This window comes from Gossypium raimondii, chromosome 5 (genome assembly GCF_025698545.1).
Source record: "Gossypium raimondii isolate GPD5lz chromosome 5, ASM2569854v1, whole genome shotgun sequence".
NCBI classification, from domain to species: Eukaryota; Viridiplantae; Streptophyta; class Magnoliopsida; order Malvales; family Malvaceae; genus Gossypium; species Gossypium raimondii.
In genome coordinates, this window is record NC_068569.1 from 26679765 (window position 1) to 26751853 (window position 72089).

General features: G+C 34.2%; 2 protein-coding genes and 2 non-coding genes across 5 annotated transcripts; 1 reads left to right on the plus strand and 3 right to left on the minus strand.

Annotated features, from left to right (window-relative positions):
- Positions 1–11295: 11295 nt before the first annotated feature.
- On the minus strand, positions 11296–13390 carry LOC105766921 (uncharacterized). Of its 2 annotated transcripts, XR_008195696.1 has the most exons (4): positions 13054–13390; positions 12360–12445; positions 12162–12259; positions 11296–12052 (listed from the first exon to the last, which is right to left on the minus strand). XR_008195696.1 is itself a non-coding variant. In XM_052629957.1 (3 exons), the coding sequence occupies exons 1-3, from the start codon at positions 12572–12574 to the stop codon at positions 11958–11960; spliced, it is 408 nt and encodes a 135-aa protein (XP_052485917.1). In that variant the 5' UTR covers positions 12575–12609; the 3' UTR covers positions 11296–11957. The 2 variants fall into 2 exon arrangements, 1 of the variants encoding a protein (XP_052485917.1); XM_052629957.1 differs by lacking the exon at positions 13054–13390 and having other exon boundaries at positions 12360–12609.
- An 18935-nt stretch (positions 13391–32325) lies between these two features.
- LOC128041431 (small nucleolar RNA R71) lies at positions 32326–32429 on the minus strand. Its single transcript, XR_008196453.1, has one exon. It is a non-coding gene; the product is annotated as a small nucleolar RNA R71 (small nucleolar RNA).
- Positions 32430–51190: 18761 nt separating this feature from the next.
- On the plus strand, positions 51191–53551 carry LOC105771306 (WAT1-related protein At5g07050). The gene is made up of 7 exons (XM_012592727.2): positions 51191–51497; positions 51613–51675; positions 51771–51887; positions 52020–52266; positions 52343–52504; positions 52632–52783; positions 53087–53551. Exons 1-7 carry the CDS (start codon positions 51295–51297, stop codon positions 53349–53351), a joined length of 1209 nt encoding a protein of 402 aa, XP_012448181.1. The 5' UTR covers positions 51191–51294; the 3' UTR covers positions 53352–53551.
- Positions 53552–56991: 3440 nt separating this feature from the next.
- LOC128041459 (small nucleolar RNA R71) lies at positions 56992–57098 on the minus strand. The gene has a single exon (XR_008196481.1). It is a non-coding gene; the product is annotated as a small nucleolar RNA R71 (small nucleolar RNA).
- Between the last annotated feature and the right edge of the window lie 14991 nt (positions 57099–72089).

The window sequence follows — 72089 nt, forward strand, 5'->3', positions numbered from 1 at the left end:
GTTGTTTCCCCTTTTCCTGTGAAGCCTCTACAACCTCCGTATCCCAAATGGTATGATACGAACGCGCAATGTGAATACCATGCAGGAATTACGGGACACTCGATTGAGAATTGCACTGCCTTCAAGAAGCAAGTTGAAAGACTCATCGACATGGGTGTTGTCAAGTTTGGTGACTCATCAAGTGTAGAAAATCCATTACCCAATCATGATTGATAATGGAGGGAATGCAATGCTTTCTGGTCAGATATTCGCCTAGGAGGGGTTAAAAATAATGGGACTGCAGAGGAAACCCCTATATTATTTAGAGTCTGTTAGAGTAATGTTCAGAACACATTTGTTACTTTTAGCCTAGAAGTAATAAGAACTCCTTTGTGAAATAGGCTCATGTCTGAGCATTATTATTTTAATGAAATACATTATTGCAATCATCTTTGAGCAAATGTTCTTTCATTCTTTGCAATTCTTTCATTCTTATGAATTTTTTCTGCCAAACCATTTATTCATTCATACATTCTTGTGTACATTTTTTGGTACCTACTATGGGTCCTTAGATATCAATGACTTGAGTGATGCTGTTACAAGCTCAGAAATCTCTTTTTTAGCGAGACATGTGTTAGAGAGATCTCATGACTTTGAAGATGTCATAGATCGTAGCTTATCTTCTGATTTGTTGAGGATGATAAAGCATTTTTACCTTATGAAGAGACAATGAAGACTGTGACCTTGAGGGAACATGTATGACTGAAGAAACAAAGCAAGACCTTATGAGTTACCCTAGGAATTCAATGATGTCTTCACGTGGTCATACCCGGATATGCTCAGTGAAATTCCTTTACTGGGGCAATGTCTTTCACTTTGGTTTATCATAGCTTTGCTCATTGAAGTTGAATTGTCATTTCTCTGCATTTTTATCCTAAGAGGAAGATCCAAAGGCTCGTCTTAGAAAATTTCACAAGGGGGAGCAAATCCTTCCTATACAAAAGGATTTTAGAGGAAGATGGATGCCAAATTAAGAGGGTCCATATGTCATAAAGAAAGCCTTTTCTGGGGAAAATTTTGATCCTGAGTAAGATGGATGGTAAAGATTTTCCAAGCTCTGTAAACTTAAATTCCGTTCGGAAGTACTTTTCCTAAAAGGTGGGACCAAGGTGAAAGCCTACAAAGGGCGCTTTGAGTCAAAAAAAAAGAGACCAAGGTGAAAGCCTACAAAGGGAGCCTTGAGTAAAAAAAAATGGAGAGGCTAAGGTGAAAACTCGCAAAGGGCGCCTTAGACCAAAGGGGATTTGAGTTGAAAACCCGAAAAGGGCGGCTCAAATATTGATCAGAATGGGGCATGAAGTAATCAGAGCAGCTCAAATACTGATCAGAATGGGATATGCAGTGGTCTTGCTATACCAGAATCAGCAGGAAAGGGTATGCGACATCTTGGGGCATCGATAGAGTATGGTAGATCTCCTAAACACATGTCAAACCCAGAAAGGTCTTCAGCAAGTTTGTACAGAGAAGTTCAAGTTACGATATCTGGGGCACCTAATCCTTATACCATTTTTGTTATTCTTGGAACACTTCATTCATTTCCAAGATACACATTTCTAAATCCATTTCTTTGTCATTTATCTTTATTATTTTTGACAACTTATTCATTTCAAGCTATGCTCAGAACCAATTCTATTCTTATCCATAATCTTTTTTGCAAGCATATTGCATTAGAATAATGATTAATGGACTAATGAAACTTTCACAAGGGAAGTTTTGCTTATTACTCTAGAAATTTCTGAATAATATAGGAACCTTAAATAGGACTATTGTTTAGAACGCACTAGGTTGGAAATCTGATAAAGAAGAGTCTAAATTAAGACTATCCCTTTGAATTTTCTTGTCCAACAAATGGCAAGATATCGTGTTGGTGACAAAGCTTCAATGAACAAGAAAGTAATGATCACCGAATAATAAGAGGAAGTTGTTCTTGGAGAAGATTTCTTCATTTGTGCATGAGCATTTGGTACAACACCCTAGGAATGGTGTAAGAGACCAAAAAGTTTCACATCCTGTATTGTGATAACAGAGGATTGAGAAAAGGCCAAATCTTTTACTCTTGGGTTACAACGGAAAAGATGGTACAATTTTTTGCATCTCAGTGGATCAAACTTGGAGGTTTACAGTGGGGGGCAATTTGGTCAAGTGCTTATTGGGTTCTTTAGCCTAGGATAAAGAGCGCTACAGCACATAAGCGATAAGACCTTAATAAATTTGGAGTAATGATAACTCGAGCGTTAAAATATCATTTTCATGACATTTTGCATTCATTCAAATGTTATTCATGTATGTCTAGTTAGGGGCATTTGATTCATTTTGATCATGATATCCTAATCACTAGGCATAATTAGGTTCATAAGATGAATCATACAGGTCATGTTCCACAGAGAGCAGATCGGTGAAATCATAAGCCTTATCTCCCTGAGTAACAGTGGAGTAGGTTGAAAGATAACAGATCCTGTCTTCCTATGCTGGTATCGAAGTGGATCGAAGACCAGATCTTGTCTCCCCATACTGGTGGTGGAGTAGATCGAAGAAAGTAGATCTTGTCTTCATGTATCGGCGTGAAGTAGATCAAAGTCAAAAAATCTTGTCTTCCCATACTGGTGGTGAAGTAGATCGAAAATGGCAAATCTTATATTCATGTATTGGCGTGAAGTAGATCAGAGATACTAGATCTTGCCTTCCCATACTGGTGGCGAAGTAGATCGAAGAAAACAGATCTTTTCTTCATGTACTGGCGTGAAGTAGATCAGAGATACTAGATCTTGTCTTCATGTACTAGCGTGAAGTAGATCAAAGATACCAGATCTTGTCTCCCCATACTGGTGGTGTAGATCGAAGAAAGTAGATCTTGTCTTCATGTATCGGCGTGAAGTAGATCAAAGTCAACAAATCTTGCCTTCCCATACTAGTGGCGAAGTAGATCGAAGAAAACAGATCTTGTCTTCATGTACTGGCGTGAAGTAGATCAGAGATACTAGATCTAGTCTTCATGTACTGGCGTGAAGTAGATCAAAGATACCAGATCTTGTCTCCCCATACTGGTGGTGGAGTAGATCGAAGAAAGTAGATCTTGTCTTCATGTATCGGCGTGAAGTAGATCAAAGTCAACAAATCTTGTCTTCCCATATTGGTGGTGAAGTAGATCGAAAATGGCAAATCTTATATTCATGTATTGGTGTGAAGTAGATTGAAGAAAACAGATCTTGTCTTCATGTATTGGCATGAAGTAGATCAAGAACGGTAGATCATATCCAGTCTTGTCTCCCTAAAATTGCAGTGGAGCAGACAGAAGTAACCTATCCTATCTCCTTGAAGTTGCAATGGAATGGATTAAAATCGCAAATCTCATCTCTCTAAAGTTGCAGTAGAGCAGATTGCGTCAAGATTTACCCTTAAATTGTAGCAGAACTAGTTGAAGCTATAACTCTTATCTCCCTGAAGTTGTAGTGGAGCAGACTAAAGATAACAAAATTTTCTTTTGAGAAGCCACAAAGTACGAATCTTATCTCCCTGACGTTGTAGTGGAGTGGATCGAAGCACTAGTTCCTATACCTCTGAAGATGCAGTAGGAAGGAATGAGGCTACTTGAAGAAGAAAAGCATTGAAGAAGTAGAAGCTCAGTAAGACCGGGCACAATTGGGCTTTTTAGTCTTTGCTCTGTTCCCGTTACACGACAACGAGCAAAGAGGGGCAGCTGTAATAAGGCCCAATTGGCCCAGACCATTACAAAACAAAAATAAACTAAACCTAGGCCCAAACCCTAACAGCCCAACACAAGCCCAAAGCTTAACCAACTAAGCAGAAACCCTAGACCTTTGCTTCAAATAGCAGCCACAACAACGAGCACCGCCCTCCGCAACAAGAGCCGCCATTTGCAAAGTTATGCGCCCACGTCGCCACTCCTCTCGCACGCCATGCCTTCATGATCGTACTGCAACAACAAACAAAACAAACCGCAACAAAATAATAGGGATAGCGAATAGATTTCATTTTTTTTCGGCTATAAAAGGCCAATATTTTCATTGTAAAGAGGGGATTTCAAAGAAAAGAGATACGAGAATAGAGGAAGAATACCGAGAGATCTGATCAAATTTGGTTTTTTTTTCAAGGTGTTTTTTGCTTTATTCAGAGAGTTCATTTTTTATATATATTTTTATTTTCTTTTATTTTCATTTTATTTTTCCTAAAACAAAGAAAGAAAAGAAGAAAAACTTACCTTTCGTCGAAGTCGCCGTGCCATCGCCATCTCCGTCGTAATCGAAGCTTTGGTGAAGGCTTAGAATGAATGAGCAATGCAAGGCAGAGAGAATAAGAAAACCCTAGTTGGGGTTAATCTGTCTTCAAAGAAAAAGAAAGCAAAGTTTTTTTAAAAAAAGGGAAAAACCTTGTTTTTATTAAAACTACCGAACGACGCCGTTTTAAATGGCTAGACCCGCGCGGTGACCCGACCCGAAGGGAAGGATCCGCGCGTTCTGGCCTTAAAGGGTAAATTTGAGCTATTGGTCCCTTCAATTTGTGAGGCACTTCAATCAAGCCCATTTTGTTATTTTTTTTAAAATTTAGCCGCATATTTTAATTTTGTTTCGATTTAATCCCGTGCTGCGCAGCGTTTAGGAGGGCGGGATTAATTTCCCTTTTGGTCCTCCATTGTTCCCTGCACATTCAAAATTGGTCCTTTTTTAATTTATTTCGAATTTGCCCCTATTTTTTCATTTTTTGTTCAAATTAATCTATTTTTTAGATTTTTTTTCTTTCTTTTTTTAATTTGTTTTTTTAAATTATTATTATTATTATTATCATTTATTATCATTATTATTATATTATATATTATCATTATTACTGTTACTATCTCTACATTCATCCACATGCATTGACTTTATAGAATATATATACATATGCATTTTTTTATATACAGTATACACGCATTGTTTTTTTACAAACATATATATATATATATATATTTTGAATTATTATAAACATTTTTTATTATTCTATATATTCCGTTATTAATATACATATTGTACATAGATGGGTATTTAAATATATACATATACATATTTACACGATTTTCCAATACATACATTTCTTAATATTAAATATTCTTATATGAATTTACTAAAATCATAATATATAATGCTATAAAATATAATTTTAACATAATTATTATTAAATATAATTTAATAAAATATATAATTTAATAAAATTCTTAATATTAAATATTCTTATATGAATTTACTAAAATCATAATATATAATGCTATAAAATATAATTTAACATAATTATTATTAAATATAATTTAATAAAATATATAATTTTATAAAATTCTTAAAATTAAATATTCTTATATGAATTTACTAAAATCATAATATATAATACTATAAAGATAATGTATAATCTATTTTATTATTTTTAAACTGCAATACATATTTTAATGTGCTAAAATATTGTTAGTAAAACAAATAATTTAATTATTCTACAATAAAAATTCAGATCTAAATGCTGAGCTCCTGACTGCAAAATACAAAGTGATTACAATCAGTGGAATACCAACAAAAAGAAAATCAGGGTATCTGTTAGTTGGTCAAAAGGTTTGCAACATTTAGTGCATACAATAGTGATTACATTAAAAATCTATTGAGAATACAAACCCAACAAAAGTTTTATTGTTGTCAAGTTGTATTTGACCTCCCAGTAATGTTCCATGTCAAAACATTGCATACCAGTTTACATTGAATTTTGTGAAAAACCAGAATGTGTAGTATTCCCTTACAGAATCAGCTATATCAATGATCATCTCATTCTCCAAACCATAGAAAGGATCAGCGACAACTTTGTTCTTTACTAGAGTCGCCAGAACACTGTAAATAAAGCACATAATCCAGAGCATAACAATGAGAAATGACATACTAGTTCCAGCAAAATAACTGAACTAATAATGCAAATGATACTATATTCATCATGACAAGCAAACAATCATCTTGCAACTATAGGTCCCTACAAGTAAATGTAAAATCACTAATTGTTTCGATAATTAAGCTAAAACCCAACATTTTTAGTCCAATGTTTGGATTATTAAGAATCTTAAAGCACAATGATCCGGAAAACAAAGACTATATATGTGAACAAAGACCATAATTTAGACTATACTATCTTAACAGCAAAACGAAGCTGGTTTAGTTTCACATAAGTTCTCCACCAAGGCTTCTCAAGGGTCTGACTTCATAGAAAATCAATACCTATGCTGGAAACATAATGAAAGTGGAAGAAACAAAAAGGATGTTGTTAAACTATTTCTGTAAATTTACATATAGTGCATCACAGAATCTGTTTTATTCAAGAAGAAATCCCACTTATTGAATCACACAACCTAAGAGTCGGAAAAACCTTGGAACAAACAAGCAAGATCATTAGAGAAGGCCTTGACATAATATGCAACTAGATTATCTGGAACTCTCATCATTTTCTGCATTAGAACTTATGAACAAATATAAAGAAACAAGAAAGTAGAAGATGCAGGATCGAATATTATGTAAAGAAGCACCTTGAGATTATCCTCCAAGATGCGGGTAAAATAATTCTGCAACTCTGATCCTCGAAAGTAGGTCAAGATTTCTGATGAGAGCTAGAAAAGTTAATAAAATGATGAGTTTTGGACTGAAGGAAAAATTAGTAAAATGGGGCGTAGTACGTTAGTAAAACGATGAGTTTTGTTTAACTGTTTTTGCCACGTCAAATTCTTGTTATTTTCCTTTCCTTTCAAGCTGAAATGTGTGAGGAAGACGGTTATGAAAATTGTTGAATGAAAACAAACTTCTCCTCCTATTCTCTCCTTCTCTGTTCTTTCTGTTCTCTTTAAAATTTTACTCAATTTTTGAGCTTCTAACAAAGGTATCAGAGCTTCTACGATCTTATTAATGGCTAGTGATGGAGTTTCTACGAGGTTGTAGAAGGAGATTGTAGGCGTTCAGCAGGACATGTCCAAGCTGCAGGCAGAACTGGGTCGTTTAGAAGCTAAGTTAGACACTCAAATGGATACAAAATTTTAGGAGTTTCGCAACGAAATTCGTACTGATTTGCAGGCTCTTTTGGAACAATATCTCGGCCAACCCAAGCTTGGCCCTACGGTGACAGTGAATGAGGACAAAAGGAAGGGAGTGTTGGGGGCGCCGCCTGGGTTTTCCGCTAAAGAGATGGGTGGTGGATCGAATCTAGCATATGGGACTAGTATTCACCTGGGAACTGCCTCTCCTGGACTGGGGAAGTCAGAAAAAGTTAATCGTCATCTCGAGTGTCCTAGTTTTGACGGTTCTGATTTTCGTGGGTGGTTGACTAAGCTGGAATAATACTTTGAGGCTGAAGGAACACCAGATTCTGACAAGGTTCGCGTCGCGATGTTGCATCTGAAGGGCAGAGCTTTGGAATTACACCATTTTTACTCGCGACGGAATGGAGGTCTTCACGTGCTAGCATGGCCAGCTTACTTGGAGAGTTTGCAAAACCGTTTTGGTTTTGGGCAGTTTGGAGATCCTATGAAGGCCTTGGTCAATCTTAAGCAGCAGGGCACGGTGGAGTAGTTCCATGATTCTTTTGTGGGGTTATTGAATCAGTTACACCTCCCCGAATTCTATGCCCTTAGCATTTTCATCAGTAACTTGAAGACTGAAATTGGGAATTATTTAGATTTGTTCGAGCCTTCCACATTGGTGGAAGCTTACCAGCTTGCAAGGAAGATAGAGGTACTGCTTTCGGGTACGGCTAAGAAACCTTCTGTTCCTTTGCATAATCCACCTCGATCGTTGTTCAATTCTTCTATGGCGACTGGTTACTCTTCGACTCCAACAAGAGCAAATTCAGTCTCTTAATCAGGCAACAACACCCCTATCAGCAAACCAACTTCTCGTTCTATTTCTCCGATGCTAATGGCGAAACGGAAACATAAGGGTTTATGTTTTTGGTGTGGAGCCAATTATCAAGCGGGGCATAAGTGTGTCAAATCCCAATTATATCAGCTGCTGATGGAACCTCTTTCTGACAGTGAAGCGGAAGAATTCCAGGAGTGTTTGGATCATTTGGAAGAGAGTAATACGGAGGATGAACCACCTAAGTCACTTATAATTTCATTACATGCTCTTACAGGTATGTAAGGTCATAATACCATGCGAGTTGCTGCTCGGGTAGGTTCCCTTTTAACCATTATTCTTGTTGACTCAGGGAGAACACATAACTTTATCGATGCTAGATTGCTTAGTCGCCTATCCTTGCCTGTAATGCATCAGGAGTAGTTAAAAGTTTCTGTGGCAAATGGTGAATCGCTATTCACTAGAGGAGTGTGTAAAGGGGTGTCTTGGGAAGTCCAAAATTATACGTTTGAAACGGATTTCATGATTTTACCGTTAAAAGGATGCGATATGGTGCTTGGGGTTCAATGGCTACTTTCTTTAGGTGACATCGTTTGGAATTTTAGCTCCTTAATCATGCAGTTTAAGATTAAGGATGAAGTTTGCACCATACAGGGAATTGTTCCTGGTTCCTTGGCGGTTGAAAGTCTGAACTCCAGCTCAAGGTGTTTTTCGGCTGTTGGGCATTCTTTGAGTCCCTCTGCAATAGTGTTGAGCTCTTCTAGTCAAATAATGCTCTCAGCTCTTATGGTGGATGGCCCGAAAAATGATCTTCAAGAACTTTTGGAAGATTTTGCGGATGTTTTCCAGTTACCAAAATGGCTACCTCCTCCTCGCTTACACGATCATAAGATTCCCTTAAAAGACGAGGGTATGGTAGCGAAAATACGGCCTTATCGATATCTGACTATTCAATAGGGAGAAATTGGAAGTTAATTCAGGAAATGCTTCACGCTGGCATCATCAGAGACAGCAACAGCTCATTTGCTTCTCCTATAGTGATGGTGAAAAAAAAAGATGGTAGCTGGAGACTTTGTGTTGATTATAGACAATTGAATCAACACACCGTTAAGGATAAGTTTCCCATTCCTATAATCGAAGAGCTGCTGGATGGGTTGGGGGAAGCTTGCGTGTTTTCCAAGTTAGACCTGCGGTTCAGATACCATCAAATATGAATGTGGGAACCTGATATTCACAAGACTGCTTTCCGAACACACGAGGGGCATTATGAGTTCCTCGTCATGCCTTTTGGCCTCACCAATGCCCCACCTAGTTCCAAGCCCTCATGAATAATATTTTTAAACCGTGGCAACGAAAATTTGTACTCGTCTTCTTTGATGATATACTCGTGTACTCAAAATCATGGTTTGAACATTTGAAGCATTTGCAGTCGGTTCTCTTGATTCTAAGGGAGCAACAGCTATTTGCAAAAGAGTAAATATTGTTTTGGGACATCTAAAATTGAGTATTTGGGTCATGTACTATTTGAATGGAGAGTTTCTATGGACTATTCGAAGATTGAATGTATTTCAGCTTGGCCGAACCCACAGTCAGTGAAGGAATTGATGAGTTTACTTAGTCTCTTTGGTTATTACAGGAGGTTCATTCGGGGTTATGGGGTGTTAGCTAGACCACTTACGGATTTGCTGAAGAAAAATTGATCGGGCTGGTCTGACCAAGCTACAACAGCTTTTCAAGCGTTGAAAGCAGCCTTATGTGCTGCACCTGTGTTGGCTCTACCAAATTTTCAGATTGAATTTGTTGTAGATACTGATGCCAGTGGAATTGGAGTGGGTGCAGTGTTACAACAACAAGGAAGACCGGTGGCTTTCTTTAGTAAAGCTTTGGGAATCAGACACCACGATTTATCAATTTATGAAAAAGAAATGTTAGCAGCATTGTTAGCAGCCCGGAAGTGGCATACATATCTGGTGGGCAGACACTTCAAGATACGGACTGACTATCAAAGCTTGCGCTTCCTGTTAGATCAGGCAGCCATCACTCCATTTCAACAGCGTTGGGTTGCGAAGATGCTCGGTTATGATTTCGAGGTGTCCTATAAGAAGGGTATTAACAATAGGGTCGCCGATGCATTATCTCACCAACCCCATTTGGGAGAAGGTCAGTTTTTTACGTTATCATCCAGCTCGACTATATCTGAACTATTGGAACAGGTGCAACAAGCGTATACATTCGATGTGAAATTGTGAAAAATCATTCAAGACCTACAACAAGCCAATGTTCAAAGTGACAAGTATTCATGGGATGGCCGTTTCTTGGGCCGAAAAGTAAAAATTATGGTTGGTAAAAGTATATAGCAGAGACAAGAATTATTTCAGCATTTCCATGCTAGTGCAGTGGGTGGCCATTCAAGAGTACAGGTAACTAGGAAGAGACTGAAGAGTCTGTTATTTTGGAAGGGGTTTACTACTGATGTGAAAAGGTGGATTCGCGAGTGTTCGATTTGCCAAAAATGCAAGAGCGAGTCAGTAGCTTCCCCAGGGCTCCTTCAACCTTTACCCATTCCTAGTTGGGCTTGGTCAGTCATTAGCTTAGACTTCATTCAAAGTCTATCGAATTCGTGCAAGAGAAATTCCATTCTGGTGGTGGTGGACCATTTAACCAAGTACGGTCACTTCTTGGGGTTGTCTCATCCTTACACAGCTAAAGAGGTGGCGCAAGAGTATATGAGCCATGTTTATAAACTCCATGGCATGCCCGATTCAATTATTTCTGACAGAGATAAAATCTTTGTAAGAAAATTTTGGCAGGAGCTATTCCATCAAGCTGGTACCAAGCTGTTGTTGTCCACAGCTTACAACCCATAGACGGATGGTTAGACAGAGGTGTTGAATCGTTGCCTCGAAAATTACTTAAGATGCATGACAGGAGAAACGCCCAACAATTGGTTCCATTGGTTGCCATTAGCCGAATGGTGGTATAATTCTTCTTTCCATTCTGCTATTCAGCTCACTCCCTATGAAGCTCTTTATGGGCAGCCCCCGCCGTCACACATGCCATACCTAGCTGGGGTTTCTTCGGTGGCTGTCATTGATAGGAGCTTGCAAGCTCATGAGGCTGCAAGGAAATTACTACATTTCCATTTAGAAAGAGCTCAAGGGCGCATGAAACAGTTTGCAGATAGACATAGAAGTGAAAGGACTTTTCGTGTTGGTGATTGGGTCTATTTGAAGTTACATCCATATAGGCAGAAAACTGTTAGGAAAATCCTCAATCAAAAGCTCTCTCCTAAATACTATGGCCCTTTTCCAGTACTCAAGAAGGTTGGCGAAGTAGCGTATACTCTGCAACTACCTCCGGGGTCCCGTATCCATCCAACTTTCCATGTCTCCCAGTTGAAGAAACATATAGGGTCTACTCCTTCACAATCTCACTTACCTTTGGTCGATGTTCATGGTGTTTTACCAAAGGAACCGGTCAAAATTATCGATAGGCGGATGGTTAGAAGAGGGAATCAAGCTATCACTGAAGTTCTTGTCGAGTGGATTGATTCTTTTCCAGAAGATGCTACTTGGGAGTCTTTGTCAGAGTTGCAGGCTAAGTTTCCTCATTTTCATCCTTGAGGACAAGGATTTTGGTTCTGAGAGGGTGGTATTGATGAGAGCTAGAAAAGTTAATAAAACAATGAGTTTTGGACTGAAGGAAAAATTAGTAAAACGGGGCGTAGTACGTTAGTAAAACGATGAGTTTTGTTTAACTATTTTTGCCACGTCAAATTCTTATTATTTTCCTTTCCTTTTAAGCTGAAATGTGTGAGGAAGGCGGTTATGAAAATTGTTGAGTGAAAACAAACTTCTTCTCCTCCTATTCTCTCCTTCTCTGTTCTTTCTGTTCTCTCTCAAAATTTTCTCAATTTTTGAGCTTCTAACAATTTCCTGCCAATATGGAGGATTCTGCAAATAGATTATCCAAATAGGTAAAGAAAGCACACGGTTAAAGAAGCAATTAAAGAAACAAAACTTCAAAGAAATACATTGAAATGACCCAAGTTTGGCTTTAGCTTCCCAACGAAAACTTTAAGAGTAGTTGATTTTCCAATGCCATTGGTTCCAACCAGACCAAGAACTTGCCCAGGCCTTGGAACTGGTAACCTGAAATTACAATTCAAAACCATCTCAAAATGGAGGTGGTGGGAGAAAGAAAAAAAAGAAAGCATGCGAAAATTACAAAAATTTTCAAGAACAATATGAATGAACAAACCTATGTAGTTTAAAAGTAATATTCTTATATCTATGGGTTGTATCTTTATCCAAATCCCTTGGTAAGTTGATGATTTTAATTGCTTCAAATGGGCATTTCTGCATCAGAAGATAGGTGGTTCAGCTTTAGACACATACTATTCGTCATCTGCAAACATAGAAACCAACACCAATTCGATATCAAAGTGAACTTACATACCTTGACACAGATACAACAACCAATGCACAACTCTTCAGAGATGAAAGAAATCTTTGAGGCAAGGGTAACCTCAATGCAAAGTTTCCCTGCAGGAGGAGAAACAAAGTGAGATAGACTATCTGAAGCAGGAAAGAATAGATAAACCAGACCCAAGTAGCAGGGTAACAGCTGACTTGAATATCAAGTGTCCGACAAGACAAATAAGTTACAAGCATTAACAATATCCAAAGTGCAAGTCTAGAATGATGGTTAATTAGTTTACAATTATAAGGCCACTTGTGAAGTTTAAATAAAACTCCACCGGCGATTATGTAATAATAATCCTATATACATGCCGTCGAAACATTATTGTGACAAGAATTCGTATCCAAGAATTATAGTTTCCTCCTAACAATCATTATCTTATACTTCTTCACCGTTCTTCTATATTCGTCCCTATTTCTTTCAAAGTTACTACGGCTGATACTAATCTGGCTTGCAACACAAGCACAATAAGTTTCCTTGTTACTTTCACCGATTCTCCAATAATCAACATCGTTCGAGAAGAAATACGGAAACAATACATTTAAGGCAATTCGATTAAGATGACATTAGATTAACCCCTAATTCTAAATCTCCGAAAACAGGAAAACAACTCCATACTAAAAAACATGAAAAAGATAATCAGTAACGGGAAGAATAAAGTTTATGTTACCGGTTTTAACAACAGGACAGCTCTTCTTGCATTCCTGATGGAACTTCTTGGGCCTGCAGCGGTCAGAGCTGACAATCGCGATACGCGTCAAGCAATCCGCCACCTCTCCGTTGGATTTACAAAACTAAAACTGATGGATTTATTAGGTGTAGGGATTTGAAGATCAAGCTGCGTCTGTTTAGCTTATGGAAAAAGGAGGAGAAAAAGAGGGAGGAGGTGTGTGCTTCTATTTGATGTTGGGAGGGAGAGGGTGGAGGTGGCTTTCGGGTTGGAAGGGTAAAGCAGGGCATAAAAATCAGGAGCTATAAAACGGAAGCAAAACTGAGCTTTTGGAAGGGAATAGGGGTGTAATGTAATAAGCCCATAATAGGGCATACACCCAACCAAACTTGCTGTTAGAGTCTGATATTCAACTTCTCTCTAGTCTTATCTTATTTAAATATTTTTTTATTAAAAGTAATTCCATTACATATTTTAGTCCAACCGTTTATTTCGGTTAACAAAAATTCCTTAACCAATAATATTATGACACTTGGTAAAAACTTTAATTTTTTTATTTTTCTCCGCCTTCTCTCTCCTCTTCCACGTTGCTATTTCATCTTCCTCCTCCTCGCTTCATTAAACTCTTCGTTAAAACTCTGTTGATGAGAATCCCAGGTGCCCTTTTCTTGTCATAGCTTCCGCTGTTGAGAATTGTTGTTTTGAGTTTAAAGTTACGACTAAGTTTTTTAATTCCATACTTAAAGTTTACTCTAATAATGGGAATTTTAGTGAGGCACCGAAGACTTTTGATCATGTGAAGAATAATGGGATTAAGATTTAAGATTGATGAGAGAACTTGTATTGTTCATTTAAATACTCATAAGAGAGCAGATGAATTGGGGCTGGCTTTAGATTTCTTTGATCAAATGGTACAATCAGGTGTTGAAATTTCTACTTATTCATTAACCTGTGTGATTATAGGATTGTGTAGAAATGGAAATATAAAGAAAGCTAGAGAGATAATGGAGGAGATGTCTGGTAGAGGGATTAAAGCTAAAAAATATTTGAAGCATGGCTTATTAAAAAAAAGCTTGTAAGGAACAGAGAAATGGAAACTCAAAGAGTGCAATTTCCAAAATATCTTGAAATTTTATTTTGAGTTCGAAAATCCATATTTAACATATTGCAATTAGGAGAGAGCTTTGTGATTGTTCATTATCTAATGCTTATTAAAAGTTATTTTGTATTTTGTTAAGTTGAAAATTTTATAGTTTAAAATTTTTAAGGAGAGTTTAACGGGGAGGAGTAAAACGATGAGATAGGAACGTAGGAGAGAAGGGAGAAGGGGAAAAAAACCCTTAAACTAAAGTTTTTGCCACGTGTCATAATATTATTGGTTAAGAAATATTGATTAATGGCAAAAAATGGTTATATTAAAAATTAACAGAATCATAGTTTAGGTACACTTTTGATCAACAAAAGTTTAGGTACCTAAATGAGAAAAATACTATAGCTTGAGGGCCAATTTTTCATTTAAACCTTGATTCAATTATATAAATTTTAAAAAATATATAATTTTTTTTCAAATTGCATCAACATAAGTGTTTATATATATATAAATTAAATGTAAAAGTGATGTCACGTAGATAATGGGATTACATATATTAACACATTTGAAGGCAATGTTAATTTTGTGGTTGAAATAGTGGCCACAACTTCAAGCATTTTTTTATTGCCTTACTTGTCTATTTCCAAGCATGGGGCAACTTGAACTATTGAAGAAGAAAGGATTGCTAATGCCAACTCCAAAGCACTTTATGCTATTTTTTGTGGGGTAGATGCACAATGTAACAGCCCAATTTTGCCCGACCCACCATAAACCCAAATAAATAAATAAATAAATAAAACCAAAATAATAACAAGTCCATTTACAAAAATATACAGGCCCAAATACATTACCCAAATTACAAGCCCAAACTACTAACCCTAGTCCATAACCTAAAGCCCTAGCCCTCTTGCTGCGCTGCTTCCCGACATGTCAGCAGACGTGGCGCCCAAAACCTTCCCCCTTGTACCGAAATGGCAGCAGCAACCTCAATGACTTTCACCGCCCCTGCAAGAAACACAAAAAAGGGAAAAGAAGCAAAAGCAAGCAATTGAAAAACATATATTGTAATATTTTCTCGGTTATAAAAACCAATTTTTGTAACACAAAGAGGGATCTTTTTTATTTTGAAATAGAAGAACAAAAAAAATAAATTTAAAAGGTAGTCCATTTTATCTCTTTTTTTGAAAAATAGCATAAAAAATAAAAAAATAAATAAAAGTCTTACCGGTCGCCTCGCCTCCCGCCATTGTCAAAGTCCTCCTCTAACCCCGAATGCTTCCGAACCCATTAGGGTTTTCTCTGAGGCTTCGACAAAAGGAAACGTGGGGTGTGTGAAGAGCAAGTATTCTTTTTTGTATTTTTCTCTTTTTAAAAGGCTTAGCCTTCGGATCGAGCCTTAGGGAGTCAAAAGGACTAAAAAAGGAGCCTTTTTTAAATTCCAGCCACCAGAGGCGACGGTCACTGTTGTCGATGACCAGTGATCATGGAGGAGCGTCAACGAACCTATGGCTGGACATCGAGAGCATTGAGAGAGAAGAGAGTTTTTTTAAAAAGAGGTTTCAAATTATTTTTTAGGATTTTTTTACTTATATAAGCCCCCAAAAACGACATCGTTTTGGGCTTGGCTTCAGATGTCCAAAACAGCTTCGTTTTGAAACCAACCTGATATCCGACCCGTTTATTCAACAGGATCCGCGTGTTTGTGCGAAATGGTCTATTTGCGCTGTTGGTCCTGCTTTTGGACCTTTTTTTTAATTCAGTCCTAATTTCACCTTTTTTTAGATTTACCTTTTGATTTTAATTCATTTTCAATTTAATCCTTATATCGTTGACCCCTCGGGGAATGACACGTGTACTGTTTTGGATTAATTGTTCTTAGGGTCCTTAAACTTTTGCTCCGCATTTTAATTTAGCCCTTCTTTATCCATTTTTTAAATTTAGACATTATATTTTCTTGGACCTTCAATTTTGTCCTTTATTCCCCATTTCTTTAATTATTTTGCGATTTATGGCTTAATTTTCGTTTAAATTTCAATTTAATCCCTCACTTGATTAATTTTGCCTCTTTCATTTATACTAACACTTAACATTTATGTCATTTACATTTCTTTTTATTTGCACGCTTTATTTTTATTTTATCCCTATTATTATTATTTATTATACTTCATTATTTATTATTAGAATTAAAATAGTAATTATGGATTGATTGATTGATTGATTTATGTATTATTTCCTTACACTTTTTATTTAAAATTATATTACTCATTTTCTTTTATTTGCACATTTTGTTGTCCCTATTATCATCATCATCATCATCATCATTATTATTATTATTAATTTATTTTACTTTGATTATTTATATTAGAATTACAATAGTAATTATGGCATGATTATTGCCACTGTTATTGTGAGTAGATATTTTATTGCCATTAGAGTTATATCATTTTCATTTACTAACATGACATTTTCATTTTTTATTTTATGTATAATCGTTTCATTTTTAACACAATTCCATTTTATTTTATTTTGTTACATCCATGCCACAAATCGTGTTTAAATATATTTATGCACTTTTATACTATGCCTAAATAAGTTAAATACACATTTCTTTAAATGTTACATTTGTTTTTACTTGATGCATAAAAGAAATTTAAAATTAAGGAAATGTTCCGTATTTGGATTCAAGAAGTTATGCCCTAACTTATGGGGTTCAACTTTCTCTTTGAACCTAGATAATTGAACATTCTTTTTAAAACTAAAACACGTGAGATTTAAATAGTAATTAAATAAAGAGCAAGCTTATTTTTGAGGATTTGAGATGTCGTGTCCTAACTTACGGGATATGACCTTTTTGTTACCTTGAGATAAGAAGGCCTTTTACATACGTTTTGATTATTTAAGTGATTTTAATTAAAAATAACATTATGCAAAGTGAGGTCGTGTTTTTAAATTATCTTCAAATTTTCTATCCTTGACACTAAGATATAAATTAATCAACTAGGCACCAATTTTGGGCGTCACGAGGGTGCTAATCCTTCCTTGTGCGTAACCAACTCCCGAACCTATTTCCTGGATTTTGTAGACCAAAAATCATTGTTTTAGTAAAACAAACCTTTTATTAAAATGATCAAATTGCAAGGTGATCCAATCACACCTCATAAAAAGGATTAGTGGCAACTCTATCTTCGTTTCCAAAATAAAGTCGATTTCAAAAAGGTTTCGACAGCTTGGCAACTTTGCTAGGGACAAAATAAAAGAGTCAAGCTGCGAGTTGATTACTTTTGGTCTTTTTGTCGAAAATTGATAATTTGGTTTAAATTTACTATCATTTTATTTCACTTCATCCTTCATGTTTTGTCTTTGATATCTCAGGTTATATAGCGATCTAATATATCTATTTTATTGGTTCAGAAATTTCTTTTTGTGTGTTTTTTGAATATTGCTTTGCATAATCGTTCGATTTTTCCTTTCGTAAATGGGAGTGAGAAACTATTTCTTCGAGAGATCTTCACCTCCATATAGGATAGTGGATTAATTTCGGGATACATGCGTACCTATGTCTTCGTGAGATCTTCTTCTCCGTATAGCCATAGGGAAATGTATTCCCCTGAACTGAACTTGATTTGTATGAGCCTATAATGGGTGAGGATTGAAGAATCTATTGGTTCAGTACCCTTACTTTAGAACTAAACCGCATATAATGAGCCCAAAGAAACTACCCTAAATAGAACCATACCAAACCTCTAGTGGTTACCCGAATAGGTGTTCTATTTATTATTTCTTGCTTTCAATTCTAGCTTTGTATGAAACGTACTGACTTATTTCATTTTGTTTTGGTTGTGATTGCATTGCATTTTTATCATAGAAAAGGGTGTTGATTCACTTTCAATTGCTAAATAGAGAGCTTATCATTGAAAAAGGATTTCTTGATAAAGTGGAAGACATTGCAGTTGTCTAGATATGGTTCGAGAAGGCACAACAAGAGAAGGGTGACAGCCTGACGAAGAGGCATATGTCAGAATTATGGGATTTCACTCACATCAGTGTGACTCAGAATAATCTCCAAGAATTAAAAGAGGTATGGGACCAATGGGATGACGAAACCAAATAGTTATTCTACTATAACTATGGTGGTTTGCCTTATTTACTCGATGTCAAAGTGGACAAGCACTTATTCTGAGCTCTTGCCCAATATTGGAATCCCGCCTATAGCTGCTTACTTTTGGGAAGGTAGATTTGGTACCCACTGTAGAAGAGTACACAACTCTGCTCTGTTGCCTGAGGATCTAAGCCGAAAAAGCTTATTCTAAAGCCGCTAACATCCCGACTTTCTTAAAAAAGCTAAAAGTATAACTAGGATGAGCGAGCAATAGGTCGCAACCCAAATTAAATAAAATGGAGATAGCAAATGCGTCCCTTGAAAAAGTTTGTGGGATTTGATCTTGGTACATCCGGATGTGAAGAAAAGAGTCGACATCGTCACCTTAAGTATTTACGGGTTGGTCATCTTCCCTAAAGCACTAGGGTACATTGATGAGGCGGTTTTAGATCTATTTGACTAGCTTGACAAAAGGGTCATGCCTGTCCCAGTAATTTTGGCCGAAACATTTAGATTTTTGAGTGCATGCCGGAGAGTGGGTGAAGAAAGATTTATCGGGTGTGTGCCACTCTTGTTAACATGGTTCCATAGCCACTTTTGGAAGGTAGAAAAGATCTCTTATTGAGTATTCATCAAGAACTAATCTCTACTGAAAGAATTTGTGGCTATCCTAAGGCGAGACAATATTTTCTGAAGAAAAGTAGATGTCAATTCTCCAGAGTCTCTAAGACAAAGATGTCGAATAGAGGGCCCCTTAGATGATCCCTGATGAGATTTTGTATTGATGTGGAGACTTTGACTGGGTCCCTCTACTTGGGATATGGAGAGCTACTTGATATGCCCCTCTACTTGTATTGAGACAGTATAGGTCGAGGCAATTTATACTGGCAACGCAGGGGTTAGCTCAGTGTGAGTTTGCGTACAAGGGTGATAATTATAAGAAGAAGGTTCATGAAATATCGAATGCTTGGAACCAAACCTACAGAATGAAAAGATTTGCCACAAATCCCATGACGACCCCTGATTATGATTGGTGGTGGGGTAAAAGAGTCAATGATAATGTCCCTGCGTCAAGTCAAAAAAACACTTGGCTAATAGAAGAACACCTACAAGTGATCCAGTTTGAGCTAGAGATCATAAAGCATAACTTTAAAAAGAGGAGTTCAGAGCTGGGGAAAAAGATAGAACAGTTGGAAAAGGAAAATATGTGGCTAGGATTAGACATCGACGTTCAAAACTTAGAAGCCAAGAAAATGAGAAAAGGAAAGAAGAAGGCTAAGAAAGACTTGGACAGTCTAAAAATAGATTATAAGAAGTTGCGTTTGTTGATAAGGACTACGGGTTGGGTAAAATATCAGAACAATGGTAGCAAGAAATCAAAGAAGAAAATATTAGAGCTGATCAGTGGGAAAAGAAATGCTAAGATGCTCGAGTTCGAGAAGATACTCTAGAAAGGGATTTGTTCAAAAGTCGAAATGAAAAGGTGGATTAAGAGCCTGGGTAGCAGAATTAGAAAGGTCAATGCATCAATATCATAGTTTCAACTCCGCAATTGAGTTGAAAAGAAGCCTAAATAAGATTGAAGAGTTGAAGGGAAAGATAGAAGAGCTCGAGACCTCACTGCAAAATTGTGAACTTCAAGTTGAGCTTCTTGAAACAAACAATAAACACTAGAAAGAGCAACTCCAACACTCTCAAGGTCAAATTAAGGATAGAGATAACATTATAGGTGAAGCTGTGACTCAAGTACGGGAAGTAGCCGGCCATTTGCAAACCCTAGTAGTTAGAGCCAACATGCTAAGCTTAAAATATGAATTAGAATTAGATCGGAGCCAAGAATTAGCTTGGCTTCTTAGGAAAATCAAGGCTTTGTGTATTAGAGCAAGGCCATATATGTAAAATATATCCATTTTATGTAAAGAGATTTGTTTTCTAGTAAAGTTGTTCTAATAGAATTGAATCAGAATCCATGGCTTTTTGCATTCATTTCATGCATCAGCATTACATTTCAACATATGAATTAAATTTCATAAAAAAGACCCTAATTAATCGAAATTATGACAGTCACTCTAAAAATCAACAAGAATCTACCAACTGAATATCGTTACGGTACCCGTGACAAAACCAAAACAATGGATCAAATATTAGAGAGATTAGAATAAATTCAAAAAGACATGTAAGGTCAGTTGCAAGCGCAGCTGCAGGAACAATTAGCTAAAGTACAGCAAGACATGAGGGATCAAATACAAGAACCCTAATGAAGTATGATAAGCCAGTTGACATAGTTGCTGGCCGAAGCGATCGAAAATGGGAAAAGTACTTTGGTTAACTCAGGGGATGATAATGAAGACCCTACATATCCTTAGGCTTTAGCTCGGTAAATGTCCAGGCCCAACCAGATACATCCACGAAGGGTACCCATCACCATAAGACCTCAACAATATCAAGCCGATACCTGAACACCGGTAAACTACCTAACAGGTTTAGGTTCCAATCCCGTAGATAATTCAACCAACCCAGTTGTTCTCGATTTGGACGACATGGCTGAAATGGATAGAGTAAGAGTAGAATTATCGAAATAGCTGGAATATCGATGCAAGTGGTTGGAGGAGAAATTTAGAGTTATGGAGAATGCTAACTACCTTTGCGGGGTTGATGCTAAGGAGTTGAGCTTAGTCCCAAATCTAGTATTCCCACCAAAATTCAAAACTCCAGAATTCAAAAAATATAATGGGACTAGTTGTCCTGAAGCCCATATCACAATGTTCTACCGAAGAATGACGGGATATGTCAATAATGACCAATTATTAATCCACTGCTTTTAGGATAGTCTGATCAGGTCAACTGCTAACTGGTACAAGCAGCTAAGCCGTGCCAAAATCAACTCATAGAAAGACTTGGCACATGCTTTCATGAAACAATACAGCCATGTGACTGACATGACACCCAACAGAATTACGCTGTAAAACATGGAGAAGAAACAAAGTGATTGCTTTAGGTAGTATGCTCAGAGATGGAGAGAGGTGACATCGCAAGTCCAACACCTCTTCTGGAGACAAAGACAACAATGCTTTTCATAAATACTCTGAAAGCCTTGTTCATTAACCATATGTTAGGAAGCGCTACCAAGAGCTTTTCAGATATATAGTAATTTTCAGAGAGATGATTGAAAATGCAATAAGGAGTGGGAAAAAAGATGCGGGGGAAAATGCTAAAAGATCAACCCCGAAAAAGAAGGAAAATAGAGTGAACACCGCGAGTGTGTATAATAAAAGTTATTCAAAATTGGTCACTGTAGGCCAACTAAGGACTGTAACAACCAGTCATCAAGACCCATCAAGGCAAGAATCTAACTCGAGGCTAAACATGGAAAAACTCTAATTCACACCCCTCCCGATGATATATAGGGAGTTATATCAGAATTTGTTTGATGCGCATATGGTATCCCCATTTTACTTAAAACCCATGCAACCTCCGTTCCCAAAATGGTATGATGCAAATTCTCAATGAAAGTATCACGCAGGAATAACGGGACACTCAATTGAGAACTGCACTGAATTCAAAAAGTTGATTAAATGGCTCATCAAGATGGGGATTGTAAGGTTCGATGATCCCCCAGGACCTAATGTGATAGGAAATCCATTGCCTAGTCATTTAGACCAAGGGGTAAGCGCGATAATGGAGAATAGAGGAAAGAGGACCAAAACTGATGTTGCGGAAGTGAAATCCCCATTAAAATGGGTCTGGCAAAAAATGATAAATATAGGATTAATCGTTGAAGATTTAGAGGAAGTACTTAAAGGGGTGAGGAATTACTGTAAGTTCCACGCTGAAAAAGGTCATGAGCTCTAAGAGTGCGCTGAGTTCAGGACTTTAGTGAAAAATCTGATAGATAACAAAGAATTGGAGTTCTTTGAAGATGTCAAGGGCTTGGAAGAAGGAGATATTTGAGCCTCAGAAGAAGGATTGACAGAGAAGGTTTACAAGGTCAACCACCCAGTGGTGATTATTTCATGGCCAAGAAAAAATGAAGCAGGAACACAAGCTGCAACGAGAGTCATTATTCAGAAACCCGTGGCTTTTCCCTATAAGGATAGCAAAAGGGTTCCATGGAACTATGACTGCAATGTGATGATTCCAGGAGAAGAGAACTCATTTAGTACTTCAGAAGAGGGCCAGGATGTTGGTTTCTACATGCACAGTGGGAGGACCTATGACCCTGCTAATACAAGAACCGAGCCCGTTAAAGGAAAAACCTTGGCAGTTGAACACAAGAAAGAAAAGACGGTTAGACTTGAATCACCTATTAATGAGCTGGTGACTAAGAATGAGGCAAAGGAATTCCTGAAATTCATGAAGCATAGCGAGTATAGTGTTGTAGAATAGCTACACAAACAAACAGCTCAGATATCGGTATTAGCATTACTCTTGAGCTTAGAGATACATCGTAGAGTATTAATAAATGTGTTAAATGAAACTTATATCGCTGATGATATCTCTGTGAACAAGCTAGATTGTTTGGTTAACAATTTGAGTATCGATAATTTCATCTTTTTTAATGACGATGAAATACCGCTAGGGGGCATAGGATCCACGAAGGCTCTACACATCACTACCCACTGCAAAAGGTATACACTGCCAAGGGTGTTAATCAACAATGGATCTGTACTGAACGTCTTGCCTCTATCCACAATGAATAGATTGCTAGTGGATAGCTCTCATATGAAGACGTGCCAAATATAGTGAGAGCATTCGATGGTACGAAAATGAGGGTAATGGGAAGGATTGAAATACCTCTCCTAATTGGTCCGAGCACATATGAGGTGGACTTTTTGGTGATGGATATCAAGACCTTTTATAATTTTTTATTGGGTAGACATTGGATTCATTCGGCTGGGGCAGTGCTGTCGTCATTACACCAAAAACTGAAGTTGGTAACGGAGGGCCGACTGATGATGATAAACACTGAAGATGATATCATTGCATCCGTAACTAGTAACACTCTATAGATAGGAGTGGATGATGAGGCAATAAAATGTTCCTTTTGATCACTAGAGTTTGTTAATGCAACTTTCATTGTCAAAGAAAACAAAATTCCAATACCAAGAATATCCAAAACCATGAAGATGAGCCTGCAATTGACGGTTGGAAAATGAGTCTTACCTGGAAGATGACTCAAAAAATACCTCAAGGGAGGGTCGAGGAACCAATACTGATGGACAAACAAGATCGCTTTGGCTTAGGATACAATCCAGATGCAAGGCAAAAGAAGAGGGAGCTAGAGAAGAAACAAGAAAGAAGAAGAGCGCGACAGAGTGGGGGAGAGGTCAAATGGGAACCGATGACCTTTCCCTATATATCTAAAACGTTCGTGCCAAGAGAAATCATTTATTTTGAATGAAAGACATCAAGAAAAGAAACTACGAAAGAAATGTTGGGAAGTCTGAGCATCAACACTATATTCGAAGAAGGAATTGGGGAAAACTTATCAAGCGTTTGTCCTTATATCTCCGGAAGTGTTCTGCACAAATGGACTGGAAGAGATCCCTATAATTTTTAGAACTAATTCAGAGTAATGTTCAAAACACACTTTTTGTTCTAGGCCTAGGATCAATAAGAATCCTTTTGTGAAATAGGCATATGTCTACTATTTTTATTTCAATAAAATGCATCTTTGCGTCTCATTTTGGCAAATATTCTTTTATTCATTCAATTTCATTCATACTCATACCACACAGATAATTATTCTTAGATTCATTTATTCTTTGGGTCTTCCTTCGTTCCTATAATAGGTCTCCAGATATCAATGATATGAGCGAGCTGCTACTGGTTCAGAGTATTCTTTTGAACAGGATATGTGTCCAAACGAACCCCAGAACTTTGAAGATGATTGAAATTATAACCTATCTCCTAATTTGTTCAGAATGGTAGAACAAAATGAGAAACAAACTCTACCTTGTAAGCTTAGGAGACAAACAAGAAAAGAAAGAGGTGAAAATTGAAGCTTACATCACCGCAGAGACAAAGCGAGACCTCATTGAGTTACTCCAAGAATTAAAAGATGTCTTCACATGGTCGTATCAAGACATGCCTGGGCTAAGCACTGATATCGTAGTACACCAGCTCCCCATAAAGGAAGAATGATAGCCAGTTCAATAGAAATTTCGAAGGATGAGGCTCGACATCCTACAAAATATAAAAGAAGAGGTCAAGAAACAATTTGATGCTGGTTTCCTGCAAGTGGTTAAATACTCGAAATGCATAGCCAATATAGTCATCGGCCCTAAGAAAAATGGGAAAGTATGAATGTGTGTAGACTATCGTGATTTAAACAAAGCCAGCCTGAAGGACAATTTCCTATTGCCTCACATCGACACCTTAGTAGACAACACGGAAGGTTATTCATTGTTCTTCTTCATGGATGGCTTCTCTGGTTACAACCAGATAAAGATGCATCCTGAAGACATGGAAAAGAACACATTCGTAACCATGTGATGGGCATTTTGCTATAAAGTAATGCCATTCGGACTGAAAAATACGAGAGTGATGTATCAAAGAGCTATGGTAACCCTATTTCATGATATGATGCACAAGAAAATTGATGTTTATGTCGATGATATGATCGCAAAATCCTAAACAGAAGAAGAGCATATACAAGTCCTGATGAAGTTCTCGTGGTCGAAAAAATTCTAGCTAAAGCTCAATCTAGCAAAATGTACCTTCAAGGTTAGGTCGAAAAAATTGCTAGGTTTTGTAGTCAGCAAAAAGGGGATCGAGATCGACCTGAATAAAGTCAAGGCTATATTGGAATTACCTCCGCCGCGAACTCATAAGGAAGTCTAGGGTTTCTTAGGAGATTAAATTACATTGTCTGGTTCATTTCACAATTAACTAAGAAATGTGACCACATATTCAATCTCCTTAAGAAACACAATCCAGGTGTATGGGATGAGGAGTGCAAGAAAACTTTTTGACAATGTCAAACATTACCTGTCTAATGCCCCAGTGTTGATGGCACCTAGTCTAGATAAGCCACTGATATTGTACTTGGCAGCATTTGGTAATTCAATGGGATGCGTGCTTGGCCAACACGATGAGCATTTATGAGGCTCTGGCCCATTGTTACAATATCGAGAAAAAAGAAAAGGATGATCGCCGTTGGTACCACGATATACTACAATATGTGAAGAACCCTGAATACCCTGATCAAGCAACCGATAATGATAAAAGGACATTGAAAAGACTGGCCAATGACTATATCTTAGATGGAGAGATCCTATACAAACAAAGAAAGGATCAGGTACTATTGAGATGTGTAGATGCTGTTGAGGCCAAGAAGATTTTGGAAGAAGTCCATGAGGGCGTTTGTGAAACGCATGTTAATGGTTTCACAATGGCTAGGAAAATCATGAGATTCGGTTATTATTGGTCCACCATGGAAGGGGATTGCATTAGTTATTTTAAGAAATGCCAAAAGTGCCAAATTTATGGAGACAAAATTCATATGCCTTATTTACCTCTTCATGTCATGACTTCTCCATGGCCTTTCTCTATGTGGGGCATGGATGTCATTGGGCCAATCTCGCCAAAAGCTTCCAATAGGTATCGATTCATCTTTGTTGCCATCGACTACTTCACTAAATGGGTAGAAGCCACATCTTATGCTAACGTCAGGAACTTGACAGTCAGCAAATTCTTGAAGAAAGAGATTATATGTCGATATAGGATGCCAGAAAGGATTGTATCTGAAAATGCACTGAGTTTGAACAACATTATGATAATGGATGTTTCTAGTCAATTCAAGATCAAACACCACAACTCGTCACCATATCATCCAAAAATGAATGGTGCAGTGGAGGCAGCCAATAAGAACATTAAGAAGATCATGGGGAAAATGACAGAGACTTATAAGGATTGCCATGAAAAGTTACCCTTTGCCCTCTATACTTATCGAATGTCTATCAGAATATCAATCAGGGCAACGCCTTTCTCATTGGTCTATGGAATGGAGGTGGTTTTTCCCATTGAAGTTAAGATTTTTTCCCTCCGAGGTTTGTTAGAGTTGAAGTTAGATGAAGCAGAATGGATCCAATCTGGATATGATCAGTTGAAATTGATCGAAGAGAAGAGGCTAAAGACTATCCGTCATGGTTAGATGTACCAAAAACAAATGATGTGAACTTATGACAAAAAGGTGTGCCTCAAAGAATTCCATGAGGGGGACCTGATATTAAAAAAAATCCTGTCCATACAAAAGGACTTCAGAGGGAAATGGATGCCGAACTGGGAAGGACCTTATATAGCAAAGAAGGTATTTTCTAGAGGAGTACTAATTTTGACCGAGATGGATGGCAAAAATCTGCCTAAACCTATGACTTTAGATTCAGTCAAGAAATACGTCACCTAAAAAAAAGGGGTGGAGAGGCTAAGGCGAAAACTTGCAAAGGGAGCTTTGAGACCAAAGGGGTTTTGAGTTGAAAACCCAAGAAATGGCAACTCAAATTTCGATCGAAGATGGGGCATATGGTAGTCTTGTCCCCTCCGAAATAACAAGGAGGAGAAAATTTACATCTTGGGGCATCAATAAAGTACTCTAGATTTCCTAAACACATATCAAGCTCAAAATGGTCCTCTAGAAATTTATGTGGAGAAGCTTAAGCAACGATATCTAGGGCACCTATTTTCATCTTACTTATTTTTGTATTTTAGCAACATTTGCTATTTTGATTAATCTGTTTCATTTTGAGCTTTGCTCAGAATTAATTTCAATCTTGTTCATTGTTACAACCTTTTTCAAGTATTTTTACATTGAAATAACGATTAATGGACTAATAATATTCAAGTAAAAGGATTTCTTACATATTACTCTGAAAGGCTTCCAAATAGTATAAGGACCTGAAACAGGACCACTAGTTACAACTAACCAAATCTAAGGGTGGGAAATATCTAGGAATGAATAGTCTAAATTGTGATTACTTTTTCGGGTTTTCTGTCAAAGATACCAGGTTTGAACAAGAAGGCATGGTAACACATCAGTGATGGAACCATGACGAACAACAAGTAATGTCAACCTAAGCATTAAAAAGGGAATCATTCTTGAAAAAGGCATTCGACATTCGTACAAATATCATTCATATACATATAGTTAGGAGTATTTGATTCATTCTGATCATAATATCCTAATCGCTTGGCATAAATATAGGCCTATGAAGTAGATTCTACAGGGCATGTTCTCTAGAGAACGATGTAACAGACCAACCACAAATCCTATACCCCTAAAGTTGTAGTGGGTCAGACTAAAATCACTATAGCGAATCTTATCTCCCTAAAGTTGCAGTGAGGCAGATTTAAGCTACAGATCTTACACCCTTGAAGTCGCAATGGGACGGATTGAATCTACCATAGCGAATCTTATCTTCTTAAAGTTGCAGTGGAGCAGATTAAAGCTACAAATCTCATCTTCCTGAAGTTGTAGTGGAGCAGATTAAAACTACAAATCTTATCTCCTTGAAGTTGCAGTGGAGCAGATTGAAACTACAAATCTTATCTCCCTAAAGTTACAGTGAGCAGATTAAAGCTAAAAATCTTATCTCCCTGAAGTTGTAGTGGAGCAGATTGAAGCTACAAATCTTATCTTGCTGAAGTTGCAGTGGAGAAGATTAAAGTGACAAATCTTATGCCTCTGAAGTTACAGTGGGTCGAATTAAATCTACCATAGCGAGTTTTATTTCCCTGAAGTTGCAGTGAAATAGATTAAATCTACAAGTTACAAATCTTATCTCCCTGAACTTGCAGTGGAGCAGATTGAAGCTACAAGTCCTATCTCCCTAAAGTTGCAGTGGAATAGATTGAAACTACAATTCCTATACCCCTGAAGTTGCAGTGGGTTAGAATGAGACTACTTCAGAAAGAGAAGCACCAACGAAGTCGAGATTTGGCAAGACCAGAAAAAATTGGTCATTCCTAAAGCCACACTCCATTCTTGTTACACGACAACGAACAAACAGGGGCAGCTGTAACAGCCCAATTTTGCCTGGCCCACCATAAACCAAAAAAAAAAAAACCAAAATAATAAGTTCATTTACAAAATTATACTGGAACAAATAAATTACCCAAACTACTAACCCTAGCCCATAACCTAAAATATTTTAGGAAACCTAAAACCCTAGCCCTCTTGCCATGCCGCTCCCCAATATGTCAGCGGATGCGGCGCCCGAAACCTTCCCCCTTACACCAAAACGATAGCAGCAACCCCAATGACTTCCACCGCCCTTGCATGAAACACAAAAAAGGGAAACGAAGCAGAAGTAAGCAATCAAAAAAACATATATTGTAATGTTTTCTTGGTTATAAAAACTGATTTTTGTAACACAAAGATGGATCTTTTTTCTTTTGAAATAGAAGAATAACAAAAAAAACATTAAAAGGTATTCCATTTTATCTCCTTTTTTGAAAAATAGCATAATAAATAAATAATAAATAAAAGTCTTACCAATCGCGTTGCCTCCTACCATTGTTGGAGTCCTCCTCTGACCCTGAATGCTTTCGAACCTATTAGGGTTTTCACCGAGGCTTTGGCGAAAGGAAACGTGGGGTGTGTGAAGAGCAAGTGTTCTTTTTTATTTTTTTCTCTTTTTAAAAGGCTTAGCCTTCGGATCTAGCTGTCGTCGATGACCGGTGGTCATAACGGAGCGCCGACGACCTTATGGCCAAACATAGAGAGCATTGAGAGGGAATAGAGAGTTTTTTTAACAAAAAAAAGGTTTCAAATGATTTTTTAGGATTTTTTTTACTTATATAAGCCCCCCAAAACGACGGCGTTTTGGGCTTGGCTTCAGATGCCCAAACGACGTCGTTTTGAAACCAATATGATATCTGACTCGTTTATTCAACAGGATCTACGTGTTTTCACAAAATGGTCTATTTGTGCTCCTGGTCCTTCTGCTTTTGGACCCTTTTTTAATTCGGTCCTAATTTCACTTGTTTTTCTTTTATAGATTGTACGTTTTGATTTTAATTCATTTTAATTTTAGTCCTTATACCGTTGACCCCTCGAGGAATGACACGGGTAATGTTTTAGATTAATTGTCCTCAGGGTCCCTGAATTTTGCTCTGCATTTTAATTTAGCCCTTTTTTATCCATTTTTTTAATTTAGACATTATATTTTCTTTGACCTTCAATTTAGTCCTTTATTCCCCATTTCTTTAATTATTTTACGATTTATGGCTTAATTTTTGTTTAAATTTCATTTTAATCCCTCACTTGATTAATTTTGCTTCTTTCATTTATATTAACACTTAACATTTATGTCATTTACGATTCTTTTTATTTATACGTTTTATTTTTATTTTATCCCTATTATTATTATTTTTATTAATTATTGTACTTTGATTATTTATTATTAGAATTAAAATAATAATTATGGATTTTTTATTTATGTTTTATTTCCTTACCCTTTTTATTTAAAATTTATATTACTCATTTTCTTTTATTTGCACATTTTTGTTGCCCTATTATTACCATTATTATTATTGTTATTATTATTATTATTATTATTATCATTATTATTATTATTATTATTTATTTTACTTTGATTACTTATATTAGAATTAAAATAGTAATTATGGCATGATTATTGCCACTGTTATTGTGAGTAGATATTTTATTGTCATTAGAGTTATATCATTAGCATTCACTAGCACGACATTTTCATTTTTTATTTTATATATAATCGTTTCATTTTTAACACATTTCCATTTTATTTTGCTACAACCATGCCACGAATCGTGTTTAAATATATTTATGCACTTTTATACTATGCTTGAATAAGTTAAATACACATTGCTTTAAATGTTACATTTGTTTTTACTCGATGCATAAAAAATTTTTAAAATTAAAACAATGTTCCGTATTTAGATTCGAGAAGTTATGACCTAACTTACGGGGTTCAACTTTCTCTTTGAACCTAAATAACCGAACATTCCTTTTAAAACTAAAACACATGAGATTTAAATAGTAATTAAATGAAGAGAAAGCTTATTTTTGAGGATTCGAGATGTCGTGTCCTAACTTACGGGATATGGCATTTTTGTTACCTCGAGATAAGAAGGCCTTTTACATACGTTTTGATTTATTTAAGTGATTTTAATTAAAAATAACATTATGCAAAGTGGGACCGTGTTTTTAAATTCTCTTCAAATTTTCTATTTTTGACACTAAGATATAAATTAATCAACTAGGTACCAATTTTGGGCGTCACGAGGGTGCTAATTCTTTCTCATGCGTAACCGACTCCCAAACCCATTTCTTGGATTTTGTAGACCAAAATTCATTGTTTTAGTAAATCAAACAATTTATTAAAATGATCAAATTACAAGGTGATTCTATCACACCTCATAAAAAGGATTGGTGGCGACTCCAACTAGATTTGATTCTTGTTACCTATCCCTTTAATTTTGTTGTTGTTATGATGAACATGTATATGAATATGTGTGATGTTGATATGTTTAATTTAATTAATATGGCTTAAATTTAATTCATGTTAGGTTGATTGCATTTCGTCTACTTAATTTATTAAAATTGTGTTTGTGTTGTTATAGGCCTCGGTAAGATGTTTGATTAAGTAAAACCATGACTAAGTTATTCTTGCATTACAATTGTAAGGTAACTAATGAATTAATTATTTAAATGGATTGAAATTGTAATTAATTTACGATACTTAATTAGCGTATGTTTAATCATCTAAGATAGCTGAGGGTTAAATTAGCAACGGTATTTAACGATACAGTAGCCTTGCATAACTTGCAAGATTATTGTGATTAAACTGTTTCAAGATAGAAATACATTGTTACCTCACGTAATCTTTTATGTGCTTATGAGATTGAATTAATTGTTTGAATTGGCATAGAGATATGTAAAAGAGATTATTTTAATTTCATAAGTATGTATGTGCATTAACAAATTTACTTATTAAAATTTGTTTATTCGGTTGAATTGAATAGAGATATAGTCAACAGATAAATGGATTTTGGTAGGTAAGTATATTCATAAGTAAGTAAATTTCCGAGTTCTTTGTGAAATAATTCGTAATAACATGAACTTGAGTTTAATAATTATAAGTTAAGAATATTAATGTAATTAATCTAACACAATTATGTCATCTTGATTAAAATCATCTTTTGAAATAGTACATTGGAACTTTTATTTTCTCTTTATTTCTTTTACGTAGCTAAAAATCTTAGTTTTTACTCACCTCCTCAAATCAAAATATTTTTCATCACCAAAGTGTTTTAAATTGCATTCATAAATAATTCTTTTGACAGTTCCTATGGGTACGATAACTTCACATTTACTTGTCATTTTATTACTTGTTGCGATTGTGTACACTTGCACATTTTTGTCGTTCCAAGTTTTTGGCGCCGTTGCCAGGGACTGTTGTAAAAAGTCATTATTTGTGAATTGTTACTTTTGCATTTTGGTTTATTTTTCTATTCAATTTTAACTTAATTGATTTTTCTGTGATTATTTCATGTGTTTATAAGTATTGACTGAATTATCGATTTACTCCCTGTAGACCCTGAGATTGAAAGAACTTTTCGACAGTGAAGAAGACAAGCAAGTTAGAGAAGGACTAAAGAATTGAACCTTGAAATTTTGAATCAAGGAAACGGAGCAGACCCTACTCAAAATCCTATCCTTATTGTTGATGATAGGGATAGAGCTCTAAGACAATATGCCATGCCAGTGTTTCATGATCTTTATCCAGGTATTAGAAGACCCGAAATCAAGGCAAAACAATTTAAGCTGAAGCCAGTCATGTTCCAGATGCTTCAGACAGTGGGCGAATTCAGTGGAATGCCTACCGAAGATCCATATCTTCACTTCAGACTGTTTATGGAGGAGAGTGATTCTTTCAAGTTAGCCGGAGTACCCGAAGATGCATTATGATTGAAGCTATTCCTATATTCGCTAAGGGACAGAGCTCGAGCTTGGTTGAACTCATTACCGCCAAATTCAATTTCCACATGGCAAGAGTTAACAGAAAGATTCCTCATGAAGTATTTCCCGCCTAGAATGAATGCTAAGTTGAGGAACGAGATCACTGCTTTCCAACAAATGGATGATGAGTCCTTGTATGAGGCATGGGAAAGATACAAAGAATTATTACGGAAGCGCCCTCATCACAGAAAAGAATTATTATGGAAGTGCCCTTATCACGGAATCCCACATTGCACCCAACTTGAAATGTTTTAGAATGGTCTTAATACCCATACGAGGATGATAGTAGATGCTTCTGCTAATGGTGTTTTCCTTTCTAAGTCTTATAATGAGGCTTAAGAAATCATTGAGAGGATTGCTAGCAAAAATTATCAATGGCCAATCAATCGAGCAGCGTCAGGAAGACGAGTCACTGAAATACATGAAGTAGACGCTCTTACTTCACTAGCATCTCAGGTATCCTAAAATATCCTCAATGCTTAAAATTTTACCACTAATGGGTTTAATAGCTTTGTAGCACAGCCACTGAATCAATTTGAAAATGTTGCTTGTGTCTATTATGGGGAAGGACATTTGTTCGAATAATGTCCATCGAACCCAGAATCCGTGTACTACATTGGTAACCAGAACCAAAATCGAGGAAGGCAATGACTGCAATCTAATTTCTATAACCCATCGTGGTGAAACCACTCTAATTTTTTCCTAGAGTAACCAAGAGGCTGGAACCAGTAACACTTACGCCTAACCTAAACTGACCTAGTCGTCTGGTTTCTCCGAACAAGTTCAAAAACCAACCCAAGCTGAACCGTCCAATACTTTAGAGAACCTATTGAAGGCATACATGGCAAAAAATGACGCCACTTTAAGAAATTTGGAGAATCAATTGGGCTAGCTTGAAACTAAACTCAGAAACCGACCACAAGGTGCTTTACCTAGTGACACAGAGAATTCAAAAAATCTAAGGAATGAGTAATGTAAAGCATTGAAATTAAGGAGCGGAAAGACATTAGAGCCCAACACCATCGAAGTTAAACAGGAGCCAGCTGATGCTCAAGGCTCAAAGGAAGTTCAACCGAGTGTTGAAATTTCAATTCCACCGGAACCTTAATCTGTAAAATTCGATAAGGTAACTTCTGAACCAGCTAATTTTGATAAACTAACAACTTTGTTAGATGCAAAATTGCCACAGAAGACGAATCAACCAATTCCAGTAAAGAAGCCTCCACCACCCTACCCTCAAAGACTTCAGAAGCAAAAGCAGGAAATTCAATTCAAGAAGTTCCTAGACGTACTCAAGCAACTTCATATCAACATCTCATTGGTTGAAGCACTTGAACAACTGCCAAACTATATAAAATTCATGTAATACCCCTAACTCGTATCCGTCGCCGAATTAGGGTTACGAGGCATTACTAAAGAAAATATAGCTTTAGTACATTCACATAATCACATAGGTTATATTTACATATATATAACATTTTGATAATATAAATATTAATACTTAAATTATTAATCACACTAAATATACGATTTATAACTCAAAGTCCAAACGATTTCTTTTCAAACATATACCGTATTTACAAGACAATATACATATCTAAAAGCCACACAAAAATACCGAAAGTACAAACATAAATGTAAACCATGAGCTTATCCTTATAATGATATTCAAAATTTATTTTTCAATTTCTTTATCTTTTTATATACTAGACCATACCTAATTTACAACAAAAAAACCAAAACACCAACTAAATTTTAACGGCAATTTCGTCCAACATTAGCAATTAATTATATACCAAAGTAAGCATTAACTCATCCATTATTTCACATCTATTTTACTATTATACCAATCATCATTTTCGGTCAAAATTGACAATTTCATAGTACACTTAATTTATTAACATATTAGTAAGTCTAAATATCATAGCAACTTGTCTTTACTCCACCAACTCATTACAATAACTATTATGACATATGCATATATAAACATGTATATAATTTCAGTTAACATGTCATGACCAACATACAGGTATATCATCTATCATTTCCACTCCAATTCTTAATACAAAACATACATCTCCATCAAACCAACATCATACCACAACCGAAACTTATCCCTCAACCAATTTATAGCATAAACACTACTTCAAAATAAGTTTAGACCATAGCCGAATATACATCATGCTCTTTCATACTCTTTAGCCGAATCATTTAGTAAAATCTCACAAGCATACATACTATGTTTTAAACTTACTAATATGAACTAATTCATAAATTATTCATGACGTAACCAAACAAAACATATAATCAAAATACCAATCATACAAATTATCAACCATACCAAATAGACTTATACCATGATCGGATAATTGAAACCAAACACATTGAACATTCAACCGAGAACATAGAAAACCAAGCTTAAACATAATGATCAAGCCATTTTAAACTAAACCGAATTTAAGCATAAAAATTAGGCCATTTTTGCATGGCCATTTATACATTCACTTTCGAATTAAACTAACTCCTAAGCTAGCCTATACATGCCATAATTTCAAATAAATTCAGCTTATAAAATACCAAAAACAGTAGATAGTGTGATAGACTTTGCTGACGAATCCCGAACTCGTAACTTAACTGCAAAAATATATAAAATAGAGGTAAACAAGAACACACACAGTAAGCTATTTAAGCTTAGTAAGTTATAAGCAAAAACATTTATACATACATTTGCATATTAACATTAAGTTAATAAGACTGATTACAAATATTTTTCTAATACAAGTATATCATTTACTACAAAGGTCACACTTTAATCACACATACATATACCATATGGTGAATATAATCAATCATTTAAACATATATATTTTCACTTTTATTATCACAAATACATCAATAAGTGAATCACTTATATGATCAAATATTCTAACACATAATTCATATTCACAAAACTTTATATCATTTCAAATAATCAACTTACCTTGTTTTCATTTAAACAAATAACTAACATGTACCTGAACCTGTAATTTGATTTCACATTTGGTCTTTACTTCATATTGCCTGTTGAACCGTTCAGAATTAAAAAGGATACGTAGATAGTTGGAAGGCTTGTACAATGCCAACGTCCCAGACATGGTCTTACCTGTAATCACATATCAATGCCACTGTCCTCAATAGAGTTTTACACGTAAATCACAAATCGATGCCAACGTCCTAGACGTGGTCTTACACGATAACACACAATAGAATCCTATGTCATGACATATGTATCCTAACTATTCCTAAGGTTCATACAGGACTTTCAGACATCGTATCTCAATCGAATCGAACTCAAAAACATTACTCCTAGGCATAAAGTCATTCGACCAACACTTATACAATCAAGTATGAATAAAGTTTGATTATTTCAATAATTGTTATGTTAACTGAAATATGACATAAATGTATTTTAATAAAGCATGCAAATCATACCATAAAATTTTTAGTTCCTTAGGAAAGTAAGGCATGCATGAAAGTTTAAGTCTCTAGAATTGACCTAGTAGTTTCTTGAGGCGAAATCCAAGGAAGCATGAGAAGTTGAAAATTATTTAGGCAGCTTTTGTTTGGACCGTTTGAGCCTTTCAAGCCAGCCATGATGAATTTTTATCCCTTGAAACTCAATTTTAAGACTATATGGCCTAATTTTATTTGAACCCTTGCAATATTTAGCCATCACTTTTCTTTTAATTATCTTTAAATTGTCCCAAACACTAGACTCAGTACTATTCAGAATGTTCTTTGAAAATAAGTTTGGGGGAGTTGAAAAAAAGTATCAAATGCTCAATAAATTGTAGTACATACAGTAAAATGCTCATGTGAAAGCAAAGTAAGTTGGTATATTGAAGATAATTATTCCGAAGGTCTGATTGAATCTCAGTCTAGGTTTTTAGCCTAAATTTACCTATCTTTTACCCACCCCTAGCCTAGCCACGTTACAACCTTTTTAAAGACCTATTGATTCAAGTTTCTATGCTACCTACATTAGTGGAGAAAAATTGCTATGTTCAACATATGAAGGCTTAATGATTGTAACTTTCTTAAATAAGGGAATAAAATCAAATTGGTAGGAATTTAGCATGTCTTTATTGAGAAAGCACTTAGTCTATTTTTTCCATGATAATAATAATTGAGATTAATTTGAATGATATGTATACATAAGTAGCATAACTATCAAATTTCATGTTTTTGAGCCTAAGTATACTAAAATCATGATTTTTGGGAAGAATGTTACTCTGAAGAAAGTTTTCAAAGGTGTTTCCGAAAAATTCTTTCCAAATTTGTGCATTACTCGGGACGAGCAATGAATTAAGTTTGGGGGTGTGGAAACACAAAAATATACACGCTTTTTCATGCCCTTTTTAACTTAAATTCATGCAGTTTCGATAAAATACTTGTCGAAAAATAAATAAATATTATAAAATAATTATTTTACACTTAAATTATGAACATGTTGAATTTTACTTAATTTTGTAATAAATTTTGATTAATTTTGATAATTTTCAATAGATTTGCAAAAAGGGCGAAAAACGGCTCAGTAGACATTGCTAGAAGCAAAGAACCGAGAAGCAATTTTGAAGCATCAAGCTGAAATAATTTTTTCAGCCTAAGACGGTCCAAATTATGTGTATTAATTCATAATTTAATTAATTTTAATTTTAATCCAATCTAATTTGTGTTAAATGAATTATTATTAATTAATTATGAAAAGTGGCCCAATTGAGCTGAACTGAGAAAATCGAACCAACTGAGCACTGGGCAGCCCAAAACCGTCCCACATGCTAACCCAATCAGCTTGTTTGGCTGATTATTTAACTTGCAAAATGGCCCTTGAATACTCCTTCAAATTGCATTTAGACCCCTCCACTATTTGTGTCTTTCTAGATTTGCCCCTACCTTAAAATTGCAAGTTTGAATTCTTCTAACTTGCCACATGTGTGGTCGGCCATGGGGGGACTCTATGGCTGCTGATTTTGGCGATTTTGGCTATTTTTAGCAGCCTTATCAACCTATAATACCCCCTTGGCTGCTCATTTCAAACACATCTCAACCCTTCTCATCTCTTCATTTCTCTCTCATTTTTCTCTATTCATTCCCTTCCATTGTTCTTCATTTTCTTCCCCTGTTCCCTTTTCGATTTAACCTCTTGAAAAAGAGTCAATCAACCACCATTTGGAGCAGCATTAAAGTGTTCGTGGAGGCCTCGGTTCAACAAGAACAAGCAGAGAAGGAGGAGCGGAGCAAACTAGTCAAGCCTTAGTGGATCACCAAATTTGATTCTTGTTACCTATCCCTTTAATTTTGTTGTTGTTATGATGAACATGTATATGAATATTTGTGATGTTGATATGTTTAATTTAATTAATATGGCTTAAATTTAATTCATGTTAGGTTGATTGCATTTCGTCTACTTAATTTATTAAAATTGTGTTTGTGTTGTTATAGGCCTCGGTAAGATGTTTGATTAAGTAAAACCATGACTAAGTTATTCTTGCATTACAATTGTAAGGTAACTAATGAATTAATTATTTAAATGGATTGAAATTGTAATTAATTTACACGATACTTAATTAGCGTATGTTTAATCATCTAAGGTAGCTGAGGTTAAATTAGCAATGGTATTTAACGATACATTAGCCTTGCATAACTTGCAAGACTATTGTGATTAAACTATTTCAAGGTAGAAATACATTGTTACCTCACGTAATCTTTTATGTGCTTATGAGATTGAATTAATTGTTTGAATTGGCATAGAGATATGTACAATAGATTATTTTAATTTCATAAGTATGTATGTGCATTAACACATTTGCTTATTAAATTTTGTTTAATCGGTTGAACTGACATAGAGATATAGTCAAGAGATAAATGGATTTGGTAGGTAAGCATGTTCATAAGTTAGTAAATTACGAGTTTCCGTGAAATTATTCGTAACAACATGAACATGAGTTTAATAATTCTAAGTTAAGAAATGTAATTAATCTAACACAATTATGTCATCTTGATTAAAATCATGTTTTGAAATCGTGCATTGGAATTTTTATTTTCTCTTTATTTATTTTACTCAGTTAAAAATCTTAGTTTTCAATCACCTCTTCAAACCAAAATATTTTTCTTCACCAAAGTGTTTTAAATTGCATTCATAAATAATTCTTTTCACAGTCCCTGTGGGTATGATAACTCTACATTTACTTGTAACTTTATTACTTGTTACGATTGTGTAGACTTGCACATTTTCGTCGTTCCAACTGGTGAACAATTTTGTTGCCTTCACATCAAAAGTAGATGAATTAAATGCTTTTGATTATGACTAAGACGAGTGTAATAAATAAGAGTCATATGTTAAGTTTCTGACAACATACAAGCTTATGTTGGAGAAATGGAATCTTCTGTGTGAGGTTAATTTAAAACTTTTCGCTGAGAATGATTTTTTGAAGAAAGAAGTATCCATGCTTGAAGGATAAGTATATAAAAGTTAATATAACTTAATGAATAATAAAAAAAATGGTTGAAAAACTTGAGCAATATTTAAAAGATCCAAGGCAAACTCTTGAAAAATTTACTTGCGACATTGGAAAATTGCATGTGATAATAGCAACCAGAAAAATGGATCAAAAGAGAGGAGGTCTCGACTTTATAAACAAGGAAAAGCTATTGTAGAAACTTCTGGAGTGTTTATCAAGGTAGGAAACAACAATTTACACTGAAAATAATCTAAATAAGTGAAATGATAAGAGAAGCCTAAACTACAGACCAAATTAGCTCAATCTACTAGGAGAAAGATCATTTGCCATTATTGTGGTGTTCTAGGCCATATCAGGCCCAATTTCTTCAAGATGCTCAGAGATCTTCAATGGAATAAAACAAGGTCATAAACTATGCCCACTACTTCAGGCATTGTGCAAAAGAAAGAAAAACTTCTGTGGAGAAGAAAAGGTCAACAATATTTGTTTGTTGCACTTGAGTCACTCAAAGCTTCAATTGATTATATATGGTACTTTGACACTAAATGCTTACATCATATGACTAGTAACCTCTTATGCTTAAGTAACTTTGTTGAGAGTCATGAAGGTAATGTTACTTTTGGCAATAGGCAAAAAAGGGAAGATTTATGGCAAAGGGACACTTGCAGTTGATGCATGTTTAATCTAAAAAATGTACTATATGTTTATGGCCTAAAAGCTAACATGGTCAACACTAATCAGCTTTATTATTAGGGAATCCTTGTGAACTTTAGAACAGACAAGTGTGATATAACCTCATGGCAGAATAAAGAAATCATAGAGGGTGTTAGGACTTTTGACAACTACTATAAAGTCACTTTGCCATCTAGGTGCAACAAGGCATGAGTGTCTGATCTAGAATTATGGAATGAGAAGTTGGGACACATTCACTATCAAGATTTGAAAAGATTGGTTCGATATGATACAGTTCAAGGCTTGCCAAAACTAGAAGGAATAGTACCTAAAGTCCGTTGAGATTGTCTCAAAGGGAAGCAACATAGGGAGTCCCATAAATTGTTGGTACAGGTTCAAACTACAACTCCACTTCGACTTTTTCATATGGACCTATGACACCCTCTACCTGACCCAAATCGTCAGATTCAGATATCGGATGTTTTTTCACAGTCACGTATTGGTCGTGAAGCTGGACATCTTGGCCAGACAATTTCATTGATCCTTTCGCAATCATTGAAAAAAAGGGGAGAGTAATGGTGGTATGATTATTTTTTGTGAAAAAACCCCACAAACTTAAGGTTCTAATTCTCATTAATTTGGTATGATGATTCTTCTACTCGAATGTTCACTCAATCTAGTAATCTTATACTCCTGCCCTTATATGTTTTGGGTCATATTGACAAGCTTTGTACTTAGTGTTTACCTTATTGAAGATGAAAGTATTTGATTAGGGGGGAGTTACTTAGAGGGGGAATATACAACTATGATAATCTTATTTTCCCTGTAAATGTTTTGTTTAAAAAGTTTCCAAAAGAGGAGATTTTTTACACATTTGAAGGAAAGGTTGATTCTGTGGCTATGTTTGTGCCTGAAACAGTGATCACAACTTCAAACACTGTTCCATTGCCCTACTTACCCATTTTTAGAGTTGACAAATTTTAGAAAAAAAAAGCATCAGACTAATTATTTTGAAGATATTTGAACGAATAGAGCCCAGCACATGAAGACCTAAAGTTTGGTTTCTTGCAAATTAAGTCAAGTTTCTTGCAAAACAAGTCGCTTTTTATAATTGAAGACTTTGGATTATACCAAGGCTTTTATGGAAGTATTATCTTATGCTAATTTTTAGCCTTACTTTGTAGAAAAGTGATTAGAATGTAACTCTTATGTAAACAAAACTTAAGTAGTAAATAAACTTAAGTTTAGCCTAGGTTTAAGATTGATTAAGAGTAATCGAGAGATTGAGAGCTTGATAGAGCACTAATTTGTTCAAGTTAGGAGTGTTTTATATGTGTATTGTTTCTGTAAGCAATCAAGAGAGTTTCTTGAGTTGCAAAGCTATGCTTTCAAGGGGAAAGCTTAGTGGTAGAGTGATCTAGTCTTTGTACAACAGTAAGGTCGCTAAATTGGTGAGTGTTAGATCAGTGTTAGTAATTACATCATTGGTTGTACTATGAGAAAGAGAGTAGATCATTGCTCTGGGCAAGACCCTATAGGCGTAGACTAAAGTCAAACTGCGTAAACAATCTCAATGTTCTTTATGTTCTACTTACTTTTGGTTTCGTGGTTGAAACAGTGGCCACAGCTTCAAGCACTATTTTAGCCACAGTTTCTATTTTACAAAGCTAAATACCCCTCGTTTTTACAACACATTTTATGAAAATTGAATCATAATTTTATGTTTACAATTGCATTAAATATTAGTTCATTTGTCTCCTAGCACATACGACTATAGTTTAATATTTTTTATTTTAAAATTAATTATGTTTTGGAGTTCAATCTGAAAGAGTAATGAGCACAACAAGAGAAAATAAAAAAGCCTAAACATTAAGCAAATATAATACCAAAACACGAGTGTTCAATATATGTGTGAATTAATTGATACAATTTATATAAATTAGATTTTATCACGATATGAATAGAAAAAATATAAAAAATATTTTTTAAAATTAATCAATAACGGATATAAATAGAATGGTAACAAATTTGTATTTTAATAATATTAAATATGTGTTTGACCTTTCTATTTATAATTTTTATTTTTTGTTTAAAGATGATATAAGAGTATGAAAAGATAAAAATAGAAGTGACACCAACCCAATTAAATGCTTAAATATAGTAAGTATATATATAAGTATAATTTAAAAGAATAATTTTTTAATTTCATAATTAAGTTGGCGATTTTAATTAAAAGTTATACCAATTTAATAAAATACTTAAATATAATATAGATATGTAAAATATCTTAAAGACCGTAAAATTATATAAACACAATACAAAAATATGAAATACTCTTTATTAAAAATAATTAAATATCTGCAAAGCAAGCGAGAAAGAAAAATATACTTATCAAGATCTTTATGTATTTGTGTTTTAATCGTGTCGACAATGAAAACAAAAAAAAAAAAAAAAGGAAAAGAAAAAGCCGCTGCATGCTTTTCATTTCAATCATTTGGCCTCATAACATTTAAATATTTAATTAATCAAGAGTACTTAACAAGCTGGTAAATAGATTTCCTGTCGGATCAAATTCTAATTAAATTAAGCATATTATACATTGTTGTTTAAATCTGATTTAATTTGAAAATATGATACTTAAATTTTATCTAAATTTATCAATATTTGTAAATGATTAATATAAATTTATTTAATTTCATATAAATTTTTTCTTTTTAAAAATATAATTATTTTGATTTTTATGATTAATAAAATTTTATGAAATCAAGAGGAAGATAGGGAATGCATGAATTGATTGGTTTAAGGGAATTTAATTTGGAAGTAAAAAATTGGATCTTTGACCAAACCTTTTTTGAATTTTGATACAATAATGGAATACTTTTTGGTCGATGAAATTAATACAAACTTTATTAGAAGTATGCAATGAGAGAAACGATTGCTTTGCTTTTGTTTAAAAAGGCATCCTCTCAACCCATTTTCCCCCCTTCAATTTGTTTTTTTCTCTTCAAAAATAAATAATGTTTATGATAAGTGGAAGAAAGAAGGTGGGGAATGAAAGAGGCTTTAGTAAATTTGGATCTTTGCAAGGAAACAAAAGACAAAGAAAAGAGGAAGAAATTATTCATGGTTGGCCATTAGGGCTTTTGAATTTGAAGGGTTGGGAAGGCTACCTAGAATTGTTACAAAGTGCTTTTAGCTTAATTAATTTTAAAAAATATGATGGAAAAGAATACAAACTTTGATTACTTCTTTATTAATTAATAAATTAATGAAATATGAATCTTTTAGGTAAAATCAATTTATATATATGATACCAATAATGCATTAATCAAATAATCGAATGAATAGAATTTAATTGCTATTAAAATAAACAATTTTATTTTTAAAATTATGGTATAATCATTGTCCCATTTGATTTTAATCCATGACTAAAATCTTACATGAATTGAGTATATTTTCCAACAATTAAAGAACCAATATTTTATTTTACTATCACAACTTTTCCTTCAACACCTGAAAAAAACCCCCTTTTACTTTTTCATGTGAAATTGAAATAAGTTACTTACACCCTTTGTTAGATGGAAAAAGACCTTCAACTCGATGGATATGGTTTCTTTTTTGTTTTGTTCTTTTTAACTTTTTGAGAGTTCAAATAAGATCATACAGTAATTTAATTAAGAGTCTGAATACTTAAAAGGATTAAGACAATTGAATTTTCAATAAAATCAAAAGACGAAACACAAAAAATTAATAACTACGAAATTCTCAAGAAAAGCAAAAGTCAAACTTCCATTTACTTAATTAGCAATACAGATCTTAGAAAGAGAGATAAAATTAGAAATATGTAGATATTCAATTACCAATTAAATTTACACTATGCGATTATGACAGCATTGTTTGCAACTTGGAAAAGTGGCCATCCATCTCTATCATGATGTTGCTCTTAGACATTCAAGCTTACAAAATCCAGCCGTTGAAGTTTAGGTATTACTTGCATGATAGAGCTATCTCTTTCGAGAAGAAATTTGACAAAAATAAAACTAAGAAAACTTTACTTCGTGGATAAGAGGACGGAAATACTACCTCTCGGAGATAGTTGCATGAATTAGTAAAGTTCAAGTCTTGGATGGATTTAGGGTTGAAGTTGAGTTGCATTTCGATTTTTACAAAACTTTTTTTTATATAAAAGATAAATCCATATTATTATTTTTTTAACTTATTTTTATTCTTTAATTTTAATTCTGGCCGTCAATCTCCTATCTAAAGCTCAACTTGTAAGTAGCTCGACTACTCCACGTACCTAAGGAAAGATTATAAATATTAGAATTAGAATATGAAATGTATCACCTCGCGAGTTTTAAAAAAAAAATTGTTTATGACTATCTTATTGAGAAAAAATATATAGCTAGGTAAATTGGTAGTCCACTTGGTCATGGCACTTTATGCTTTGAGCTTTCTTTATATCTTGACAGAGTAGGTTTGGTTTGGTTTGACCAAAAAGGTACTGAAAAATGCGTGAGTTGAGACATACATATTGTTGTTTTATGAGTCATGATAAGAATGTTGGATGGAAAAAGAAAAAAAGAAATGCTTGTCTTTTGAGTGATTTTTATTAATAGCATCGAAATTTGAATACTAATAACCAAAGTAGAAGAAAATGAAAGCCAAATATTCTTAAAATTAACTCCTCTTATAGAAGCTCAAGTGTTTGAAAATAGGTATGACAATTGGAAAGAAAGAAAGAAAAAAAGAGAGTGGGATAGTAGCAATTATTTGTGATAATTGGGAGCAGATTTAAATAGAAAATGGTGAATATTAAATTGAGTTTAGTGAATTCGTTACCTACTTTTTTTACTTATATAGTTATGATTAGATATTGGAATCCACCCTTCATCAACAAAATATGATTAGATATTGAAAATGAAAAAAAAAAAAAAAAAGAAACATTCTAGGTAGTTCAAGTCTTTGAGTTTTGTCCTTTTAGTGGCAGTAATGTGATTTATTTGTAAAGATAGAAATTAGATATTGGTAGTCCAGTATTTTTGGATTTCTTCAGTAAATTAAGAAGATTAACCGAGACAAAGAAGGGGTTACCATCATATATTTTGGGAATCCTTATAAACTATCTTTATCCTTGCAACTGTGGAGGATTCCATCACAATACCTGGATCAGAAGCTTATGTAAAGGACGTTCATCCTTCATTGTTTGGTATGAATTAAACACAAATATTTTCTTTAGGAACATTTCTTTTCTTTTCTTTTTTTATTAATTCAAAGAGAGAAGTTGCTGAATGAATTTGATTTTGTACAATGAAGAGACCTTTATATATGCTAGTTAAGTACATTCAAATAAAACTCTCGAGTTTATTAAAACTCTAATTAATCTAAACAAAAAGCAATTTTAAACTAAACTTTCTTGTTGGCATAAAACTCCTAAAAATATCAAAATTCGGAATAAATAATTAATAAAATAAAAAACTTAATAAATACAATATTGGACTCATATATATAAAAAAGTAAGCCTAAATATCGAATCCAATATGATTTAAACTCGAATTAAAAGCCCAAAACTCGTAATTTCCATAATAATCCCGTCCAGAGATTTTACTTGCGTAATCTTCACTAAAATGGTCATAACTTGAGCTCCTAAATTTGAAATCGAGTGATTCAAAGTGAGTTTCAAAGCTAAGGGATAGATATTCGAATACTATGAGAAATCTCAACCTAGAAATGTCTGGATCCCATTCAAAAAGTTGTTGCAAGTTGACTAAGTTCCTAAACTTGAAAATTGGCAACTTCGATGAATAGAATTTAATAAATTTCACCCTATCCGTGCATGCATCATTCCCCCTTTCCTTGAAAAGATTCTTCATTGAATCTTGTATTTGGTTGAACGTACAAGAAAGAATCTTTATCATAGGTGGAATGGACTAATTAAGCTCCTCTTAAAGGATCAATAAATTCCTGAAAGAATAAAACAAGTCCACCAGACAAATTCAAGTTAAGGTTAGTGAAAGCATAATCATTCCTTTCCTTTTCATGGGTATTTTCTTACTTTTCATTTTCTTTTCCCACTTGAGATCTCTCCAATTTTACCTCATATGTATTTTCCCTCATCAAAAGTGGGTCATCAAGTTGGCTTTTACCACTCAAGGTCTCTTTTCTCTCAGTTTTTTTACATGATTTTTCCTCACTTCTCTTATCTTGCTCACAAGTATTATGAATACTTGATTCAATACAATACGTCTCAGTAGAAGAATATGACATTTCTAACTCATCTAACTCCATAGATTCGAGGCAAAAATTCTTATCATCATCTTTTTTTGGTTCACAAAGTTCGACATCACAAATCTCATTTCCACTAGAGTAAGAAGATTCCACAAAAAGACACAAAGTCATACTTACTTTCTTCTCTGGTTGGATATTGAATTAGGCATCAAAAATCCTTATGATCTTTTGAACTACATCACTAACATTTCATAACAGGTGAGAGATCAATTATTCTCCTCCTTTCATTTGGCCATCTCCCCTTGAATTGGCATCCTAATTTATGCCCAACTTTCCCATCACAATAAGCCTCTGGGTCATTCTTTCCATGAAATTGTGGAATAGAGAACTTTGGTTTAGCCAAAAAAGGTTGTCCACGATCATTATTGACCAAAGTCTCATCATTCGTGTAATGTGCACGTCTAACATTATTTGCACGAAGACAAGGCTGCTCAACTTCATCTCCCCAATTACAATTCAGATGCTCAATTTGGGTACTTAAATGAGCCAAATTTTTGTTGATCATGTCTAGAATAGTGTCTTGTTTCTAATCTCAAGCATCTCGAACTTTTTGATCCATTTACAACTTTCCAATCATAGTATCGAATTTATTATTCATCGCAAAACCAACAAGGGTTTTGATGGTACCAAACAAAAAATAAAATAAAAACAATAAGAACTGAATGAAAAATTGAAAAAGAAAAGAAAAAAGAAAGATGGAAGAAGATGAAGATGGCGTGTAGAAGTTCTAAAAAGCCTTGAAAACCAGATGAATCCACAACCCTATTCAAACGACTCTAATTTTTCCTCCAAGAAAGAAAAGTTGGCAAGAAAAAACTAGTTGATAATCCTCACAATCTGAATAGATTGTTAAAACTCTTCTAAAACAAAACTCAAGAGAAATTTTTGAAAATAAAAACTCAAAGAAAATGTTATTAACTCAGAGAGAAGTTGCTGAATGGATTTGATTTCGTACAATGAAGAGGCTTTTATATAGGCTAGCTAAGTACATCCAAATAAAACTCTCAAGTCTACTGAAACTTTAATTAATCTAAACACGAAGCAATTTTAAACTAAACTTTCTTATTGATATAAAACTTTTAAAAAGTATCCAAAATTTAGAATAAATAAATTCAATTTAGGCTTAATTATAAAACTTTATTATTTATTTATTCTAAATTAAACTAAACTTTCTTATTGATATAAAATTTTTATTATTTATGAGACCGATTGAATATATGTAATTAGGGCTTAAATGATTTATAATTAAGTTCCAACTTTTCGTCTATTAATTATAAACTTATTTAGCCACGAAATCATTCCACTATAGTATCATGACTAAGCTCTCTTTAGTGACATACCATTACAAAAGCTACTCAATCAGTACTCGTCCAATGACCTTGTCAAAAGTGTGATACCTTCATAGAATATCCTTAATCTATTTAGGATAAATCCATTCCCCCGAATGATACGAAAACTACTCGATCAGTACTTGTCCAATGACCTTACCATAAGTGTTTTACCTTCATAGAATATCCTTAATCTTCCTTCATAAAAAGTCAACTACTATCAAATAGTAATTAAGTCATTTATCACAACGACAAACAACCTATGACCACGTTTGATTTTCATCTATCATGTAATGCCAATGAGAAGATATCATTTACTCATGTCTTGGGCTATGAATTCCATTATTGTGAATGATGCCACATACTGCATAAACCCTATACCTGACGCACCAGCTTTCAGTTCCTTATTTATTTGAACTCAGGTTTTTACTTATGTTAAAGTATGCGAGTCATGCGTACATAGTCCATCATCCACTCAGGATTAAGGTATGTTACACTATAAATTTCACAAGTGAATAAATTCATAAACTGATTTAGATATATTCAACTTGGGTTCAACCTAATGTACTGTCAATCGAGTCAGTCACATCTATGTCTCTATCTTCTAGGAGTCATCCGCTCTGACGCCCAAGACAAAGCATCTCCTCAATTGAACTTGATAGGCTACATATTAGTCTTTCAATTGGTTTGCTCATTTTCGATTAGACTAAAAACATGTTTAGATTCATCTATTAATATAAGTTGTCATTTCATATTACAATACGACCACGAAATATTGCTTAGTATTAGTTAAATATTAGACTACCAGTGAGCTAATATTTGTTTCATTTTGTTTACATACAAAACCATGTGAGAACATTATACAAAGGATATTAGATAATTCATGAATAATTTTATTAACAACTCTATTCAAAAAAATACAAATATACAAATAAATATATTACATTTATGACACTAATTCCAACACCAATCACTCTTCAAGGCAAATCTCGAAAGTAAAAGTTTGAGTTAGGAGAGTTTTTATTCTTACACGTTTTCCTTCGAACTTCTCTTTTATATATATATATATATATATATATATATATATATAAGTTCTTTTAAAGAAATAAATATTCAAAGGATAGGAAAGAAATGTAAAAGTCGAAAAGAACTTGAAAAAAATCATTTATAGAATGAAGGCAAACCTGAAAATAATATTTTTTATCTAAGTTCAACCCAACTCATTTTAGTATTAGTTATATAATCTTTTTAAAATAAGATTATGTACTTAAGAGTAGTTGATCACCCTATGCAAAAATAATCGATTTTTTTTTGTGCTTATTAGGTCTAGGAGCAAACTTTGAACATTAATTCTGAACTAGTTGTATTTTAAACCTTAGAGCTTAATTTATGTACTCACCATTGGGAAATAATATAATAAATATAAAATTTGAATTCTAGTTGTCGAATCGGGTATTACAAACATCAACAAATTTTATTTTATCCTCCATCCAAACAAATATTTATATTCATATAATTTTTTTCTTTAAGAGGTGACATTTAGTAGGTATATGGTTGGAATCTTAATATTTGGGTAAAAATATCATAAATATATTGTCCTTCAGCTTAAAAAATAGATAAATTATTTTTGTACATTAGATTAAAGAACAAGTAAAATATTTTATTAAAAATTATATATATTTTTACTGTTAAAAATTAGTCCCTATACGTCAACATAAGGTACAAATAACATGCCACATGTAACCGTTTGATTATTTCGTCAAGCATACCAATTTTCAATAGAAGAAATTGATGAAAATTTTAATTGAAAGGGTTAATTTTCTATTTGACCTAATGAACTAGAGCTAATTTACCTAAATTTTAAATAAAAAACTAAAATATAATAACTCTTAGTATAAGAACTTTTATAATATTTTACTTAATATTTACTATATTGTTTTCCACATCCTCAATTGTGGAATCGGGGGACTACTGTACAAGGAATGGAGCATGAAGTGAATAGTTGAGACGAAGCAACAAAATATATATATGACCCAAATGACATGATATGACCCATTCACTCGTGCTCCGACTCACTTTCAACTATAAATTATACATGCAATTTGCCAAAGCTCCCCTCCTATATTTAAACCTTTTATTCACTCTCCTTTGTCTTTTTCCCCACCTCTTAAAAAATAATTCCCCTTTCTTACTATTTCTCCCTCCATTTGCAGTTCTTTTTTTTGTTAACTTATATTACATGAGATCAAGTTGTGTTATAGGAGTAAGTTAGTTCCACGTTGGATGGATGATGGGATATGCTTTTAATCATTTGATTTGGACTACTGTTTAGGTATTTATATTAAATTTAATTATAATATATAAAATTTGTTTTAAAAATCTTAAATAATAAAATAGGTTTTTGAATTTGATGAAACTTAAATAAAATTTTAAATTTATATTTAGTTTAACTCAATCTTCCATATCAACATAATAAATTCAAAGTTTAGATTCTATATCTAATTTTAATTTCACTTGTCAATCAGAATATGTTTCATATCAAAAGTTTAGACGCTACAAAAACATAAAACATAGGAATTGGAAATTTTGTGAAGAAATTGAAGCATTGGTAAGTTAAAACAATAGTTGGGAATAACGTGACCAATCTTGAAACCCACTAAAAAATCTTTGTTCCATAATATTAAGACACCATTTTGGGATGAATATATGTTTTTGCCTAATTTCAAGATCATGATTCTTTTTCATTTTGTATTCTTTTTTACAATCATATCTTGATAAAATTATACAGTATTTTATGATGTAACAGATAAAAATACAACTTTAAAGGCATTCTTAAAATAATATCTTTAACAGAATTTAATTTAATTAACTGTTCTCTGCAAAGATTTGAATGTTCATATTATAAAAAATTTTATATAAAGAAAGTGTGATATGGTAACAATTAGTAATAATGTCACTTTAAGCTTACATCACCAACACTCACCATGTAGAAAGTGACTCAGATACCCCCCCCACTATTTGCCACGTCTTCTCCACTCTCTCTCTTGCTTTTTATTAAATAAAAGTTTAATAATGTATCTTAACTCGTACAGTCTTCCATATATCTCTTTTCTTTTTCTTTAAACATATCAAAATTTTAAATAAAAATTTACTTTCGTGTCCCTTCACTTTAAAATAATTTCTATTATATGAAGGTGCTTTACTCTTTTATTTAAAAACTAATGAAAATATACATATAATTGAATTTAAACCCATACCAATTATGTTCGCAACTAAAGTTTTATTTTGATATTTTCTATATTTAAACTTTTTTCATCAATATCATAAATTAACTCAAGACCAACTTAGGATTAATGGTAACACCATAATAAACAATTGTGTTTATTTAGTAATCTTAATATGATGTATTTATGAGTTTAAATTTCGTTTTACTTATAATTTAGTCTAATTGTTTATTTTAATATTGTGTATATTTTATATGTAATTATTATTACATTTTATTATTTATTATATGTTATTTTTAAATACAAATCTATATTTTAAAAACATATTTTCCACACATACGTTTTTTAATTTTGATGGAACTCTTAATCTATGCTTTTAACTTATAATCCCTATATACTTAAAAGACAAAATTAAAATTTCTTAAGCACATAATTTCGATAAACCTGTTTTAACACATGCAATCAAAAATCGGTTGACACTAATCTCAAATTCCATCACTACCTCTTATTAAAAAAAAAACTAAAACTATTGGGTTACGATTTTAAATAGAAAATCAGCAAATTAAAAGAGGAATGTGAAAGAATAGAATTTTAATTAAGTCTGTGCAAGGGTCGGATGAAGACAAATTTCTTTTTTTTTTTAATAATTTCAAGCCTGTTTAGCCCAAATTAATATTTAATAATACAAAAAATAGTTTAAATTTAACTAGAATTATATATAAAAAAAAATTATGATCACACGGACAAGTTTGAAAGGAAAAAAGGCATGGTAGGAGTATCAAAGTTGGCCATATTTTGGTTTGCCTTTATGTAGGCTTTTTCCACATAAAATTCTCCACTCCATAGACATGATATATAATAAAGTACGATAAGAAATGCCAAACTCAAATGAAATTGGACAGTTCCCTCCAAAACCACTATAAATATATGTCCAATCCCCCACCTTCCCTCTTAGGGAGAAACCAACAACACTTCCTCTCTTTCAAAACCGCAAACCCTTTCGCCTCCTTTCTTCATATTTTTCCAAAATCTTAAGGAAAAATGGAGAAGTTGAGATGTTGTGGCAACTTCCTTGAGAGTTCCAAACCTTATTTTGCAATGATTTCATTGCAATTTGGGTATGCAGGCATGAATATCATCACCAAAGTTTCACTTAACAGAGGCATGAGTCACTATGTTCTTGTCGTCTACCGCCATGCTTTTGCCACTGCTGTCATTGCTCCCTTTGCCTTAATCTTCGAAAGGTTCCACGACCGTTCCATAAACACATATTGTACTATTTATATATATATATATATATATATATATATATATATAGCATCTGAGATCAATTCATATGAATTTTGCTGTGTTTTTCAGGAGAGGGCAACCAAAGATAACATTCCCAGTTTTCATGCAAATTTTCATCTTGGCTCTCCTGGGGTTAGTTTTTTTGTTTTTTTTTTTACATGCGTCAACATTGGTATGGAATCTTAACTTTAACTAAATATATCGTCTCTTGATGAACAAAAATGCAGGCCTGTGATTGATCAGAATTTCTACTATGCTGGGCTGAAATATACTTCCCCAACTTTTTCCTGTGCCATGAGCAATATGTTGCCTGCAATGACTTTTGTCATGGCTGCCATGTGCAGGTATATACATAAATATGGTGACATGATCTTCTAAAAACAAAAAAACTTAGATAAATCTAATCCAACACTCACAATTCAGTTTGAGTAACTAATAAGATGATTTAATTGATTGAAATCGGATTTTTGGTTTAGGATGGAGAAGATTGATGTAAAGAAAGTGAGATGTCAAGCAAAGATAGTGGGAACAATAGTGACAGTAGCAGGGGCAATGTTGATGACATTGTATAAAGGACCCATTGTTGAATTGTTTTGGACTAAGAATATTCATCCTAAACAATCTTATGCCGATACAACTGGAACAACTGACAAAGATTGGGTCAAAGGCTCCATTCTCCTAATATTGGCCACCCTTGCTTGGGCTTCCCTCTTCGTCTTACAGGTACTAAAAATCAGGATTTAAACAATCATTATCGTTTAATCTTTACCGTAATTGACATTTATGATTTTTGGAGCAGGCAAAAGCATTGAAGACATACAAGAATCATCAGCTTTCTCTAACATCATTAGTGTGTTTTGTGGGGACATTGCAAGCTATTGTTGTTACATTTGTAATGGAGCATAAGGTTTCAGCTTGGCAAATTGGCTGGGACATGAACCTTCTAGCTGCCGCCTATGCTGTAATAATCTAACATCTCTCTCTCTCTCTCTCTCTCTCTCTCTAACCTTTTATTTTTCTCCTTTACAGACAAGGAACTAAAAGTGACTCCTTTCTTTTTTCTATTTGTGAATTTTAATGTTGTATAGGGAATTGTGACATCAAGCATATCATATTATGTTCAAGGAATGGTGATAAAGAAAAGGGGTCCAGTTTTTGCTACTGCTTTCAGCCCTCTGATGATGATCATAGTTGCAATCATGGGCTCTTTCATCTTGGCTGAGAAAATCTTTCTTGGAGGGTAATCATCTAATCTTAATTTTTGCTTGCATTCATCTCGGATTTTGAGCATTGAATACAATCTTCAGAAAAATTATAAAAATTCTCTAGCTTAGGGACACCCCCAAAGCATAAAAATTGCATAGCTGTTTTTCACTTGCACTGGCTGCCTAGTCTTTAGATACAATTTATGTATGTACTTTTGTGGTGCATAGTACAATTGAATATTTCATAATTGATCATGTCTCTTTCTTTTCAATTTTTTTTTTTAATATGTTAAAAGAAAATCTGCCCCTTACGTTTGATTTGATTTTAATTAATGCAGGGTGATAGGTTCGATTTTGATAGTGGTGGGGCTTTATTCTGTCCTATGGGGAAAACACAAAGAAAACAAGGAGAGAGAGGGTGAAATGGAGATTGAAGATGAGCCAATTAAACCTATTCAACCAAATATGTTGCTAGTTGGAGATATTGAAGCCAATCAAGTGCTTGAATTGCAAAAGAATGAAGCTAATGATAAGCTCTCAACTCTTGTCTTAACCATGCCAGTGCCTGAATCCCCCATTAAACACAACAGTGACCATAAATAATTCAAGTTTAGTTTAGAAATTGCAACTTTATGGGATGGTTTTTTAAGGACTTTTTGCTCCTTATATCTATCATTTGTAAGAGAATCTTAGATACTAATGTTATATTTGGTTTTCTTTTCTTTTTTCTTTTAAGTGAAAAGTAATTAATGTTGTAAGCTAATGCTGCTAAGGGTTTTATACTAAAGGAAAATTTGAGAGAACCCCAGAATTTATTCTTTTTTGATATTGTCATCTAACTTGAAAAAAATTGAAATTACCCCAAAAAACTCCAACCTGAAATTTATAAATTACAGAGATAATTCAAAACTTATCTGATATGAAATGACAAAATGTCTGACGTGTGATCCAGATTCCACTAAGGTATGCTAGTGGTTTTGACCCTTTTTTCATGTGCTGAGTTGAGTCCATGAAATGACCAAAAATTTGTTCCATAGAATCTGAATTTTTGAATCTGATACTCCAAATATTAATTTTTATACCAATAGTCATTAAATAGACTTGTGTTTATCAATGGCAGACAGACAGATACGATCAGGGTTCAACTGTATTTTCAACTTTCTCCAATTTATTGGAGAGAATAAAAGCATAGATCATTCAGATGGCTGCTGATAAGCTAAATCACTTTCACAAGCTATATTCTTTAGAATAATTTATTTATTTTTGAAATTTCCCTTTTACATCATATGGGATCAAGAGTGTGGATGATACTGATGTCTTGGATTTGCAAAAAGGGATTGTTATATAGATAAAGTTTGATGTTATAGAAGATGTTGGCATTTGCTGATAAGTAAGCAGACATTAATATTGCTAAGATGGAATATGCAATTGAGGTATTGAGAATTTTATGACATAAACGTCCTTCCTAAATTAACCTATCATCACCTAGTTGATACACAGTTGACAAAACACCACCAATATGAGACGTCATATATTCCAAACAACGCATGATCTGCCTAACTATTCATATTCTTTCAACATGCAACATATCATAGATTCCACACATACATATTGTGTCATTTCAAGGAGCTGTCAACTCAACACCCATATTTTTCCACAAGATAGTGTATCTTAAATTCCACAAGATAAACTGTTTATATAGAACTAATCCTTTTAAGTTTACGATATGGGCTATTTTAATCATATAAACTTAATTTTATATAATACGAAATATGGTGCAAAATGAATATATGAATGTATTAAAGTTTTTATATCATGCATCATTAACGTTTATATATGTTCATACTCAACCGATATTCATTACTTTAAAAATCTAATGTTTGTACAATTTTTAATTTAAACTTCTTGGATTCGATTGATTGAAGAAATTGATACTATCTATTAAAGGAAAAAATATATACATTTGTGACAATAAGTTTCATTTTATTCATCTCTAATTTGTTTCCGATTATATATATTTGTTAAAATTAAAAGTTAAAATCCAAAATTGTTTGCATGTTGAAATTATTTATTTAATTAAAATTCCATCTCAGTTTTAATATCTAATTAGAATTGAATTCCAATCTGAATTATAAAAATTTATCTTAAATTCAAACTTAGATTTGACTAAAAAGAAATTGCTAATTTTTGGATTAAATAATCAAATATAATAGTATATATGAATTCATACATCATTGATAACACTCTAGAATAACATATTTTTATGTATTAATTATGTATTTATTCTGAGTACGATCCTACTAATTTGAGCTATTTATGATCTTTTATCTCATAGGGACTAAATTTGAGGCAAAAGTGAAATTAAGGGCCAAAAGTGTGAATTTAGAGATAAAATGGGCCAATGTGAGACACAAGGAAAAGTTGGTGCCAAAAGTGCAAGCATGGAGGACACAAGGGTTGAAATGCAAAAAGAAGAGATTTTATTCTATTAAACTCTATTTTAATTTTATTAGGATAATTAATATTGAGATAATTATTAAGGATTATTTTTAGGATTTTATTTTATCTTTATTTATCTTCAATTAAATATATTTATCTTTTAGGAATTTAAGTAGGATTAGAATATCTCCCCTAGCACTATAAATAGGGGGTGAAGTGACTCAAAAGGGGATCCCATATTTTTCTGTAAACACTCTCTCCCCAAAAGTTTAGGCTATTGTTCTTCTCATATTTCTTTTTAATAAAATCTTTATTTTTATTTATTTATTTTCTTTTCTACCACAACCATGAGCCACTAAACCCATCTAGCCGAAGGTTGTCAAAAATCCCCAAAAGAGTTCATGAGGCTTAGAATTCGTACTTAGCCTCCTCGCTGAGTATTCATTGTTTCTCCGCACTATCCATGTCCCTTAAGAAGTAAGCTTTTCAACGTTTGCAAAGGCGGCCGCTTTGAATGTTTTGGGAAGGTTGCACAGTCGGTTCGTTAGCTTACTGCGTTAGAGGTTGGCGAGCCCAAGAGACAAAATGGCGTGGGATTTGCCATTGAGAAGCGTTGATATAGCATAAGACGATCCCACAGAAGCGATCGTTGGCTAGAGTCAGGTTCCACCATATCGTAAGTCTGAATCATTGGAGCTGGTGGTCGTAGGCTTCCTCTTCCACTATAACTGGCTTATTCGGTTTGGGAAGGATCATCTAAAAGTCGAGGATTGAACCTAAGGCGGAACGAGATAACTGGAGGCTAGAATCTCCCATAAGAATTTCCTTTCTCTCAACTCTATTTTTAATTTCTCTAATTTTCGATTCAATATTCTTAAATCTATTTTTATTTTATTTGTCATTTTCAGATCCAAACATTTAATTCTGTTATTTTTTTATTTTATTTTTTTCAGGAACGTAAGTTTTCTTGGGCAAGATTCTGCCTGAGATTTCACGGAACAAGATATTTTGCAAGTCCAGTCCCTGAGGATTTGACCCTACTTCCCTTTTACTATTCTTTTTCATTATTTATCAGGGATAGGATATTTTTGGTGCTTTCAAATACCGTATCAAATTTTGGAGCCGTTGCCGGGGACTGGCAACGTACTAATCTTGTTTTTTGTTTCTTATGACCAGATCTGCTCTAGGTACTCTTGCGTTCGATTCAGAAATTAAGAAGACTGCTAGAGCCAATCGCAAGGAGACAAAGTTACAGAAAAAGCAGTCAACGGTGGTTGGAACTCAAAGTAACCCACCGCCAGAAATAGAAGTCGACGAAGAAGCTGAGTTTAGGGTTAACGAAAACCCTACTCGAACACTTGAAAGCGAAAAAGTAGAAGTCGACTCACCAGAAGAAGTGCTTAACGCTAGGGTTAACGAAAACCCAAATCTAGCACACCAACTAATGGCTCAAACGATTCGGCAACTGGCCGAAGCTCCGACAGAACAACCGCCATTGTGCATCACGTATCTTACTATGGATACTGATTTTGAGTTGAAGACAGGTTTAATCCAGTTATTGCCAACTTTTCGTGGGTTACAAAATGAAAATCCCCACAAGCATCTAAAAGAATTTCATATGGTTTGTCTTAGTATGAAACCTCAGGGAGTAACTGAGGATCAGATTAAATTGCGTGCTTTCCCTTTCTCCCTAGCAGATTCTGTTGAGGAATGGTTATTTTATTTACCCCCTGGATCTATTACAACTTGGGCTGATCTATCTCATTTGTTTCTGAACAGGTTTTTTCCAGCGTCGCGAGCAGCTGAGCTAAGAAGAGAGATCGTTGGAATAAGGCAAAAAGAAGCTGAGTCCCTTTATGATTATTGGGAGCGGTTTAAGAAGTTGTGTGCAAGCTGCCCACAACATGGTATAACGGAGGAGTCTCTCCTCCAATACTTTTACGAATGTTTGAAGCCCATGGAGATGAATATGGTAGACGCTGCTAGTGGAGGAGCATTGGTCAACATGACTCCCCAACAAGCGAGAGACTTGACCTCCATGATGGCTGCAAATTCTTAACAGTTCTGAGCCAATACTGAACCCCCTAGAAGGCTTCACCAGCTAAGTAATTCAACCTTAGAGGATAAAGTTGATAGACTTACTAATATGATGAATTCTCTTATTGCAGAAAAAGCGAATACGGCTCGATTATGCGGAATATGTGCTACACCTCATCATGCAACTGATGCATGTCCTAGTTTGTATGATGATACCACGGCCCATCTGGATGCTGTGGGAAATTTTCCTAGGCTGCCACAAAGGCAGTAAGACCCCTACGCTAATACCTACAACTCAGGGTGGAGGGACCATCCTAACTTAAGCTATAGGGCCAATCCACGAAATAACCAGCTATACCAAAATTGGTTTCCGCAACAGTCGCAAGGTTTAGGTAATTTTCTAAAAACCATGGTTAATAAGTTAGCAGCTAATGTTCTTTATTTTTAACAGCAAAATATTAATTTCCAAAAAGAGATGAAGGATTTCCAACAGAAAACCGAGGCGCCCATCAGAGAGTTGACCACATCGATCGAGAAATTGGCCTCTCAAGAGAAGCTGCCGTCACAAATAGAACCAAACCTTAGACAAAATGCAAATGCAGTGACGTTACGAAGTGGAAAGATACTGGAATCGATTCTTGACAGGAATCTTGCCCAAGAAATTGCCCAAGAAAAAAACTAAAAAAGACGAACAGGTCCGACCGAAGCCTCCATTGCCTAAAATTCAACCTCAATTTCCAGAACGATTCAACCAGTGTCGAAGAGGTCAAGAGGACAAGGAAATCCTCGAAACATTTAGGAATGTCGAGATCAACATTCCGCTGTTGGACGCCATCAAGCAAATACCGCAGTATGCTAAATTTCTTAAGAGCTTTGTACCAACAAGTGAAAATTAACAGGTAATGAAAGGGTGAATATTGGTGAGAATGTATTCGAAGTGTTATAGCGAAAAATGCCGGTAAAATGCAAAGATAGGGGTATGTTTGTAATACCATGCAAAATAGGCTATCTGGGAATTAAGAAGGCTATGTGTGATCTAGGGGCTTCTATAAATGTAATGCCATATTCTATTTATGAATCACTTAACGCGGGTTTCTTGACAAAAATAGGTGTTATCATTCAATTGGCAGACAGGTCTGTTGTGCATCCAGAAGGAGTCCTTGAAGATGTTCTGGTAAAAGTTACCGAGCTTATTTTCCCTGCAGATTTTTATATGATCAAAATGGAGGAGGATAGCACTCCTGGATCTTCAGATCTCCTGTTGGGTCGACCATTCCTTAGTACAGCTAGTACTAAAATTAATGTTCGAAGTGGAACTCTCACGATGGAGTTCGATGGAGAGATCGTAAAGTTTAATGTCTACGATGCCATTAGCCATCCAAGCGAAATTTTGAGTGTAAATCGTATCGACATAATTGACTCTTTGGTGGAAGAGAATTTTGAGTCAATTTATGGAGATAATTCTGAACTTGATGAAATTGAATTTGTTAATGAGCTATTATCTCCAAATACTAAATGTTACTTTCATTATCTGAGCGCCAGAGTTGGAGTTGAAACCGCTTCCTGAGCATCTGAAATATGTATTTTTGGGGAAGGTTAATACCCTACCAGTCATAATCTCCAATAGACTCTCCACACATGAAGAGGAAAGTTTGGTTCATATACTAAAAAGTCATAAGGAGGCGATCGGCTGGACCATTGCAGACTTAAAAGGGAAAAGCCCTTTGACGTGCACACACAGGATCTACTTGGAGGAAGACACGAAACCGAGGCGAGAGGCACAAAGACGGTTAAATCCGAATATGATGGAGGTAGTAAAAAAAGAAATAATCAAGCTTCTAGACGCTAACGTAATTTACCCTATTTCTGACTGTAGAGGGGTAAGTCCGGTTCAAGTCGTGCCCAAGAAAATGGGCGTGACAGTAAAGAAAAATGCTGAAAGTGACTTGGTACCTACCCGAGTACAAAATGGGTGGCGCGTCTACATTGATTACAGGAAGTTGAACTCATACACTAGAAAAGATCATTTCCCTCTTCCTTTTATAGATCAAATGCTTGAAAGATTAGCCGAAAAAACTCACTTTTGTTGTCTTGATGGATACTCAGGTTTCTTTAAAATTCCAATCGCACCGGAGGACCAAGAAAAGACCACTTTTACATTCAATACATTTGCGTACAGAAGGATGCCATTCGGTCTTTGCAATACGCCGGCCACCTTCCAAAGATGCATGATAAGTATATTTTCTGAATATGTAGAAAAAATTATCGAAGTTTTTATGGATGATTTTACTGTATATGGAAGTTGTTTTGATGAATGCCTTAAAAACCTAACGATAATTTTGAGTAGGTGCATAGAATTTACTATTGTCTTGAATTATGAAAAGTGTCATTTTATAGTAGACAAGGGTTTAATTTTGGGTCATGTTATTTCATCTAAAGGAATTGAGGTCGATAAGGCCAAAATTGATATTATAAATTCTTTCCTTATCCCTCCACTGTGAGGGAAGTTCGTTCTTTCCTTGGCCATGCAGGGTTTTACAGGCGCTTCATAAAAAACTTCTCGAAGGTAGCTGAACTGTTGTGTGAGTTGTTGCAAAAGGATAAGAAATTTGAGTTTGACCTAAAACGTAAAGAGGCATTTGATACACTCAAGCAAAAGTTAGTCTCCGCTCCTATAGTGCAACCACTAGATTGGAAATACCCATTTGAAATTATGTGTGATGCCAACGAGCGCAGTGTAGGAGCCGTGTTGGGGCAAAGGATAGACAAAGAACCATATCTCATATGTTATGCCTCGAAAACCCTAGATGCTGCGCAGAGCAACTACACCACTATGGAAAAAGAACTCTTAACCGTTGTATTTGCTTTAGATAAATTTCGACCTTATTTATTGGGATCTAAAGTAATTATTTTTTCTGATCATGCAGCCCTCAGGTACTTGATCTCGAAGAAAGAAGCAAAACTGAGGCTCATTAGGTGGATTTTACTGGTCCAAGAATTTGACATTGAGATTCGAGACAAAAGGGGATGCAAAAATTTAGTGGCTGACCACTTAAGCAGAATAAAAGTACCTTTTGACAACATCCCTATTAAGGAAGAATTCCCTGATGAGAACCTATTCTCGACTGAGGCACGTCTCCCATGGTATGCAGATATAGTAAACTTTCTAGCCACAGGATCATTACCCACTGAGTTAGCACGCTCCGTGAGAGACAAGCTTAGACGCGGCGCTCGATATTATATTTGGGATGACCCATACTTGTGGAAACACTGTTCAGACCAGATAATACGAAGATGTGTTCCAGAAACTGAGGTAACTTCTATCATTAATTTTTGTCATGCTGAAGCTTGCGGAGGTCATTTTGGCCCTAAGCGGACCGCTCATAAGGTGTTAGAATGTAAGCTATATTGGCCTACAATTTTTCGAGACGCATATAACTTCTGTAAGTCTTGCGATAGGTGCCAACATACAGGTAACATCACTAAACGAAATCAAATGCCCCTTTTCCTGATTCATGTATGTGAAATCTTTGATGTATGGGGCATCGATTTCATGGGCCCATTTATTTCTTCATTTGGTAATATAATTCTTACAGTAGACTATGTTTCTAAGTGGATAGAAGTAAAGCCTACTCACAATGATAATGCCAAAACTGCTATGGAGTTTTTAGAGCAAACTATTTTTTCCAGGTTTGGCACACCTCGAGCCCTAATTAGTAATCGTGGCACCCACTTTTGTAATAAGGTCATGGAGGCACTGTTGGCAAAATACGGAGTCCACCATCGTATAGCTATGGCTTACCATCCCCAAACGAACGGTCAAGCTGAGGTCTCAAACAGGGAAATCAAGACTATTTTGGAGAAACAGTTCGTCATAACCAAAAGGATTGGAGCCTTCGGCTAAATGACGTACTTTGGGCCTATCGAACTGCGTATAAGGAACCGATTGGTATGACCCCGTATCGACTTGTTTTTGGTAAAGCTTGCCACCTTCCGGTCGAATTAGAACATAAAGCCTATTGGGCCGTTCGACAGTGTAACATGGAGTTAGAACCGGTAGGAAAGGCAAGAAAATTAGACATCCAAGAGTTAGAAGAAATTCGCAATGATGCCTACGAAAATGCTCACATTTATAAAGACAAAACAAAGTTGTTTCACAATAAGAGAATAGCTCAGAAGCATTTTTCGGTAGGACAAAAAGTTTTACTTTATAATTCCGTGTTAAAGTTATTCCCAGGTAAGCTCCGATCTCAATGGCAAGGACCTTTTATTGTTACTAAAGTGTTCACACATTGAGCAGTTGAAATAGAGGGTGAAGAATCTAGAAAGCGGTTCATAGTCAATGGCCAGCGGTTGAAGCCGTTTTATGAGAATTTTCAAGCCCACACGGTTGAAAAAATCCATTTGGAACCACCATAGAACCAATAATGGCGTCAAGCTAACGACGTTAAACAAGCGCTTGTTGGGAGGCAACCCAATTTTTATTTTTATTATTATTTATTTTTTTCTTTACTTTATTTATTACTTTATTTTATTTTATTTTACTTATTTGGATATTAATAAATTTTTTCTTCTTTTGGTTAGATAAAACAAAGCGAAAATGCGAAGAAAACCGTTGAGCAACGCTTAGAGCGCATTAAGGCATGACTTGAAACCTTTGGCCAGTAACTAACCAAGCTCATTGCCATGATATGCGATCGACAGTAACAACACGGGGAGTTTTTCTAAACTTTTCTACCTATATATTTCTTTTCGTCCACATTGAGGACAATGTGCTTTCAGTAGGGGGAGGTACTCTTCGTTATTACTATCATTTTCTGCTATGATTTTGGTTATTGTTGCTGGTGTTGCTGCTTGAGGTTTTATTTTGTCCATATTTTTTTTTTGGAATCTTCTGCCTCTTTTCATGCCCAAGATTTTTACCAAGAATTGCCTACTGTTTGACCTACAAACATGATTCTTGTTTTCTGAGAAAATTACGAATTTTCCATAATTGATGCCATCTCCACTTTTTTATTCTTATTAGACTAAAAATAATTGTGATTCATAAAGTTAACTTTATCTTGCTTTTCGTAAAATTGATCAAGTTTAAATACAAAGTAGACACTTAATATGTTTGCATGCTAAAATATGTTGATGGCTATTAAGGTAATTACTGAAACTTATTTTTGACACTTGATTATTTTCTCTCTAAAGTCCTCATAAAAAAGTTATTATTAAAATGTCGTTTAATGTTTCTGTGGTTATGAGTGCAGCTTAAAAACGTGACTAACTGAATAACCGGGGTATGGTGCTTGGGTTGTCATCCTATTTCGAGTCAAAAGGTTGTGTGACGTGTTAGGTAAAACTCTGCTAGCCGGAATTAATTGTTAAGAACATGTTGGGCTGAGTAACCGGGGTTGGGTGCTTGGCTGTCATCTCTCTTCGCGTCAAAAGGTTTGATGTGTTCTTAAGAAAAATTATAATAAATTAGGAGTTTCCTGGGCTGAGTAACCGGGGTGGGGTGCTTGGCTGTCATCTCTCTTCGCGTCAAAAGGTTCAGTATATTCCTAAAGCATTAAAAAAAGAGAAAAAAAACAAAAAAAAGGAAAAAAATAATTTGGGGACTAAAGGAGGAAACAAATAGAGTGTCTTGGTAGGTTTGGTAATTTACCTAATTTTCATTAAATAATTCAAGTTGATTCTAATTTTTGTGTGTATTAATTGGAAAACTTTTTCTGTTTTACTTAAAGCAAGCTTAGGGTTCTCTTTATTTTTCATATGCATTTTTGACTGATTTTTATAAAACTTTGGAGTTGTATTTCTTTTATGGCAGAATCTAACTTTCACAGTAGATATGAACCATACTTGAGGGCAAGCATGGGCTAAGTAGGGGGATTTGATAACACTCTAGAATAACGTATTTTTATGTATTAATTATGTATTTATTCTGAGTACGATCCTGCTAATTTGAGCTATTTATGATCTTTTATCTCATAGGGACTAAATTTGAGGAAAAAGTGAAATTAAGGGCCAAAAGTGTGAATTTAGAGATAAAATGGGCCAATGTACGACACAAGTAAAAGTTGGTGCCAAAAGTGCAAGCATGGAGGACACAAGGGTTGAAATGCAAAAAGAAGAGATTTTATTCTATTAAACTTTATTTTAATTATATTAGGATAATTAATATTGAGATAATTATTAAGAATTATTTCTAGGATTTTATTTTATCTTTATTTATCTTCAATTAAATGTATTTATCTTTTAGGAATTTAAGTAGGATTAGAATATCTCCTCTAGCACTATAAATAGGGGGTGAAGTGACTCAAAAGGGGATCCCATTTTTTTCTGTAAACACTCTCTCCCCAAAAGTTTAGGCTTTTGTTCTTCTCATATTTCTTTTTAATAAAATCTTTATTTTTATTTATTTATTTTCTTTTCTACCACAACCATGAGCCACTAAACCCATCTAGCCGAAGGTTGTCAAAAATCCCCAAAAGAGTTCATGAGGCTTAGAATTCGTACTTAGCCTCCTCGCTGAGTATTCATCGTTTCTCCGTACTACGGGGCTGACGCTTTCGTCCATGTCCCTTAAGAAGTAAGCTTTTCATCGTATGCAAAGGCGACCGCTTTGTATGTTTTGGGAAGGTTGCACAGTCGGTTCGTTAGCTTACTGCGCCAGAGGTTGGCGAGCCCAAGAGAAAAAATGGCATGGGATTCGCCATTGAGAAGCGTTGATCTAGCATAAGACGATCCCACAGAAGCGATTGTTGGCTAGAGTCAGGTTCCACCATATCGTAAGTCTAAATCATTAGAGCTGGTGGTCGTAGGCGTCTTCTTCCACTATAACTGGCTTATTCGGTTTGGGAAGGATCATCCAAAAGTTGAGGATTGAACCTAAGGCGGAACGAGACAACTGGAGGCTGGAATCTCCCATAAGAATTTCCTTTCTCTCAACTCTATTTTTAATTTCTCTAATTTTCGATTCAATATTCTTAAATCTATTTTTATTTTATTTGTCATTTTCAGATCCAAACATTTAATCCTGTTATCTTTTTTATTTTATTTTTTTCAGGAACGCAAGTTTTCTTGGGCATGATTCTGCCTGGGATTTCACGGAACAAGATATTTTGCAAGTCCAGTCCCTGAGGATTTGACCCTACTTCCCTTTTACTATTCTTTTTCATTATTTATTAGGGATAGAATATATTTTGTGCTTTCAACGACCGCATCAATCATAACCACAGTTTCAAATTTGTTGAGACAATTTTTTAGCAATGTCAAGGAGTAGTGTTTACCGTTTGGCATTGCCCAGCTCAAAAGTATGTCATGTTTCTGTTTGCAAATTTTGTTAACAAAAATTCTTGGGCTTTAATTCTTGTTGATAATTTGGATGACTGCAAGCCCGTCTATGATATCTTAACTGTTTATAGTAATATATCTTTGAGATTAGTTTGGACTAGATCAAGGAAATCGACTTTGTGACTTTGGTGAGATTGGATTGAATCGTGTAAAACTTGGAATCGTATCTTGAAGATCCAAGACTTATCTTGAGCTCTTACAAGATATTATTTATGTTTTTTTATCTTGCTCATATCATGGGAAGATTGATTGTAATTGATAAGTGTCAAAAGAAACATATTTTAGCTTTATTCTTAGTGCATTTTTAGGAGATTATGTGGTATTAATTGTGAATTATAGACTCCTAATCCTTTGTGTTCATGTTTTGATTCTTAATAGGGTGCTTAGGAGCACCAGGAATGAAAAATGGTGGAAATTAGAACATTGGAACATTCCAAAAGCTGCATACATGCAACAAAATTTCACACAGGCAACCCATATGGCCATATGATACAGTTGTGTATCTAGGGTGCGTCGATCTTAGGAATTGTGTGCGCTGACAGTTGAAAGTTACAACTTTTAGGATTTTTAACACTTTAAGAGGATATAAATAGGGAAATAAAAGGGAAAAGAAGCAGTCACCAAGGGAGAGCATGAAATTACCTTGAGAACACGATTGAAGCCAATTTCTAAGCAATTTTCCACCAAGATTCAAGAGTCCAAGTTGATTTTCAAGGGAGTTGTCATGGATTTCTTTTATTCTAGTGGTTATATTGTATTTTCGGTGTTTTATTTTGTCATTATATATGAACTAATTCTCATAATACCTATGGGAGATAAACCCTAAGATGGATTTTATAGTTTGATTTCTATTTTTATGCAATAACCATTTTTATGCAATAAAATCTTAGTCTTTTTGTTTCCAATTATGAATGCTTTATTATTTTTGGGTTAACAATTCTAGAGTGTTAATTCATGTTTGATGTGCATAAGTCTGAGGTTGAATAGACCCTTCTTGTGATTAGATCATACATAAATAAATGGACTTGCATATAATCCTAGAAATAGGACTACATAAATCTACCGGATTAAAGTCAAACCCAATAGCGGGATTCGTAAAGTGAATTAATGCAATAATAGGGGTTTTAATTAGGAAAAAAAATTAAATTAATCAACCTAGAGTTAGTTGCTCTTATGCTCAAAAGAGATATTCTAGAAGTTTTACACATGCAACAGATTTTCACACAAGCAATCCACACGACCATGTGATACGACTGTGTGTCTAGGGTGCGTCGATCTCGAGAATTGTGTGCGCTGACAGCTGAAAGTTACAATTTTTCTGATTTTTAGCACTTTAAGAGGATATAAATAAGGAAATAAAAGGTAAAAGAGGCAACCACCAAGGGAGAGCGTGAAATTACCTTGAGAACGCCATTGAAGTCAATTTCCAAGTAATTTTCCACCATGATTCAAGAGTCCAAGTTGATTTTCAAGGGGGTTATCTTTGGTTTCTTTTATTTAGTGGTTATATTGTGTTTTTGGGGTTTACTTTTGCCATTATGAACTAATTCTCTTAATACCCAGGTGAGATGAACCCTAAGATGGATTCTATAGTTTGATTTCTATTTTTATGTAATAAAATCTTAGTCTTTTTGTTTCTAATTATGAATGCTTTATTATTTTTGGGTTAACAATTCTAAAGTGTTAATTCATGTTTGATGTGCATAAGTCTAAGGTTAAATAGACACTTCTTGTGATTAGATCTTGCATGTAATCCTAGAAATATGACTACATATATCTATCGAGTTAGAGTCAAATCTAATAGTGGGATCCATAAAGCGAATTAATGCAATAATAGAGATTTTAATTAGAAATTATTTCAATTAATCAACTTAGAGTTAGTTGCTCTTATGCTCAAAAGAGATATAAGTATAAATTATGGATTCATACGGATTAAAGAGCTAAGAAAATAAATTACATAAATTAGATTGGGATAAAATCTAGGGGGATTCTTACCTAGGTATTGTTATGTCACTTGGGTGATACATGATTTTTTTTTTCATTCTTTGGTGCATTCATTAGTTAATTTAAAATTTTTGATTTAATTTTAACCAATCATTTGAATTATTAGGTTAAAGAATAGGAAGTTGATAATTACTAGTAATTGTAGTCTTCGAGGGAACGACATCTGTGCTCACGATAGCTATACTATTAATTGGTAGTTGCACTTGCCTTGGCTAATTTATTAGTTAGTTTAGTGAACATCAAGTTTTTGGCGTCGTTCACAGGAACTAGGATATTAGGAAAATCTTATTTTTGTTAATTTAATCAATTTTTAATTTTTTATGTTATTTTGTTTTCAGTTTAATTTTGAGATATTGATTACCTTTCATCTGGTTTTTGGCAGGTTCTTTTGGTTTTTTACTAGAGGCAACCCATTGAATCAATCATTTTTTATAGTGAGATTGAAAGAACTGCTCGTAGAAATCGAAGAGAGGTTAGAAAAGCAAGGCAAGATCAACATCAAATTATTATAGACAATCAATAGGAAGAAGATATTATTGAAGAAATGGCAGATCCTCTATTGACTATGTCTGACTATTGACTGCCCTCTAAGTCTCCCTTGTGAAGGATGGGAGGAAATCAACAATTAAAGACAACAATTGAGTAAAATACTAAGTGCGGTGTCCGCAAGTGTGACTGGTCAATTGTAATATTTGTAGTGTTACAATAGAATACTGGAGTATTCAAAGGATCGAACCTAAGAGAGTTAGCGATTTAGTGATTTCTATTGAAGAAGCATACAAGAACAGAGTATAGCTAGCTACTATCTAATTTTTATTTTATTGTAAAACATAAATGAAGTTAATTAAAACTAATTAATTATCTAAGACAGAAAAAAACTAAATTGTCAATAAAACAAAATATAAAACTACCAAATATGACAATAGGCAGTGGTTGGTTGATTTCCATGTTGTTAATTAACCTTTGAACTAGGGATTTAAATCGTTAACATTCATAAATTGGCTCCATTTTACCTCTCAGTCTCAACTTTACCAACTTAGACAAATTAGTCTAGTTTATCTCCCGATCTCACTGGCTAACCCGGGACTAGCGATTTGGTACCCAACAAGATTACCTCTCGGTCTCACTTATCTTGATTTTTCCTTAGGGGCGTCAATCCAAAGTTTTGAAGTTTATCCAATTTAGTCTAGATTTTACGATTTAGTCCCTAAACCCTAAAATCAACTACCCAACATTTTCATCAACCAACCACATTAGATTTAGCTACTCCTACTTATATCTAAACATACAAAAAAACAAATAATCAAGCAAAGAAAGCATTAACTTAAACTTAATTAAAGGTGAATAAAAATTCAAGCTTTCTTGCAAAAGCTTGGATAACGCAACAATGGAAGCAAGAACAATAAATGAAAATGCTAAAGAAATTATTTTTAATAAAATAAATTAAAGGAAACTGAATAACATTAAATTGAAATTAAAATGTAACTAGAAGAAAGCTTAAAGGGTTACTAAACAAATAACACCTAACTACAGTAAAAACTAACTTAACTAACTAAGAAAATACAAGTGAAACTGAATTCTAAAAACATATTGTGTATTCTTTGTTTTCTGCCTTGTTCATACTCAATGCTCGAAACAATTGACACTGATCTTAAGCACTACTTTTAACACCGCTTATATTTGGTTACAAATATCAATTTACATCTTTCAAAATTGATAAATTTATGTGCTTTCTTTTTAGAAATTATTAGCTTTTGGAAAGATGGTTTAGTGCATATAGTTTAGTAGTCAACTAAGTACTAGCTAGTTGTGTGTAGTTGCCGAATAATATAACCATTAGAATTTTTTGAATCTCTTTTGCTCATTTAATTTTTTTCATCATCCTCACATTTTATACACAGTTTCTACGTAACATCCCAAAAACTAAGTTAGAAGAAATTGGGTTTTGAAATCAATAGTGGTCATCCCTTGATTATGAGTTTAGATTTTGGAAGTTTTTGACAAGTGAATTGATCTGGTTTAGTGGTTAAGTGTTCTGGTTATGTATGTGAGGTGCTAGGTTCGAACCATATCTCTTGAAATTTTTCTACTTTGATTAAACCCTTATTTTGGACATGTGGGTTATAAGTTAAATTCAGTCAACTGATGGCAAGAATGAGCCTGCTGGTTTAATGGTTAAGCTTCTGTATACTCTTTTATGTTCGAGTATTTACGAAAGCAATATGAAAACATTTTTATTCTGTTGCCTCGTGAGGTAGGTTTGGTTGGATTTAAATTAACTAACTCCCTCAACCTATTTTGTTTTGTTACATTTTTTATTTCCTTATATTTTGGCTATCGTCTCAGTGTTTCCTCTTTTTATTTGCCAATTCTTCCACCAATAATTTTTTGTTGAATCTTTGAGACATCTATCCTTCTAACTTCTTGCACTATTCATCTGTAATTAGTCGTGTAAGTATCCTCTGTCAAGTTCTTGCATGAGTTGTTGTTAGATAGGGTTGTAATTCGTCTCTATGACAAAAACGTTGACTTGCGTGATTTTGTTTTAGGCGAATGTCTTGAGTTTAGCGTTCTATTGACGACATAAGGCCTGCAAAGTTACAGTTTGATTATCAGCGAGTGTGTAGTCTGATTTGGAGTTGTGCATCAAAATTCTTTTACACAACATCGATTTTGGATGTTAATCTTAGTGATTGATTTCGAATAGGTCGTTTGATATGTTATTGTAATATTGTTTAGGGATAAGAATTCATCCTTGTTGCTCCTGTATCGAGTATGTATTAGGTGGGTGCCAAAACTCCTCTTTTTCAGCGTTTTCAGTTGTTGAAAAAGAGGACTGTCGACGCCACACGGCCAGGGACATGAGCGTGTGCCCAGGCCGTGTAACTCACTGTTTACGTTTTAGAACCACACGGCCAGGAATATGGGCGTGTGCCCAAGCCATGTGAGCCACACGAGCAAGGACATGGGCGTATGCCCAAGCCCTGTGAGTTACACGGGCAAAGACATGGGCATGTGTCCAGGTCGTGTAACTCACTGTTTATGATTTAGAACCACACGGGCAGATGAAATGGGCATGTGCCCAGGCTGTGTGAGCCACATGGGCGTGTGTCTAGGTCGTGTGGCATATGAATAGGATCTGAATCTTATTTTTTTAGGTTGTGAGTTTTTCCCAACACGTGCACTGACCTCCACAATGTATTTATTATCTGAATTTGATCGTAAGAGGACTATATGATGCTTTAAGACTGATATATGGATGATATATGCGATATCTAAATGTCTTAGACTGATGATGAACAACTTGTGATCTATACGTATATCTATTATGTTTGAACCTAAGTGAGTAGGACCTGTCAGAATGTAATGTCCTATTGTCTATGTGTGCAAATTATCAGGTACGATATGTATTCTATTAAGTTTGTTGGTACACCTCTGCATTGCTTTGTTAATGAAGAATATGTGAACATATTAGACTGATTATTACTGATTCTAATTTATAACCCTGTATGTGACTTAATGGCAAATCTGATTTGGTCCGTTGAGGTTTGATAAGTCTGTTTTACAAAACATGGACTCCCATATTTACTTATTCTGTTATTTAGAGATAGCATGACTTACATGTTCATTACTCTGATTCTGCATAAGCATACCATGGCACACTACATAAGACTTGGGTTGATGTAAAAGGAGGAAGTTTCTGGCAGTTTAATGATATGCATTATCTAGTGTTCTGACAAGTCAACTGTACTATAATGGCTTGACCACATATATTCGATCTGGGAGTTTTAACTGCAAAATACTGGTGGCACTATCCACAGTTATCTGTTGGTGTGATCTGGCTGGACGAGTTCTGGGGGAACTCTATTTCGGTGTATAGCGAAGTTGGGTAGGATGTTTTTGATGAATTTGCATTCTGATCTGTTTGAAAAATATTGCATCTGCATAAACATACATGCTTTGTTCTGCTCTATCCCGTTCTGTTCTATTCAGTATTGCTATACACTCTATGTATTTATACTTTAAAATATATCTTGACTGAGTTAGTGTTACGAGCTAATAATTTACTAATTTAGTTGGGTAATGACTAAAATTACATTAAGAGTTTATAAAGTAAATTCTATAGTCTTCTTATATCTTTTATAAAAAAATACACATATTATGAGATTTGAACCTAAAATTTTATAATTTTTAACACCTTTGCTTTACCATTCCAACCAAAACCTCTTTTATTTTTTATGTCAATTTTTAGAAATATATTTGTTACACAATTATGTTTTTCACCCTTGTGTCATATTTTAGTATAAAATAGTCATAAAATATTTAAAAATAATATATTATTTATTTTGATAATAAAATATATTCAAATATAAAAATATTTTAATGTTAAAACTATTTTAAGGATTTTACAAACTATCAGATCTTTAGTGTTGAAACCGTTTTTTGGATATCGACTTTTTATTTAAAAAAACGAAAATGGGAGTCGCCACCAACCTCTTTTACTTAGGTGTGATTGGATCACCTCAAAACTCGACTGTTTTAATAAAATGTTAAATTTGTTAAAACGGTAATATTTAGTCTTACAAATCTGGAAAATAGATTCGGGAGTCGGTTACGTATGAGGAAGGATTAACACCCTCATAACGGCCAAAATTAGTACCTAGTTGATTACTTGATGTTTTGATGTCAGAAGTTGAAAAGTCGAAGAGAAATTAAATACGATTCCTCTTTGCATGTTTGCATGATTTTCTTTAAAATCATTTAGATAAATTAAATTTTACGAAAAAGCCTTATTACGAGTAAGTCGAGAAGAAAAGATCGTACCCCGTGAGTTAGGACACGATGCTTTGAATCCTTGAAAACAAAAATAATCACCATTTGATCTTTATTTAAATCTTGTTTTTATTTTTTAGAAAAATAAATAAATAAAATGGATATTCAATTACTTCAGTTTTAGAAAGATGTCATACTCCGTAAGTTAGGGGCACAACTCCTCGAATCCCCAAAATAATGAACAATGCCTAGATTTTAAATATTTACTATGCATTATGTAAAACAAATGTAACTTTTAAAACCATATACATTTATTTGGGCAAAGTAAAAAAATGATAAATACATTGTAATATGACCCATGGAATGGTGATAGCAAAATAAAATGAAATAGTCATGTAGGTAAAAAAATGAAATGGTGATATTAGGATAATAAGCGAGAAAATAAAATAAAATAAAATAAAATAAACATGTTGGTAAATAATAATTCAACTATAATAGAAATAAGAATATCAGTTTATATTAATAATACCTATAATCATATCGTAACTACTATCATAATAATAATATGAGTAAACAAAATAATAATAATAATAACAAGGATAACATAAAAATAAAGTGTATAAATAAAAGGAAATATCAATAACATAAATTTCTAAAATAAATAATATACTAAAGAAAGAGGCAAAATTAACCAAATAAGGGATTAAATTAAAATTTAAGAGAAACTTAAAGCATAAATCGCAAAAT

Coding starts and splice junctions, on each gene's coding strand:
- LOC105771306 (XM_012592727.2), top strand. CDS start 51,295: ATGGAGAAGTTGAGATGTTGTGGCAACTTCCTTGAGAGTTCCAAACCT. Junction 51,498..51,612: donor TTTGCCTTAATCTTCGAAAG/GTTCCACGACCG, acceptor TGTGTTTTTCAG/GAGAGGGCAACCAAAGATAA. Junction 51,676..51,770: donor TTCATCTTGGCTCTCCTGGG/GTTAGTTTTTTT, acceptor ACAAAAATGCAG/GCCTGTGATTGATCAGAATT.
- LOC105766921 (XM_052629957.1), bottom strand. CDS start 12,574: ATGCTTGTAACTTATTTGTCTTGTCGGACACTTGATATTCAAGTCAGC. Junction 12,260..12,359: donor GTTGTTGTATCTGTGTCAAG/GTATGTAAGTTC, acceptor CTTCTGATGCAG/AAATGCCCATTTGAAGCAAT. Junction 12,053..12,161: donor ATTACTTTTAAACTACATAG/GTTTGTTCATTC, acceptor TTGTAATTTCAG/GTTACCAGTTCCAAGGCCTG.